General features: G+C 45.0%; 1 protein-coding gene across 2 annotated transcripts; it reads right to left on the reverse strand.

The window, feature by feature from the left end:
- Positions 1-28,191: 28,191 nt before the first annotated feature.
- On the reverse strand, positions 28,192-32,422 carry SIX2 (SIX homeobox 2). 2 transcript variants are annotated; one of them, XM_069008485.1, is made up of 2 exons: positions 31,863-32,422; positions 28,192-29,286 (listed from the first exon to the last, which is right to left on the reverse strand). In XM_069008485.1, exons 1-2 carry the CDS (start codon positions 32,420-32,422, stop codon positions 28,983-28,985), a joined length of 864 nt encoding a protein of 287 aa, XP_068864586.1. In that variant the 3' UTR covers positions 28,192-28,982. The 2 variants fall into 2 exon arrangements, with proteins under 2 accessions (XP_068864586.1, XP_068864585.1); XM_069008484.1 differs by having other exon boundaries at positions 31,848-32,422.
- Positions 32,423-72,089: the final 39,667 nt, after the last annotated feature.

Here is a 72,089-nt window from a genome sequence, read left to right on the forward strand (position 1 = left end):
ATGTGCCTGGTATCAAGGCAGCTTTGGAGCTGCCCGTAGCACACAGTGGGGGTCCACCCTCAGGGCTTGGTGATCCTTCTCTTCTAATTATTTCTAGAGAATTACACAGATGAAGTGTACCGGCGTGATAGGACTTACCATGGATTTAAGGAGTACTTTTGTGTGTCATGGGGAAGCTGTGGGAAACTACATTCTGCTCAAAATATGTACAGCAGGCATGGATCCTTTCCTTGAAGGGATCTAAAAATACTCCCTGTCACTATATTCTAGTAGTTTAAACCTTCTGCATATGGGATTAGAGGACTATATATATGGAAGGCTCAGGACTAGGGGTGCCAAGGTCACATGGTATTTATATGACCTATGAATTCTCCTTTTGTCTCACATCACTGTAGGAAGGCATTAAAAGCATTTTCTCCCTTTCTGTCTCTCTTTTTCTCCCTTAATTCTCACATCATTCTGGTGTCTTCATACATGAAGACTAAAAGAGTTTTTTTTCAACTTCATGTCATGATGACATCAGGATTGGGACTCCACAGGCTCATACTGAAATAATTGATGCTATTTGCATTTCACATTCTAAAAGCTTCATAACAAGATCTCTGTAGACTTGCACTGAAATTGTTTTCCCACTGAAGTCTTACAACACAGCAGCAATATAATGACATTTTAATGGGATCCCTATAGACTTTCCATGAAATTGTCAAGAGAAAACAGTAGTGATGTTAATTAAATTGGGAACTAACATTGTTAAAATCAAATGTGAAAAGTAATTTCTCTGTTAAAAGAATCACAGGAATTTAGGTGGTGATCCTGTGAAGATGTATGCATTTGCTCTTCAAACCAATCCCCTTGAAATCTACTTCTCTGGGGAATAAAGTTAGGAACTAGAAGAAAGCAATTCATCACATCTTCTGCCTTCGCAAACAAAATGGTTAACCCAAAGGCAACCATCAAAGGTTGGGCCTTAACTGTGACATTTTCTATGCATGTCTGTGCAGATGCTAAGCAGAAATTACCTGAAAAGCTTGGCACTTGATGTCATGCATCCTCTAAGTGTACATAAATAGAGTAACAGTTGTTTAGCTGATAAAGCCCTTGGTAAAACCATATTCATAATGAAGCTACTAGGACCTGTGTCACAGACTAGCAGAGCTAGCTTGCCATTCCCAGTATCACTTTCCTGCAGATCCCAAAAGCTCAACACACACCTGCTTTGGAGGCTAAACCTACTGAGAGGAAAGCTGTTAATTTTAATCCTTGTGGTTTTCCGAGACATAAGAATGTATTTGAGGGAAGATTTCCTTTCTAATTTCTAGTGTGATGAGAAAATTGCTTCAAAAATGAACCCTGTGATTCTCATGTCATCATGTGAGTGTCAGGCTTTGGACTTAAGTTATTTGAAATTTCCAGAGACTGCTGAAGTGGGCAATGGCACCTGACTGTGGAAGACAAGGGTGAATGTTCTGACCTTACTCCCTTGCCTATAGTATTGTCTGTAAGAATTACACGAACATCAACTGACAGTTTTTGGTTGGTCATAAAATAGTCAGGGCATAGCCAAAAATAATCCCACATGACTAGAAGGACCTAAAACTGCTGCATCCAACATACTGAGTTTTATCCAAAAATAAAGTGTTTTCATTGGGGATATTTCTGAGAGCAGTTCCTCATAAGCAGAGCCACAAATTCAGGAGGAGGTAAGAAGATCTATACACAAAACAAACCATTAGCAATGATAAATTATTCCCTTTCTCTCAAGAGAAGTCTAGAATCATTGATCTGTCATGGAATCCATGCAGACTTACTCCTCAGATGAACAAAAGGCCGAATAACAGAGTACTGCTAGGTGGCCTGATAACTCAGGAGATTAGTGCAGGGCTGCTGGGGGAGCTCTGGGCTAGAGTTTCAACTCGTCCTCATGGAAATCAGATCAGAATTTTCACTATCAGCTTCAACAGAATCAAGAGACATTCTTATGTCCGGTAAAGCCAAAGCTAGGAACTGAGATATTAAGGAAAGAATGCAGGCAGAAGAAAGCAGAAAATGTAATTATGTCTGTGTTTGAATTCACCTCAAATGTCACATGCATTTCTGGCACTTCATACCAAGAAACCCAATGTAGCTGATGAAAAAAAAAACATAGAGGGTAAAAAGTTTGATGAGAAGTAGGAAATGGTTTCTGTTTAAGAAGAAATGGAAAAGACCCTTGGGTTGCACTAAGGACTCTAAAAGGATGGAGGGCATAAAGAATGTGAAAAAGCGTGGGTATAGTCATTATTTCTAACATCACAGGGACACAGAGACCCCCAATGAAAATTATTGCCAAATATAAGACCAAGGGAAGGAAGCCCTTGTTTTTCAGACAACACAAAACTAAACTGAGGAGCTCACTAATGCAGAATATGGTATATGGCAAAACCCTAAAGGAAGTCTGAAAAGGATTATATGTTCTCATGGATGATAGGTCTACTGTTGGGTTTTAAAAGTGATGGTCTGGATGCAACACTGAGCTCAAAAATTCTCTCATCCAGAGCTGGGTAGATAAACAAGCGAGAAGGGCAATATGTATCTGCTGGAATTCCTACACTCTGAAGTACTCATTTGAGCTCCTGCCATGGGATTTAACTAGACACACTAGGCTGTGGTGGGATGGAGTGCAGCTGAAGCATTGCAGTGTTGTGTGATATAAGTCAGCAGTCTTTCAGCACTGGACAAGTTGTCTCCTTGTCAAACTGCTGCTCCATCTACCACCTCTGTGCCTGTCAATTCTACCTGTAAATTCTACCTTACCTTCAGAAAGCAGAAAGCACGACTGACATCAGGCTCCCACCTATGTATTCTTCAGGTGGTCTGGGAGCACCCTGATATGGCAGAGAGAGGCTCCCGGTAATGTTTGCCCTGCGTCCAAAGAGAGAGTTTCAAGTAGAAATTTTACCAGTCACTATGTTCCCTGCAGATGAAATGTTCAAGTGCACAGTACCAGCACTTCATGGATTCTGAACTGCTATTTTAATTTTCAGAAATTGTATAATATTATTTAGAAGAACTATCTGCCTTTTGGCTTTGCTTTACACCTAGGAACAAAACCAGATTCTGAAGCCAACCACGACTCCCCTAAGACTGCTCCTGAAATGCCTAAAGATGAGCACATCTGACTAGCTCAGCTGTGCTGGAGCTCCTGGCCAAAGAAATCTATTTATTACGGGGTGTGATTGTCAAGTTACTTATTTCAGTGGCTCCACTGCTGCAGTGCAGAAAAACTGGGTGGTCCTTGAGGCCATGATGAGTGCTCTGCACCTGGGGCTGCAGAAAGTATTAAGAAGTGAAGCATACACATGGCTGGCTTGATGGACTGTGACCAGTTGGTCCAAAGTTGTGGGAACCACTGAAAGAGCTGTAATCCTTCAGGGGCCAGAGTCCATTCTCAAGTATTCAGAGAGAGACCCGTAATTATAACAGCTGAAACCAGATCAGGCACCAGAGCTGGACAGGGGACAAAACATTAAGTTGTTTCATTTCATTCTGACCTCTTTTTATGGCAATAACTGCTAAAAGGAAAACAAATGTTCGTAGAGATCTGCTTTGTTCTGCCATCACATGTGAAGCACACAAGGGGCCTTTTCATGCAGAAAAATGCATAAATCACTCCCTAGCTTTGCTTATGGGAACACAGCATTTTCATATTAGAGAAATACAGCCAGTAACGAGATGCACAGACATCCGTCAAAGAAGAGTAAGGATTTCAGAAAAAATAAAGGAGATACAATTTAGATATTAGCCAAAAAGAAGCAGGAAGCTCCTGAGGAAATGTGATTACAGGAATTATGCAGAGAAAGCATTTCATATCTGGATGCAGGGCTGGGTTCTCAGCAGCTATCGGTAGATATAGCTTATTTACTTTCAGAGAAAAGACTTCAAGTAGTCAGTTCTGTGATTTTTTTGGGATCATTTAATTACTGGCTACTTTTAAGCCTCTTCTTCCTTTTTTTTTTTTTTTTTTTTGTGTGTGTGCAGCTTCACTCATCATAAAAGTATTTTATTGCTTTTTATAGGGTCATTTTCAGTTGGATCAGTGAACCATCAGACATCCTGGGTGATGCAAAAACACTAACACTGATGCAGGAAGGTAGGTGGAGCACCTGGAAACAGTGACTGAGAAGGTGGAAGTGGACCACAGTTAAGCCAATAATAGAAGGGCCTTCCAATATTCAGAAGCTGGAGACACAGTGCTATGGATGTAGTTGTTTGAGCAACAAAACTCAGGAAAAGATCAAAACAAACGTTCTTAAGGTACAATCAAAGTAGCATGGTAATGTCACATCATATCTGTATCATCCCAATTAAGAGAACTAGATGTTTGCTTTCAATCAGACATCAGCTATGTCAGACATTTTAGGACTGCTGTGAATGACAGCAGAGCAAATCTTTATGTATATGATTTTTATTCCACATACTTTAAAGGCAGTTTTGTTATAGCTGGTCAAAACATAAAACTTGCATTAGTAGAAGTTAGCTGTGTTTGTTTCAGAGTGGGATTAGGGCTTTTTTTCAAAATGAGTAAATACCAGTATGTTAGAAAGAACAATATTTGTAATAAGCTTTCAATTTGTTAAAACAAATACTATAAAATGTGACTATATAATAAGAAAGTATATATAATATAATGCTGTAGAAAAAATGGCTTTAAAACCAGCTCATGTTTCACTAAACAACTGCTAGAAATGCTACGCTTGCTGGAAATGGTCCAAGCTTCACTAATCAATGAGGAAGTTAAAAAATGCTAATTTCTGGTAGATTGCACCCACTGTGACTGTTTTTCTCTCTTGTCTACAGCATTTAAGTATTTCTTGCAAATCTTTTAGGAAGGAATTATAGATTTATTTAATATTTGTAGCTGACCTGACTGGTTCAGTCTCTATCTATTACAAAGTTGCTTAAAAACTACTGTACAACAAAACTCCCACCATGATAGCAGAGGATTTATAAATAAGCATGTTACAAAATCATCTTATGTCTTTTGTTAATAGGATGTTGCTTTCCCTCACTAAGGCTCATGGCAGCACATAGACTACATAAATAAGAGAGAAACATCCTCCGAAGATTCTTTCTGCCTCCTGGACAGGTACCAGATGGGTCTCTTTGGGGAACACTAACTATCTTTGTCCAGTGTCTCCCACTTAACATTTTTAAAAGGCCTTGGACATGACCAGACCAATCTCTATTGAGTCTGCAGGACAAACTGTGCTGCAAATTAGACCATGATTAGCCATTCCTTAGGGAAGAACAGGCTATTACTTTCAACAGAAAGGGTTTGTTTCACATGAGTTTTTCATCTACCCTACCTGCAGCCTGAGAATAACCTGTGTAGATGGGATACTCTTCTGATTGGAAGTCCTTTCAAAATACCACTTGGAAAGCTGTGCAGAGATACTCAGGATGGCTGTTGTGTAAGACAAAGAAAGTGAGGAGGAAGGCCATGGTTTGGCCTTAATTTTTTGGAAGAGAATCATATCTGACTGCAAAGAATTTACTAGAAATCTTGTAGCCTGAGTGAGCCCTAAAATAAAACAAACATATTCCACATGCACAGAGGAGGAGAGAAAAACATTGCTATATAAAGGATGATTTGCATCCAGATTCAATTACTAGTCCAACCAGTGTGTGGCATCCCACCTCATAATGGCAGTCCTGAAGATTTAAAATAAGTTTACCATCAAATAATGCACCAAAGCTTTCATGCAAACCTGTATTTGATTCAAATTACTCATGCTGTGGTAGTTTAAACATACATCCTCTTTTATATGGGCTTGATCAAAACTGGCAGGCAAAACACAAAGAGCAGTGTCAATTAAAGTCTATGGGTGAAGGGGAATGTATGAAACATCAATGAGAAGTAGCAGTATGTCAGGGATTCTTGCCATCTATTGTTTAGCAATTGTTGATGTGTAGTTCAGATGGACACTTCATCCATGAAGTGATCCTGTAATCAAATTAGCACAGGAAATGCATCATTTTCAGGCATCCTTTGTCTGCTCTCCCTCAGGATAAAGCACTCTGGGAAAGCATGGTTTAAATAATGATGGATGCCACTTGCTGAAGCCAAACCTTGCTATTTGTAACCTTCTTCATTCCCAGGAAAGGAAAATCACTGAAGGCGCCACAGACAGATACTTCAGTGAGGCAAATGCTGCGATTTTAATGCAATCTACAGGAATGTTTACTTACCATATCCATTGCTCAGCTTGGCTTAAAGCTGTAATTCAGGTTTTTTCCTACAGTTACATGGTGGGCTGGAAGGAAGTTGTCATCTGGACATCTGAACACATTTACATGTGTCTTCAAGTCACCTTTGAGAGTACAGATAGGGAGCTATTGATCCATTGGCTTTGGAACCAAGTGTCTAGTACTTGTGGTAGAGGTAAATCACTGTTGTCCAACAGATATTGTGGCTCTGGCTTTCTAGGGACACTCACTCAGGCACTTCATGTGATAAAAATTAACAGCCATGCATTTTCCTGAATAGGGGAGTCATTGCTGAGACTTTTATGCATGGAAAATGTCCATGCACAAATAGACATTTTTGAGGAGATATATAGATATATATACATACATAGATATATACATATATATAATGTGTGTGTGTGTGTATGCACATACGTACGTTTTCCTACCATGAAAACAACTGACTGCTTTAATAAACTGTTTCATTCTGAGATCATAATCAGTCTTGCATGCATATGTGCACACACACAAAGACATGGAGACAGCTAGATCTCTAAATAGAAACGTATACGTTCTGGCTGTTTTTGGCTTTGCTTTTCTCTCCAAGCCTTCCAGGCAAATGGCAGCAAGTCTCAAACTCTTTCCAAGTGATCCTCCTGAGGCTTGTTTGCCTGAGTTCAGGCCTCTCACAGGGAGCACACTGAGCTGAGCTACCTAAAAATCTGCCCTGCATCCTTTCTGGCATCTGTGATGGGTATGTGAACAAGATTATGTTCCCTTCTTGAGGTAGGCCTAAGAGTTATGTCATGTATTTAAGGGATATCAATAGTGCATGTGAGGTGTGCACACTCCTGCAAGCAAAAGGATTGCATTGTGACACAAAAAGTGATAGGAAGCACCAGCCTCAGGTTTCCTCAGCCTCAGTGAGCAGTTTAACAAGGCTTCATGATGCATGTCACCTCTCCTGCCATGCCCCTAGGACACGCTGTGTGTCTTTATTCCTTGTGCATACTACATCGCCTCATCTGTAATTATAAATATATGTTTAGTGTCACTTCAAAGCCTTCCCTTGACAGGGGTGTTCCCTTTTCAGGGATTTTGAATCTCTGACATTCTTTCTTCAGAAACTCTGGAGCAGGGTGTGATAGCCTCCTGCTGACAGCTACCTGTGTTCAAAGGGACTGCCAGCGAAAGCCCATTGCAAAGCAGAGAAAATTTACTTTTGTGTCATCCATTGAACACGCATTGGCTCCAATAACAAGAGGCCATTTTCAATGCTTGGCTTTTTTTTAACCTGGAAGGTATTTAAGGATGGATACAGAGAGTGGATTTGTAAGACATGAAAGAGCTAGCAATAGTTTAGACTTTCCATCGGGTACGTCTGATGAACAAAAATCCTCCTCGCGGCTATGCTTGTTCATTACACATATTTTATACAATCCAGCTACAGAAGCTAGAACTTGGCTAACCCATCTATTCCTTTTGTGGCATTTTCCTGCAAAACATCCATGGTTTTTAGAAGTACCCATCTGTCAGTTTACTATATTATTATATTACAGTACCATCTAGAGGTCCCAAATGGGATCAGGGCTGTGCATAGTTGGTGTAGCATGCAGTTGTCTTCTGGGAGAAAAAGTATACAACCAAAGGAGATCAGAGAAAAAGAAATAATTACTGTCCCTATCCCACAAATTACATCTGACCCTATTGTGTAAATATTGCATACAGTAAGATGCACACAGTCAGCCAAGGAATATTGGCCTGCCAGGTCTGTCATTTTGAACAGGACTATATTGTTCTTAAAGACAACACACTGCCCTACCTAGGTTCCACCAAGAATCTACTGGATTTCTGGCTCGCTGGCAGCCATCAGGAACTCCCCGACAAAAAGGCTGTTGTGCAATTCAGCACCTCTCAGACACATCCAGTTACTTCCTTTGGACTAGCCTAGAGGTATGGAAGTAAGAGACAGAGCTGGGTTGTGAACAGGGTCTGCCAGGTGTTAATCACAAGGCTCTTCTGCCACCTTACTGTTCGTTGGTCACAGACACCTGAAAATGAGAAAAACACTGGCAGGCAAACTTTCTTCTTCTTTGGAAGGGGCTCATAATTCTGAAAGACTTTTCATCACGTAGGATTTATGAAGATATTTCTGAGAGGGTGAGTTTCCAGGCCTTTAGTGCCTCACCTATCATAAGTTTTCATAGACCTCTTGTGAAAATTCCACTGTGTAATGTCACTGAAGACAGCAGTACTATAAACCCGAAATCAGGGCAAATTTGGACCATGATTTAGAATGAATATGTGAAGCTAGAATCCATAAGCAATTTGAAATATCTTTGCTCAGACAGGTTGAGCGTTATTCACCCAGAGGGTAGCAAAGCAGTAGTTGATCCTAGTGAAGGTAAATTAATACAGTAAATTTTTACATGTGAACAGATCCAAATTCCAATTTAGGTACAGAAACACTTAACTACAAGCCCCTTTAGCTCCAGGAGGAAGACCCAGTGCATCTAAATGAGTCAGACAGACCAAATGCACAGTTAATAGATGGAGTCTCTGGATGGCAATCCAAAAAGCTCGTGTGTTGTGTAGAAAACTGTGAAGAGATGCATGGCAGCAGAATATCTGAAAACCCTTTCTGCTTCACAACATCAGATGCTTTCAGTCACCTGAGAATTAGAAAACTAGAATAATAAAATATTAGAATATAGGATATTACTGCATTGAAGGGTTGTGATTCTACACCCCAGAAACTTCCTCCAGTCTCTCAGGCACTTGTGTCAGTGCCACATTGCTCCCTTTTGCTGAGGTTAGCTTGTTGCACAGCTTGGAATGCAAAGTCACAAGGCCAGGAAGGATGGCAAGAGGAATGACAGTCCTGCACTAAAGGCAGAATGCTCAGCTGGAAGGGCAGAGCCCCAACCTGCCTTTTGCTCCTGCCTGTCCCTTTGTTTCTTGTCCTTTTCCTGCTCCTCTAGCATAGAGAGAGCCTGACAGGGTGCTTTGATGCACAGCATGGAGGTACCCTGAAGGTCTGGTGGTGCTAAAAACTGGGCAGCTTGGGCTTTCTTCTGGGACTTAAATGCATCCCTGAGCTAGGTTGTCAGGGTCTAGATCAGACAATCTAGACTTATTTTTTTTTAGTAGTCAAAGTAATGGAAGTATTTATACTGCAGTAGGGTTCATCTGCCCTGTGCCTGGGGCTTTCTGAACTTCCTCTCTGTAGCATGTGACTACCCACAGTGTTGTCATCTGGGTCCTTCTTCTTGGATTTAGATTGCCATTGAGTTACGAAGCTCTACCTATTTCCTAGTCAAACACTTCACTAATCAATGCATGATGCAATACAGGCATCAGCTCTGAAGAGACATCCTGCCAGCTATAATGAAGATACAAAACTGTTGGACACATGATGGAAGAAAAAAGTTTGGGTACTGAAAGAGAGAAAATATTTACTTCAGTCTGTATCCCTGCTCAGGCTTTGACAGTATGCAAGACAAAATATGTCTTGGAGATATTATTTCCACATGAAAGTATGGTCTGTCTTTTGCTTTTGTGGCAAGAGAAGTCCAAGACTTTGCATCTAGAATTGTGCCTCAGCATCAGTTGAGACTACAACAGTTCTGAATTTTCACATTGACACTTTGTCTTATGTGGTCTTACCTGAATCTAGCAAGAACTGTGAATGTTCAGCCCTTCTGCTACCAGATGCTTGAGTTCTCAACCCTGCTGAACTAAGCCCTGACCAATGGACTGTATTATCTGGGGTTTTTGTAAATGTGGAGGGGATTTGGTGACATGAGATCTGCTAAATTGGTTACATTTCATCTCATTTCTGTGTCATTCATCTATTAAGGGTGATAAGTCAAACTGTGAGCATGAAAAGGAAATCTGCTCCTTCTGTCACTGAACATGAGGGTATTTGGGACCATATGCTAAGAGTGCCTGTATTGGCATATATTTAAGGAACGTTGCATAGATACATAACCACTCTTTCCTCTGGACTGGCGTGAGCTCAGAGCACACAGACTGAGGAGGGCAGGGAATGCCAGCATGAGAGATGAAAAAGGACTGCAGATCCTCCATGCTGAACCCAACTCTGATCTCATAAGATCTATGCAAAACTTTTGTGAGTTTTCCTGTTAAAAGGTTGCTTTTCTAAAGAGAAAGCAATCCCTGAGAGTTCCTATGGCCCAACACCAGAGATATTCTGTTTTGATGTATCTATCTTCAGTGAAACAAGGGTGGTGCTAGACAATCATGGCCTTTGTGACTGTGGACCCAGGGCCCTGAAACCTCTGGATAGCTGGCTAGAGGGCACTCAGCTCTGTTTGAATTGCCTGTAAGAGCAAATTCCTGTGGCTGGCTTCGTGCCGTTGTACCTGTCCCAATGGAGGCTAAATACTGTGTTGGATGACTGACCTACATATCATTACAGAAGAGAAATGTTCCCTGCTGCAGTTCCTGCCAAGTGCTATAGAGCTCTGATTGGACAGATGAATGATGGCAAATGCACTCCTAATAAAGCCAATGCCATTAAGTTAGAAAATGAGGCTGCTGTCATCTATGAGTGGTGGCAGAAGCATTTCTGGCTTAACAAGGTCTGACAAGACCTCCTCAACATGCTCAAATGAAATCAATGTCAACACCTAATCAGTTAAGCAGGTAATGGATTATTTAAAAAAATTTAAACTGTAGCTGCATTAGCTCATTTAGAAAGAAGGAACATGTGACTCCTCCAGATAATGTAACATATTTTAACAGTTGTCACATTTGGCGGGTTCAAGAAGAAGCTGCTTTAACCTGAAGAGCTGAGATGTGCACAGCAGCATGGTGGCAGAATGTAGGGCACGTCATGAATTTATAGACAAAGGAATTTGTGAGCTTTATCAGTCACTGGGTTTGCATAACAGGTCGGCTCAATGAAATATACATGAACAGCATCTGTTTCTGCTTTTAAGATCACAGTGTGCAATGTGAACCATCACCCACTGGATAGAAACTGGGTGATAGGATGAGAATCCAGCACTTTAATGAGCAACAGAGGAAGTATTTGCTGTTGCATCTGTGAAGCTAGGGAAAGAGGCTGGAAGGAGTGTGGACAAACTACCTGAACTTGAGTGTCCTTAGACCTTCATGAGTTACCTAGAGAAGTTAGCACCTATCTGAGATTGTTAGCTATGTTCTGACAATCTCAGATAGGAACTGGATAACACTCCTACATATGCATAGTTACTGAAACGGATTAGAACAAATGCCTTGTCTTGGGGTCTAGTCACTGCTTAGGGCACAGAAACGAGGCAGGTATTTGCAAGGCACTGTCACAAGAGGGTTCTCACACCTCTCTCTGCAGCACCTGCGATGAGTCAGTGTCAGGCCAGGCCAGAGGATTAGGTGGCTAAGCCTGATACAGTGTGCCTATTCCTGTGTTCTTAAGAAAAAAGTGCTTTAGAAAGCAGCCCTGAGAGCCACCATCTATCTGGAGTGGAGCTGCTGACCCTTCTCACAAGAATAAACAGGCAGTGTTCTGCACTGAACTACAATTGGTTCCTGATCTCTCCTTCACTCTCCATTCCAAGGCTACCATGGTCTTCCTGTCCAGTTTCCAGTCCCCATGGCAGCAGTGTCAGCAACATGTTTTTTCCCTCAGGACTCCCCACTTCTTCTGTTACAACCGTCTCATGTCTCACCTCTGGACCAGAAAACCCGTGGCTTTGCTCTCACCCTGGTATGATTGATGAGCAGCTCTGCTGGAGTAGATTCAGTTGAGAACATCAGAACTGGCGGAGGCAAAATGAGAATTGGAGGAGGCGAAACGAGAACTGGAGCTCTCTCATCTTTTTGTTGTTGTTGTTTTGCTTCTCAACACTGCTACTGAAGCCCACTGAAGACACGCCGGGCGCGTGCGATGTGTGAGCCTGAGGCCACCACGGGCGAGCCCTCCCGCAGTTATTAATCTGAGGTGTCTAAGTCATAGAGGGACCAAGTGTCTGGAATGTGACACCTTCACTATGCTTTAATGGATCCTCAAGCGCCATAAAGTACCACTGTATCATAAAATTTGGGGTTTGTTAATACATCAGGAGAATGGGAATCGCTACATTTTCCTTCTTTAAAATACCACTGACAAGCAGCTCCCGGCCGCCTGCGTCTAGGACTGGGAAGCTCTCGTTTGCTGATTAGCGCCTCTAACAGCGCTTACAAGCCAAGCAGAAACACCTCTTTCTCCCGCGGCGTCCAAAGCAGCGCGGGGCCGTGCCCGGGGCCGCGCCGGGAGCGCGCGGAGGCTGCGCCGCCGCCGTGTCCGCCCGCGGCCAGCAGGTGGCGCTGCGGCCCCAGGCTGGCCCGCGCCGCCCTCAGGGAGCGCCCGCGGCGGGGAGCGCCGGCACGGCCGCGGCAGAGCGCCCCGTGATCCGCGCCGTGTCACCGTGACCCGCACCGTGTCACCGTGATCCGCACCGTGTCACCGTGACCCCTGCTCTGTCACCGTGATCCGCGCCGTGTCACCGTGATCCGCACCGTGTCACCGTGACCCCTGCTCTGTCACCGTGACCCGCACCGTGTCACCGTGATCCGCACCGTGTCACCGTGACCCCTGCTCTGTCACCGTGACCCGCACCGTGTCACCGTGACCCGCACCGTGTCACCGTGACCCCTGCTCTGTCACCGTGATCCGCGCCGTGTCACCGTGATCCGCACCGTGTCACCGTGATCCGCGCCGTGTCACCGTGACCCGCACCGTGTCACCGTGACCCCTGCTCTGTCACCGTGACCCGCACCGTGTCACCGTGACCCCCGCCGTGTCACCGTGATCCGCACCGTGTCACCGTGACCCCTGCTCTGTCACCGTGATCCGCACCGTGTCACCGTGACCCGCACCGTGTCACCGTGACCCGCACCGTGTCACCGTGACCCCCGCCATGTCACCGTGATCCGCACCGTGTCACCGTGACCCCTGCTCTGTCACCGTGACCCCCGCCGTGTCACCGTGACCCGCACCGTGTCATCGTGCCCCCCGCCCTGTCACCGCGACCCCCGCCCTGTCACCGCGACCCCTGCCGTGTCACCATGACCCCCGCCCTGTCACCGTGCCCCCCGCCCTGTCACCGTGACGTCTGGGAGCGGGCCGCTCGGGACACGGGCTGACTCGGCGGGGACAGATGGGTGATGGACAAGCAGGTGACGGACACGGCGTTACGTGTTTTGCATGAACCATCGTCACGCCCGCGCGTTACTCCGCGTCAGGTACCGTGAATGCAGTTGTTAAAGGAACTGAGGAGGAAGCGGAACCCTGGGGCGTGGAGGGGTCTTCTGGAGGAGGCAATGCTACGGCTTCGGTCAGCACCAGAATCCCGGGACTGGTTCGCTCTTCCCAAAGCTAGTGCTGGAAACAGTGGTGTAGGTCCAGGCACGAGGGACTCCAGCCTACAGCAGGCTGAGCATGAGGCACCTGGGGCAGACAGGAACCCTGCTGTAAGGAAATGGTCTGGGGAACAGCTCCAAAGCTGCAGGTTCCAAGGCTAAAATAGACTTGGAGAGTGATGGCCCTTGTTAGCGTGCTTGGGAAGTGGAGAAGGGGTCCAAAATCTAGCAATGGGTGGCACAGGTCCCCTGACAGAGTGGAGTGGAGGTCAGACCAGCTGCACAAGAAGCGAACAGAAGAGGCACATAAGAGGGCCTATTGACCAGTCTGACCTGTAACTCTGGCTAGTGGACTGCTATATTTCATGGCAGTGGAAGAAATTAAATGTTTTTTCTGGAAAATGATGTGAAAAATAAAGTGAACATGCTAGAGGAGAATAGATTAGGTTTTGGTGCTAGTGAAGACCATTTTTTTTGTAAAATGCAGTTCAGAACTGATGTCTCCACTGACACGCTGGCCAAACCAAATTATGGATTTGGTTTACTTTGCGTCTGATACCGAGATTTCATAGTCCCAGAGGTCTGTTCAAATCTTCTGTAGGTACCCTGCTTATCATCAACACTTCTCCCTTCTTTCTAACCTGTGATTTCTGGTTATTCCAGAAGGCTTCTCCAAGCCTACTCTAAATGGGATGTTTAGAGCCACATCATTTTGAAGTCAGTACATTAAGAGATAAACCTCTGATATTGGGAGGAACAGGATAAGATATTCACAAAAAAAAAAAAATTAATGCAGATCTCATCAAGAATTTGTTCCCCTTCTTTCCCCAGGAAGTTGGCCCTTCTTGATTAGATGATTCTATATTTTCAGATAGAAAACTGTTTTTATTGTGAATTCCTCTTAGTTTTGACCGCAACAAGAGTTTTCCACTTTGAGGTTGTGTTGCTGACTGTGTGCAACCTGCCATGGATGTGCATCCAAGCCAAACCTCGTCCTGGAAGCTCCAAGAGTCTTTTCTTTAATATGACATTAGACATGTGAGGGGAAAATGCTGAAATCCTCTAGGGAGAACAGTGACCAGGAGTGGCCCATGGCAAGACAATCCATTCAGTCAACAAGGCTGCTCCTTGCTTGAGCTCAAACTGTTCCAGGAAGAAAAAAAAGGAGAAAAAAATCAGTTGTTTGGGAGTGCATTAAATTAATTATTCCACATGACAACATTCCCTCACTGCTTTCATCCTTCCTGGATCCTCCTCACACCTGGGGCTTAAAGTTAGTCCTTATTTTATACCATATGTGCAATAAATTCCTGACTTCAGAGAAACATTGGACCTCTTTTACATGTGCAAACTGATTGCATCAAGGTTGTCAAGAAAGAATCCTGACATGGAAAATTAATCATTCATTTTCCTATCTAATCACAAAATCGGATGTTGAAAGAGATACAATATCTATATGTGCATTTTATTAGACAGTTTCATAGTAAAATCTTACCTGGAAATTAATTTTAAATTCCTTAGGGAATGCATGAAGTTGGAAAGGTTCCTGAGTGACTCTAAAAAAAAAATCATCAGGGTTAATGGTAGTGTATCAAATAAAGAAAGGAGTATTTAGTGAGAGCAGTATTTGACATAATCTTTGACATCTTCATTAACAATCAGAGGGAATACAATGCATATCACTGACACTTTGCAATGACACCAGGTTAGGAAATGTTGCTGAATCGACAATGAAGCAAAGAAATCCAGAAAGGTAAAAATGTGGGTAGGAATTAACTATATGAAATTTGTCTGAGAAAAAAAATACAGCATAAAAATATCTATGAAAAGTAATTAATAGGTAGTAAAAGTCAGGCAAGCTAGTGAATGTCAGGGTGGATATGCCCCTTCATTTCATTGCTGCACCAGTCCAAGCTGTGGTAACTGATTTCTATGGTTTTTTAAATTTCATAAAAGAGAGTTGCAACAGCTCTCATGTGATCCCACTCCACTGCCATGTTATGTTAAATTCAGGACAGTATTATTTGAACAGTAGGGACAAACTGGCAAAACTTTGGGGAAAATCAACAGAAGCAGTCTGAGATGTAGCAGGAAAGAGCTGGGTATGAATATGTAAAACACTACATAAAATGTAAGAGGTATTTAAGGGGATTTATTCTTTAGCAGGGTCAAATCAGGATGTGTGTCTTTTCCCTAGTAAAGACAGAGAACTGTAAAATATCATCCCATATGCATAGAACAGATACCTAGACAGTTTTCAAGGCTGTGCCAGCAAGACTCACAATCCAAACACTGTACACTATTTCTTCTAGAGCTCATTTTACCTTACACTTATGGGTGCCTCCTGTTTAATTTTGGAGGTGGACAGTTCCATTGCTGATGACACTGAAAGGTGAAGTATAAGCTTACAGCAGGGGACTTCAATCTGTGAATTCCATGAAATGAAATGAGAGTGGCAAACCAGAATTTCTCCTCAAGCCCATATTTACTTCCAGAAGGAATAATTCTATCAATAGATAAAAAGAAATCAGCATGGTCTGTTAGAGACCATGTACATCAACTGCAAGATTTTACATCACAAAAACAATGACTTACTGACAGCATTTTGCCAGTGAAACTCTGCCTGAATCACCATTTCTTTGGTGATGTGATTGGGAATTCTGGGAGAACAGGCCCTGATGAAATGCTAACTGTAGACTGTGTTATGTCCTATCAGATCACAAAACCTGCACCATTACTGTGCTCTGATAGAGAATGCTGACGGCAGTGAAAGGTAAAATACAGGGGTTTGGTTTTGCAGTATGAGAGTACAAAGCTGTGTAATTAATAGCAGTGTTCTTCAGAGGTCACAGCAATGCCAGCCCCAATGGACAAAGCTACTCTTAATGGGCAAACAGGGCTAGACTTGGTGCAGCGCATGAGAAAATGTGTCAGTGACACTTCCACCTGTCTTTCTCAGATGGTCAGGAAATTTATAAAGCTCTTTTGGTTGAGAGTTTTCATCTACAAATGTGTCTTAAAAGGTGTTTGAGATAACATTGGGCTATCAGTAGTTTGGAATTCCAGGCTTGTTAGCCAGTTCCCTGTCCCAGATTGCTCAGCTGTAAAATGCTTAGGCTGCTTTTGCTTACAGGTGCTTGTAGCCGTACCAGTATCCTGAAGCACACAGGTCACGCTGGGTGTTCTTCTTGCTGACCTTCACTCTGTAATGGACAGTCAGATTAGCACTTTTGTCTGTTTTGAGGAGTTGAGTGTGGGTTCTCATAAATATTTTGTCCTTTTTTTTTTTTAAAGCATTGCCAATTAGATCTCCACATCTAGTTAAAAAAACCAACCCACTGCATTTGCAAATCCACTGTTTCAACACAGCCACAGACGAAATGCAGCACTGCCTTCCACCACCTATTTCAATTGGATAAAACTTACCTGTTGGTAAATGATAGAAGAAAATTTATGAAATATCAGTGTCACCGACCTGCTTGTGTGCAGTGATTTTGTTTCTGGCTGAATGCAACCAGAGACTAGATACAGTTGCCACAAAGTTAAAAGGTGAGATTAATTGCTATTATGCCATAAATAAATGCCGAGTTCTCTAAGCTCTGTCTGGCTTCTGTCCTCACTGCTTGCCCTGCAGCCTTCCCCAGCCAGTAGTGCTGCATCAGCTGGAGATGCCAGTGGTTTACACCTGAGTGGGAAGCACTGGGATCAGCAACCACAGGTTTCCAAGCCAGTATTTGGGAAATACACACAAATGTACAAACTCTTCCAACCTACCCAGCTTTATTCACTCCTTGGACAGCAGGAATTTGCAAGAAATGAGGAAATATTAATTATGACAATGCCTCTTCTGGACACGCATAAACACAAGCAGATTTTGCAGAAGAAATGTCAGTGAGTGCTGGTGGCAGTGGGTCCGTGCACTGTCATTGGTGGGTGAAACCCAAGCACCCATTTGCTCCTCCCTGTTGCCCCCTGTCCTCATCTCCCTGGGCTCTGCTCGCACACACAGGCTGCTCTGGTTGCTGGGTCACTGACGGTGCTGCAGCGCTGACTCGCTGACACCACTTAATTTCTGCATGACACAACAAAACAGGCCTCGGAGATTCCTTTATAATGCCACAGATAGACATAAACAGATGCTCCAAACAGATGTAATCAAACACAGATGTGATCTGAAGATTCCCAGGCGGGCTCTGGGGTCCAGCCAAACTATACAGAGCACAGACTGACGGCAAGCTGAAAATACGGCAAGCTGAAAAGGCAGCAAGGGGATTACCTTTCCCCCCTCTGCTGATGCTGGCTGAGCAGAGGGAGATAGGTATGGCAGATATGAACATGCACCAGCTGCTGGGGGACACCTGGGGGCAGCCAGGCTGCAGGAGGGGCCCGTCACCCAGTAGTGCCTGCCCCTGCCCGGTGCTGGGTGCACTGTTGTCCTTGGAGAATCTGTGAGTAGATGACTTCGTCAAAGTCAGCTGTTTTCATTACCAGAATCTACCCAAACAGACTGGGCTTCCAAAGAGACTGCATCCAAAGAGACCCTGGCTCTTTCCGTTTAGTCGGTGGTGAGTGGCAAGGGGTGGATGAGTTTTCTGTAACTAACAGAGGGCAGTAAAGCCTTTCCTACTCACATAAAACCACTTATCCTGGGACACATTCATTGAAGGGAGGTTGAGAAGATTGCAAAGTAAAGAAAGAGGGGGAGTTAATGCCAGAAATGAGGAGTGGGGAGAGTGGCTCTTTCTTTTTATGTCATCCCTGTGTCTGGTGACAAAAACAATGGGTTTGTGTAAGAGTGGTGCCACCTAGAGCAAATCCAAAACTGGACGTGAGTACTTGGTTGGGGCAGAAAGGGCTGGACCCATTTCAAGGAAATTTTTACCAAAGAATTTCTTCATTTAGGATCCTAGAATATGGGGGTGAAAAAATCCTCGAGATGCAGTTATCTAAGCAAAGGCAATGTGCATTTCTATGAGAGAGAATTAATCACTTCTTAAATTGACTCATGCTATGGGCTTGATCCAAAGTCCATGGAAAAACTCTGACTGATTTCACAGCTCCTTGGGGTGTAGGTGGGAACTTTGCCACTGTCTTCAAAAAGAACAGGGCCAGGCTTTAGCCCTTGGCTGAAAAACAAATCAAGGAGAAAACACAAATCCGTTTCAAATACTTTAGAAAGAATTTATTATTTGAACTTCTGTAGCTATACTGTTACTAATAACATTAAACACCCATGAATCTGTGTTTTAAAGCATATTGTACCTAAATAGAAATTGTACACATATCCACTTACATGTTTGTTGGATATGAGTCACTTAATAGAAAAAGTAGTCATAAAGATTGTATAGATTGAAAGTAACATGTTAAATAGCACCTTGAGTTCTTCAGAATTAGTATCAACTTTTTTTCTGGTTAGTGCAAATGACCACTTCTTAGAATAGCTGTTTTACTTAACTTTTCTTACAGAAATGAGCTGCATGACAGTAGCTATGATTTCAGCAAACCAGGCAGGTGGAGGGTTTTTCAAAAACTTGTACTAATAAATTTATGACAATATGAAAAGTATTTATAGGAAATATAAAATATCCATTTGTCAAAGTCCATATCACCTGCAGAAAAAGAAATTAGAATTTTAACAAGCTTGCTATGTAAAAACCTTGTAAGACATTGAAATGGTTGAAAAGTTTTGGAGAGGTCTTTTGAAATGTAGTGGTTTTAAATTTAGATTTAGATTAATATACAGTGCATACATAGAGTAATATTTTTAGAAAGAGGCTGAGATTGTGTTCACGATTATACGAACAAGAAAAAATAGATTGAGATTTGCAACACTTTCTAAGATTTTTTTTTTCAGTGTCCTGTTTCTTTAACTTCTTTTAGATTTTCTGTATCTAAAAATAGGTGACACCAAACTAAACTGGTTTTGACCCGAGCTGCCCTTGTCACCAAAATTGTCCTCGGAAAGCACCGACTTTCACCGGCTCCACATTCATCTAGGGATGATTTGAACATGTGGTTTGCGTTCAAGAATGCCCTGTAAATATGAACAACTATTACTACTGGAGTACATTTAATGACAAAAATGTGCTAATGCCGTGCTGACGACATTCGCCCTTGAATTACATTCCTTATAAGGGCGATGCTGCTCGACCCGGCCGGGCGGGCTGGGGGCGGCCCCTGCCGCCCTACCGTGGCTCCCCTCACATCTTTGTCCGCAGTAAAATAACCTAAAGCAAAGGTGTGTGCCCCCACCCTCCCAGGGTACCCCTTCCCAGCCCCCTGCAGGGTCGCTCACCGACAGTGCTTGACGGGGTCACCGGGAAACGTGACAGCAAACCCACCTCTCACCCTAAAACCCTTGCTCATCCGAGCTGCGAGGAAATAATAAAATGTTTTTGGAAAATAATAAAAATAATAATAAAAAAGAAACCCCCGGGCCCTCGCCGCCGCAGGACCGAGAAGGGCAGCACGGGCAACGCCCACGGGTGTGCGGGCAGCGGCCACGCGTGTGCTGACGACTCGGTCCTGTCCTTCTTTCTCCCAGCTCGCAGGGCAGAGCGAGGTGCGGGATGGTGTTCCCGGGGGCTTTTGGCGTTAGAGGCCGTGGTCCCGCTTGGCAGCCCGGTCCCCCGAGGCCCGAGCGGCGACACGGAAGGGCTGGTGAGGGCTGCCCAGCTCCCGGGGCCGCTGCAAGGGAAGCACCTGCCTACCGAGGCACTGCTTTTAATAAGACGCGGTAATGACCTTCTCTTCGGCCAGGGGAGGCGAGTCAAGTGCTTTTGCACTCCCGGCCGCGATCCTGCTTTCAATGACGGCTTTGCCCGGACTGCTCTTAAAGTTGCGGCAACAGAATGGTTAAAAAAGCCCCAGGAGCCCCGGTCGCCGGAGGGGCCCTCGCCGCGTCAGTGACCCCCGGGTCCCACCGGCAGCGGGCTGCAGCAGCGCGGGGCGACGGGCGGGCCCCTGTGCCCCACGTCTTTCCCTGGCACCCTGATACTGCTTCAGATGCAGACCCCTCTCCTGTCTCTCACACGACCCAAAATGACAGAGAGGGGCAACGGGTTTGTTCTCCTGTTTTCACATTTCGAGGAAAAAATCCACTTTTCCCGGCGTTCCCGCTTCTACGTCTTCTCTGCAGGAAAAAGAAAAATCCCGGCGAGGCCCCTGGGCCGGCCCGAGGCAGACGGGTGGGTTACTGCAAGGCCGCCACCGCGGCTCGGGGCTGACGGTCCCAAGGAGGAGCCCCGCGGTGTCCCAGTCGATGTCCCCCGCCTCAGACCCGGGCACGTCGGCGTTCGCCCGGCCACCGAGCGCCGGAGCTAGAGCTTGTCCCTGCTGCTTGCGCTGCAGACAAGCTGTCTCGGAAGGTGCTCAGGGCTTGAGGAGCGAGTGAGGAACCCGCACCCAGGCGGGTTAAGCGGGGGCACGGCAGCTGCCAGGACCTGCCCCCGCCAACATCAAACCGGCACGCGGGGCTTTGTCGGCTCGATTGGCCCCTCTGAGGGGGCATCTTTCGAGAACTGCAAAGAAAATACTGTCTTGCAGTCACTGTAATCCACGGTTTTCATTTACTATTATTCAATCAGGATTTATCTCTGTTTTTTTAGGAGGCTACTTTTCCAGGGCTGTTACTCGATACTGATCCATTAAATCATTCCAGCTGAGAGATTAAATGTATGATTTGCAACCAGCTGGATTTCTTAAATGGTGTCTTCGCCTCCCTTCAGAGTATGAGCAGACCCGACGAGAAAACACTGCTTTGGCATGGAAACTCTCTCATTTGCCCGAAAATTACCACACGGAGTTCATTCAATGCCAACAGTATTCTCTTCCTTTCTCTTCACTGGATTAGATTTCCCCCAGCCATAAAATGACTCCAAAAGCGAGATACCATCGAAATGGCAACGCACGCCAAGCGAGCGGGTAGGCAGCAGGCTTAAGCCTTCCCTCGTTCTAACACCGCAGCCGCTCTCTGCGTCTCTCAGGGCTGCCCCGGCTCCAGCGAGCCCATACAAGCAGCGCCGGGCCCGGGGAGGGGGAGTCGGGGCTCCGCTGGGTACTTACGGGGGGCTGGGGTCCCCCCGCAACGCAACCCTCGGCGCCGATGGCGGGGGCATTCCGTGTCCTCTAAGGGTGGCGGGGGTCAAGGGCAGGCTGGGGAGCCTACGCGCCCCGGACAGAGCTCCCCGTTGTGCCCCAGCGGGGCGATGCGGAGGCAGGAGCGACCCCTTCCTACCGACACTAGTTGAGATAATAAATACACTCGATTTAGGGTAATTACAGGACAGCGGCTGGCCGCCCTTCACCTACGCAGATCCCCCGTGGGGATGGTATCTCGGAGACAGGCCATCAGATCTCAAATACCCGATAGGTGGGAAACATCGTCCCTTTGGCTGTGCCAGTCTCTCCCGAAAAAAAAGAAAAAAAAAGAAAAAAAAAGAAAAAAAAAGAAAAAAAAAAGACCTCTCTAAGCTAAAAGGGATCTGGGACTTTTCTCCGACAGAAACCACACCGTAGAGACACCACACCTGCGGGGATTTGCCGCAGCTATGAGGGAGAAAGCATTTTCTGGGCATGTCTGGGGAGACGGAGCCGGATCCGCACACACCCGTAGCAGCAGAGCCCCGTGTCAGTCAGCGACTCCTCTTCCCTCTGACCGCTTTGGTTTCTGCTAAAAGCGCCGGTGACGTGGGATCCTCCACTAATTCGGGGAAGCAGCGAGGTGACCTACTCAGGGACAAAGCCCAATCCCACGCCACTCTCTCCACGGCTACCGTGGGGCCCCCGCCGCCCAGTTCCGCACCCTACTCAGCCCTGCCAACACCTCTCTTCCCCACGTCTGGTTTCGTTTGGTTCCGGGAGGTTTCCTAACTGTCCTGACTTTCCAGTTGTTGATATTTTTGTTGGGTGTGCTCTCGACACGGTCTTAAGAACGATGTCCCAAACTCTTCATAATTTTTCAATGTCCCCTCATTTCCCCCGCTCCAGCCGTGGCCTCGCTCGCTGCGCGGTGCATTGCCCCGAGCAACTATTGGGCTCCTGGGTAACCGAATGTCTCAGAGCACGGAGAGAAACCCAGCCGTCCCTGGCCCGGCAGCAGCCTGGGAGCCCCGTTCACCGGCTCCGGGAGCCCCTGTGCCCAGGGGAGGCCGTGCCCTTGCCCCGCTCCCCCGGCTTTGGTGGTGGGAGGCGAAGAGGCGCGGGCCGGGAGGAAAGGGCTGCAGGGCGCAGATCCCGCTCCTGACCCAGGCGTGCCCCGAAAGTCGGGAACAGCCGGGGCGCTACGCGGCACGGACAGCCCCCGACGGCCGCTTGGTTCCACGGCGTCGGGGGAAACGGAAGAGGGGTCCCGGAGCGGCCCTGCTCGGTTGTCAGGTGGGGCCTTACTCGAGGAAGTCACTACCTCGGTCTCTGGTAATGGCCCGTCACGCAGTTCCCCGGTGACAAAAGGAGGACGGTATTTAGCCACTTTCAATCAAACGCACGCCATTGAACCAGAGGTGTTCAGTCACCTGCCCCCCTCGCGGCAGCACTCCAGCTGTGCAGGGAGAGATGTCTCACCCGCGGGTGACTGACTGGCCATGCACCTTCGCCGCTCCTTCTGAAGGACCCTGTGTCCCCACGCCGAGGGGGCCACTTCCCCCGGGGCACCTGCCGCCGGCGTTTCCAAAGCACCGGGCAAAAGCCGGGCCCCGCGGCGGAGACAACAGATGGTCACCTTCCGGAGGAGGTGGGAAGGAACGGGAAGGAAAGTGGGGAGCGGGATCAGATGTCCCGTCGGAGCCTGCCCGCGCTGTGTTCGGCTCCGTGGACAGGGTGGTCGGGGTTCGAGCGGAGGAACGATGAAACCTTTACTGCTAAAGTTCTCTCTGATCGAATTCCCTGCTCTCTCCCCCGATCTTCAGCACGACTACATCGCTTTGGAACGGCGTGGTTGGGAGTACCTCTGCCCAGACCTAAACTCCTGCACGACTAGAAATCGCTCTTCCAAGATGATTTATTGGACCTTGTCCAACTTTGCAAAAAACTGTAGCCTTGATAAAGTCCCTCTTTATAACTCTTCACACACCCCGGTTTTTTTTCTTCCTCCCTGTTGCCAGCCAGTCTTGCCTGGGTTGACACCCAGACGAGCTCCTGACAGTCACTTTTCAGACTCAGATATTCGTCTCACACGCGTCAGCTCCAAATGCTGCCTCGGTTTTCATGCAGCATATTTTTGGAGAGCAGGGCAGCGCAAATTAATATTCCTGATGAAGGTGGCTTTCAACGGATTCTTTACAAAATCTATTCCCCCTTCCTTCCTCCCACCCCCTGGGTACACACGCACCATACCGAGGTTTGCATTTTTCATGGCGGGACAAGTAAGTCTATAAAAGGCATGTTTGTTTTTCCTGGCTGTTTCAAATATGTATTTCCTGGAGGACTTCGCATCTGATGGGGTCATCAGAAGCACATGTGCGATTTTCATCTTTCCAAGTGATTTCTCCTCTCCTACTGTCCTTTCCTTACCAGCACTGTATACTGATTTGACATTTTACCTGTCCGTCCACCTTAGCTTCCACTAAACCAACCTCTCCGTCCCAGACTCTTGGTGAGGTCCCAACTTGTTTCCGTGTGTCTGATTGCGTGGTGGTTTTTTTGCTTTTGTTTGTTTGTTTTTTGTTTTTGTTGTTGTTTGGTTGTTTGGTTGTTTTGGGGGGAGGTGTTAAAAGTAATTATTTTCTTTCCTTCTCTCTCTTTTCTTTTTTTTTTTTTTTCTTTTTCCTACACGACTTGGGCTGGAGGTGGTCTGTCGGCCAGCTGCACACCGGGACTCCGGATAAAGGCGGATCTGATATTCAGAGCTGAGATGGAGTGTTCTTACCCAAGTCCGGCAAAAAAAAATCGCTAATAAATAGCACCCGCCTCCCGTTTATTTTAGTGGTAATGGATGGACCTTCTTCCCGAGCAAGGAGGCGCCTCCTAGATGCACGGAGGGAAAGCTTTGAGCACCACTCCCCGCAGCAAAATAGGAAGAATGTTATCCCGCAGCCCAGCTCCGAGGTTTATGTATTTTTTCCAAATCCCAGAGCTACTCTCCTTCAGACAAAACCCTCACCTTTTCCTTGTGTACTGAAGCACTGAAAGTTCCCTTCAGTATATTTTTCTTGGCTGCCTGAGCCTCAGAGTTTTGATTCACTAAGCAGAAGAAGTTAAAGAGCTCTGCAGTAAGGGCCAGTGCCCAGTGTTTTCATCGCCACCCCCCTACATTATTTGTCATGCTCAAGTGAGGGTTTGTTCAAGGCAAAAGCCTGCTCATACTGGGCTGCATTTGTTTCTCCTAAAGAAGGCAAGAGATTTTGTTTCCGGGTCTGGTAACAGGAGCCCCAGTGCCTTACACAAACATCGCTGGATAAGGCAGGGGCACTCCCAAGGCTTTTCGTTCCGGGGCTGCAGCAGCCCCCCTCAAACACACATTGAGACCTTGGTTAGGCCCAAGCTGCTGCACCAGGTCTGGGGAGAAGAGGCGAAGTATCTTTCTCCAGGGTAGCCCACAAATACATGCCGAGCAGGCGACTTCTCCGCTGTGGATCATGTCGAGTGTCTCCAAAACGGCTTATATTATCCAAAGGAAAATGCAACCACCCAGCCTTGTAGATGAGAGTCCTGGTTACCCCCAAGAGCCTGCAAGGGCTGGTAGATGGAAGGTGTTCAGCCAGCAAGATCTGGCATATGCTCTCCTACACATAGGAAGGCTCTTGCTCCTATAAACTTGCTACCTGTCCCCAGAAGTGTCGGAAATTGTGCCACATCTCCAATAGCCTGTCGGGATGCTCTCTCATCGCATCCATCAGTATTTCCCCGTCAGGGTGACGAGTTGCACTTTGTCAGGATGGACAGAACCGTTTTCTGTCTCAAACGAGCTATTTCTCTCACGGCTCTCTTTGGCACAGCACCAGGTCCGTGAACGCTCATACAGTAAAATACAGCAGAAAAAAATTCTGCCCTGGTACACGTGAATATTCAGCTCCCTGCTACCTAAAGGAATGGCTCCATTCACAGTTCTGGGGGCCGCAAATGCTGAATACATTGTGTAATTTGGTAAGATTTTAGTTCGAGGGCAATTACTGCTTACATATATATTATATATAAACATACATACATATATATGCGTGTGTATGTATATAAAGGGGTGTGTGTGTGCATATATGAGACACACAGAGAATGTGGTTCTTCTCCAAATCGTCCAAGCTATAGGGGATCTGCCGTGCGATTTGCCCGCCGCATCCTGGCCTCAGTCCGAGGATAGCCAGGGGGAGTTTCACGGACAAAACCTGCCGGAACCGAACCGTCTTTTGATTTATGCCCCGAAACCCATGCGGGTACCCCAGGAACAACTAACCCTGAGATGAGATATGTCCCATGTAACCTAATGCTAGTGAATCATAACTAATCTGTTTAAAACCAAGGATTAGTCACGTCAGTTTCGGCATATTCCTCTATCGGGAACTTTTTTTGTGCGTGGAAAATTGGAGGGATTTGGACTAATTTACCAAACATCAGTACTAAGGCAAGTACGGTCTGATAAAATGAGTCTTAACATGTTCGGGTTTTCAGGTTGCATTACACACGTCCCATCACTGAGGCTTTGAGCTGTGTGCGCCCTTAATGCCAGATTGACCTGCAGACTTTTTTCCTTACTGCATGATTTCTGTTTCTAGCTATCTTTAACTGGCCTCAGCGACTAACCCTCTCTTAATTTCTCCATATATAAATGATCCTCACTGAAATGTACATGAGTTTTCACAGATCCCACTCTCTCAAAGGGCCTTTCTCACCGTGTCAACTCTCAATTTACTTTCCCCGATCGAATTCTGCCTCCTCTGTGCAATATGACCTTTTATTAATCACGTAAACCCCATCCTGTTTTCATACTGCCTCTTTAAATATTCCCCATCTTGGCTTTACTCTTTCTCATTTTTTCTTTCTCCAGCAGGCAAAGCCTTAAGGCTTTATTTCGGTTTCGAGGCCATGTTTTATTAACCCAGACATTCTGTTTTTCTTCCCAAACTCATTTTTATCTACAAAAATACAAAATAATTAACTAGCCAATTAATTATTTCTTTGCAATATTGCACCACTGCATGTGTTATTTTACAGGGAGCAGAGATCTTCTCTAGCTCTAGGAAGCAGTGGTTCCTCCATTTGCAAAATATTTATTTTCAAAGACTTAAAATCCATAGCTAAAATATTAGATGCCTCTCAATGGCAATCACAGGATCTTCTATTTAGACCCTAATGCACGTAGGGCCACACTGGTATGCTCCCACAGCACAGGCATCATCCACATCATCTCTGCTACTGTAAAAGTCACCCCAAGGAGCAGAAGTGGGGGAAACATAAACTCGAATATACCACATTGCCTCCGACAAAATACTGTACCCCGCTGCACCCCAGCATAACGAGGAAACTGGATTTGTAACCGCGACTAAGGGAGAGCTTTTTTCCAGAGGCCGAGCCTCCCCATTACCGACATCCATACATTCCCTCCTATAGGCTTTTAACGGGACCTCAGAGAAATGTGCTTTTCGCGGACACCCGCAAACGCACAGAGGCGCTAATCCAGACCCAGATTACACCAAATTAGGACACTGCCCGCACAATACTCCCACTGATTGAAATTTCAGCCAGCATCTGAAACCTGGACGTGATCTTCGCTGATCTACACATACTTCTATCCCGCTTGAAGCCATATCGTTTTCTCGGTTTATTTTTCACAATAAATTTATTTTAAAGAAGATTTAAAGAAAAAACCAAAAGGAAGGTATAAAACCCTTTGCAAACTCTGAGAACATTTTAAGCACGTAACACATCCGGCTTCTAGCAAAGACGGATAGTGAGGGTGCAAGCTGCAAGGGTCCTGAGCTCTCTTAATGGGGCAAACTGGCAAGCAACCTGCCTGTTTCTTGCCACCCGGTGCTTACAGGAAAGGAAATTAAAAAGAAAGAAAGAAAGAAAAAGGAGAGGAATAGAGAAATCCCTTTCCCAACATCACTCCCGCAGGCGCCAGACAGGCGTTTGCAGCCCAGCCGTGCTGGACCCCGGAGCGTGGTCTGGCCACGCTCGGTTTGCCCACCCGCCCTCAGGGCGAGGTGGGGAGGAGGGGGCGGCTTTTTGCCGGGGCAAGCGGACACTGGGGCAGAAAAGCCTGCGGTCTGTACGGCCGTGCCCTCGGGAAGCAGGTGGGAAGACCTCTCCGCTTCCCTCTGGGCCCTCACCGCCTGTCTCTCCCCGCGCCCTTGGCTCTCCGCTCCCGCAGGGCGACTTCAGCTCTCCCCGGCGCTCGCAGCTTCCCCGGGCCGGGCCGGCAAGGGCCCTGACGTGCCCGGGCCAAACGGGGCAGGGTGGCAGGGCTCTGACCACCCGACACCTCCGTCCCCGGCGTCCCCACCAGGACGCCCGCTCTGCTCCGCTCAGGACTGAGCCCGAAAACACCCCGCGGGGGAGAGAAGCAACCATACGCCGAGTTAAATTTCTAAATTTTATTATAAAATAAAAGCAGAAATATTTTCCAAATAATGTATTCACATAATATAAACAATAAACAAAACTAAGGTGAGTGACTTGCGGTTGATACTGTCATTTAGGTCTACACTTGAGCAGCAATTCCTCTTTTCATTTTAAAGCCCCCTTCAGCCCGCGTTGCACACCGAGGGGAAAATCTACTTCTTCCTTCCTTCGGGTCGGAGCCGGGCCATCACTTCCTTTCCCACCCAGCAAATGGCGAAAGCACCACATGGACAAGGCCAAAGAAGCTGTCTCTCTGCATAGCATCAGCTACAAGAAGAATACAGAGTCTGCCTAGAGCGCGTGTTGCTGCTATATCTTGACTACAACTTTTGAATTCTTAGTTGAAATTGTACATCGTACACCTGCCACGGATACATAACTATAATAGAATAACGGGAGCGATGTGTAACTTTCAAACAGGCATGGCAAGAGCAGCCTTGCGCTCCCCTTTCTTCCCCACCCCCCGAAAAAAAAAAATATTACGATGTGCCTCTTCCCACACAGACCAGCCCGATCGAGTGACACCACTGAGAGATTGGTGAAGTTAAGGCTGGAATGAGCTGCTACACCGATCAGCCTTACAGCCAGCCGTGAAAATCACGGCTCCTGTCCAACAGTCCTTACACGCCTGAAAACTCTTGTAAGCAACCCTTAAGGCTTTTCACAACATCAGCGGAGTCCACTACCTTGCAAACCTGCAGCCAGCCTGCTGCCAAAGGGCACAACATATCCACTAAAGTGTTTGTCATTGCTTTCAAAGTCCCTGGTAAGATTAAGGGGGAAAAAAAGGAAAAAATTGAGTAAAGGAGGGCTGGCGCGAAGGAGGGAGCGTGTACACGGTTTTAAGAGCCCAGATCGACCAAGTTAGATGACATGGGGTTGAGAATGGAGTCCTGCAAGCTGTGGTGGTGCATGGGGTCGGCGCTGGGCACAGGGATGGCGCTGGGGCCCTGGGGGTGGCCCAGGCCGTGCAGGGGCTGCAGCCCGGGGTTGGAGCTGAGCAGCAGCGCGGGGCTGGAGGAGGTGTGATCCGGGGTCCCTGACGGCGTCTTCTCGTCCTCTGAGCTCCCCAAAACTGTCTTATTCCCGTTCATTGACGCCGAGAGCGGGTTGTGGCTGTTGGAGTTGGAATTCTCGTTGTTTTCCCTATAGGAAACACAAAAGAGGGAGGGAAATCACCATGTGGCCGTCGCTCCGGGGTGCGCACCGCGGGAGCGGGGGCGGCGGGGAGCTGGCTCCGGGGAGCAGCGAGCGGAGGGGAGTGCAAAAACAGTAGGTTTAAAAACTCTGCAAGCCTCCAAGGCCTCTTCATCTGGCACTTAGGTCTAAGGTCCGCTGAGCCTGCAAACAGAGTCTCTCACTAGCCCAGTGGAAAGTGTCACTTTGCCAAACCGTAATTTTCTGCTTCCAGAGGGTTTGCACAGCGTGAGGAGGGGGGCGGAAGGGAAGGGAGGAAGACATTACAAGAAAAAAAAAAAAAAGAAAAAAAAAAAAAAGACTTTTTAGCTTTAAAACTGCTCTAGGAGTTGAAAAGATGTTCGGCCATGATTTCTCCTGGGAAGGCCAAAGCCCGACGAGCTGCAGGCGGGATGGCTCCGTGCAGCAGAACAACCTCCCGGGCTCACATCAGGAGGGAAAGTCTTTTGCTTAAGTAATTGGACATGTTTTTTTCTTTTCCCCCTCGCCCTGAGCTTAAAGCTCCAAACATACCCCAATATGGACGATAAGGAAAGCGAACAGAGTTAACCCGCTGATTTCCCCGACCCTCGCGGGAAACGCTCGGCACGCCCGCCGCTGCTCCTCCGTCCTCTCCTCGGGTGGCGTGGGCGCAGCCAGGATGGCCCTCGCACGGCTCCGCGGCGGGGGCAGCCGGCACCACCGGTGCGCCTGCCAACAAAGGCTCGGAAAGGCAGGACATAGTTTCGAAATTCATCCCCCGGTAAATACCAAGAAATCGCTGGAGGCTGGCCAAGCCCTTGCAGATATATCTATATATTTATATATCTATATATGGGGGGGGGGGGTTCGGAAATGTGAGTGGCAAGAGCTGGTCGGGGCTGCTGTCCAGGCAAGGCCTCCAGACACAGCCCTCGTAGAAATAGTTTAGACACCGTTCTGCCTGAAATAACTGAAGGCAATGCAACTCTATTTAAAAGCTTCTGCGGAAGTTTTGAAACACACTATCTGGCAGAGGGGCCCTATCCTGCAGGATTCGGTCGAGAGAAGTTAAGCCATTGCACTGGCGGGTTTTCCTCACTAAGGGCTGCAGGATGTGGCTGGAGACACTTAGTGCCAAAAAAATAAAAACAGACAAGAAAGCTCTGTTTGAACAAGTTTCCTTGAGTGGATGGCAATCCCATGAACGGTCTGTTTTCCAACGTCTGGAGTGCAATATTAGGTTGAGTGTATTTTTCAATGTCAAAAATCTTATTCGTCTCTGGAGACCTTTAAAATTTGATTCCCCGGGAAAAAAAAAAAAAAAAAGGAATGGAATGAGTGTAACCTTCATTTCCTTTGGATATTTGAAGGTGAGTCCCTGCTATCAGCAATAAAAAAGATCTCTAACATCTCGTAAAACCAACACTTGCGAGGATTTGAAGGAAAATTAAAGCACTAGCACCATTTCGGGAAATGAATAGAGCAAATCTGTGCCTCAATCTGCCGGGCTGCACAGCAGCGCGGCCTCGGCGCTGCCCGTTTCCAAAGCACGGTTGGCAGAAACCAAAGATAGAATTCTCCTCGGAGGCACGGATCTACAGGAGATTTCTGATCCGCTAATTAACCGCGCAGATCATACGATCATATGACTGTACGGACCGGGCCAGTCAGTGAACTAGTGAAAGCAGTTAGAGGACCCTTTTTGCTTCTTCGAACCGTCTTCCTAAGGCACAGGGACTGTTGATGGAAAAGTCAACCCGAATAGCCAGGGATGTAGGCATTAACCTCTTCCCGGCGATTAATGGTCCCTTCACTCCACTTAACGTGAAAAACACAGATGCAGAGTCATACTCGGCCTAAGAACATACACCTACTGACATGCGTTCATGCGCACCTTGCTCGGTAGCAAACAAGAACTGCAATGTCATGAGGGAGGCAAGAAGTTGCTCCACTCAGTCCTTGTCCAGGTCTCCGGCCGCACGCCAGGAGACCACGACAGAGGACATGTTTGCTACCAGCGTTCAGACCCACGCGTTGCCGGCTGCCCCCCGGCTGTCCCTTTCTGCACCGGGGTAACCCTCAAGGACACGCTCTGAGCTGTGCGGGGGTGCGGAGCCCTTGCCCTTGGGCCCCGCAGCCGCTGGCCTCTCCAGACGGGCCGCGGACTCGCACGGGCACCTCCGGCCACGGCGCCTGGCTGGGCTCCACGCCGGGTTGCTGCGGGGAGGAGGCGGCAACGCCGCTTAACCAGGAGCCGCCGCCGGCCCTAGCGAAGCGCCCCTGGCAGCACGGGCTGCCCCGGGGCCGCCGCGTCGGCTGTGCGGGGAGTGGGGTGTCCGTGGGGAAAGGGTCTCGGCCCCCTCTCCCGGGGCTACTTTTGGCGGACAGACGCCTTCGCCGAGCGCCCAGCTCGCTCGCCTCTGGTTCTCTGGGCGCCCCCGAGGCGGAGAGCCCGTCCCCTCTCTGAGGGCTTTTCGCAGCAGGGGCCGGGGCAGAGAGGAAGGCTCGGGACCACCACGGGGTCGGGGAGCCGCGGGCGTCGGGGGAGCCGTGGGGAGCCGTACCTTTCCTTGGCCTCGGCGGCGCGGTCCCGCTGCCGGCGGTTCTTGAACCAGTTGCTGACCTGGGTGGTGGTGAGGCCGGTGGCCTCGGCCAGCTCCCGCTTCTCGCGGGGGGACGGGTAGGGGTTGTGGGCGTACCACTCTCGGAGGACGCTGCGGCTCTTCTCCTTGAAGCAGTAGCTGGTCTCCTCGCCGTCCCAGATGGAGCGGGGCAGCGGGAACTTGCGGCGCACCCGGTACTTGCCCACCGCCCCTAGGGGTCGCCCCCGCAGCTTCTCCGCCTCGATGTAGTGCGCCTTCAGCCAGAGCTGCTGCAGCTTGGGGTGGTTGTGCGCCGAGAACTGGTGGCTCTCCAGGATCTTGTAGAGCTCGCGGAAGTTGCCCCGGTGGAAGGCCACCACCGCCTTGGCCTTCAGGACACTCTCGTTCTTGTGGAGGTGCTCGCAGGCAGGGAGGGACCAGAGGAACCGCCCCAGCCGCTCGATGTTGCCGCCTTGCTGGAGCACCTCGCAGACGCAGGCCACTTGCTCTTGGGTGAAGCCAAAAGTCGGGAGCATCGACATGGTGAGCCGTGCCCCGCCGCGCGCCCTACGGCCGCATAGAGGGGAGCGGCGCGGGGCGGCGGGCAGCGCCCGGCATGCGGGGCCGGCCCCGGGGCGGCGGCGCCCGGCGGGGCCCGCTTGGGCGTCACGGCCGGGCGCGGGGGGCCGCGGCCATCGGCGGCGCCCGGCCCCGGGGCGGTCGCGGGAGCCGGGGAAAAAATGCGAAGAGCGACGAAAAAAGTCTCGAGAGCCCGAGCGCGGGCGGCTTTTCCCCCCGGCCGCCGCCTCGTTTTTGTAAGTCCAAGTTGCGAGAGTAACTTCGTGCCTCTTTTGTCTCCTATCTGCAGCGCTCGCAGCGGCCGCGGCTCTCACACCCCCACCCCCCTCGGCCGCCGGTTTGGGATCTCCCTGCTTCCCCCCCCACCCCCCACCGCCAGATCCCACATAATATAGTGCTAAAGCCCTGCTCACTCGCTCCTCTCCCTCTCGGAGTTCCCCCCCTTTCTTTCTCTCTCTCCTTTTTTTTTTTTTTTTAATAATATTATTCTAAGCTGGCATGAAAAGTGATTATCCGCGCTGTGATTGGTCCGGTTATCTGACCCGGGGACTGCCAGGAGAAGACAATAGTTTTAGTCAAATTATTTGCCATGGTGACGCTGTCAATCAGGGGTAACCCGATCTGTTTTGAGGTGGCTCCCCGGCTGGGTTGACAGATTGCTCAGATCCACTCAGAGGCGGCCCTGCGAGCTGAGATATTAGCTAGCGAGGGAGAAATTTCCGTCGTGATTGACGCTGCAGGCGCCCATCGGGGGAGAGGGGGAGCGCCAAAGCGCGGAGCCCGGGCCCCTGCTCCTCGCCGCAGGGCACTGCGGCGCGGCGGGACGGAGCCGCCGGCCCGGCCGGGCCCCTCCGCCCCGTCTGGATCCCGCAGCCCCATCCCGGCCCTGCCGCTCTGGACAGCGGGCTTTGCCGTCCCTGGCACCCGCGGCTGCCGTTGGGGAGAAAAGCCCGTCTCCGGCCCTTGCAGAAAAATTCATTCCTAAATACGTTCCCTTACAGCCTCCCTCCCCAGCGCCCAGTAACCACTGTTAAGAGAGTTTTATAAGGAAGGGGCCTCTCATGTACAATGGAGACCCTGTTCATGACCTGGGATCCCATTACGCTTCTCATACCTGCCCGGGAGCGAGAAGAAGGCGCGATGATACGGGGCCGGAGAGGGATTGCCTCTCCATGAATAGCCGGCCGTGCCCCACCACGCACCGGCGTGAAGGGCGCTGGCATCTGTGATCACGGGATGCCGCACATTTATTTATGCTCGATTTCCAAGAGCGTGTCGGTGTGTTTCATCCAGGAGAGGAACGCGTAAAAGTGCAAAAGTCAGAGACACTTCGCTTGATTAAACGGACCCTTATCACCCGCGCGTGCCCTTTGCACACGGCGTTTTAAGTTTACCGACTCTGCGGGGCAGGGACCCGCATTGTTTCCCGTCCCTTATCGGTCTACACAAAGTGAAAGGCGAGGGAGAGAGGTTGTGCAAGCTGCAAGGTCGAGGGAGAGGGTGCGATGAGCGGGTTAAGGGAGCCGCGGTGCCTTCTCAGGAGCGGCGCACGGGGTGGCGGCCAAACGGGACCGCCGGGGCGGAGGCTGGCGCCGGGGATCGCCCAGGTGAGGGCACTCGGGAGGAGCCTCCCGGCCACAAACTCAGGGTAGCTTCCATGGCCTGTTATGTTCCCCTTTTGCTGAGAAACAATGATTAATCCCACAAGCTCTTTCTACGCTGTTTGCAGTCCTGACAGGAGAGGTCTCTGCAATTGTGGGTTCCTGCCACGGTACCTTTTCAGCCGCCCCGGCGCGTCAGGGATTTAGCGAAGCCACAAGAGACCGGACTGCGGCTTCCCGCCTCTCAGCCTGAGCCTCGGCGGCAGCCGGACCGAGCCTCCGCGCCGGCCCGGGCGGGAGCAGCGGCCGTCCCCGGGGGAAGGCGAGGCTGGGGCGGCGGCGCGCAGCCCGGCGGCTCCCGGCGGCGGCGGCTCCCGGCGAGGAGCCGCGCCAGGGCTGCGGCCAGGGGAAATGCGGCGGGGGAGGGAGGCAGGAGGAGGAGGAGGAGGAAGAGGGCGGGGTAGGGGGGCAGCGGATCAACCGTGTCCAGCTCCCAGCATGTCCGAACACTTGTGCATATCCGCGGCGTATGCTCATACTTTCTCGAGTGCACTCCGCTGTGGAAGCTGCGTGTCCTCCTACCTGTCCGGCCGGCATTTTCACGAATGCTGCCGTAAGGAAACACTGGCAAGCGGGCGGTTCCCGCCCTGGATCCTCCGGGGATGGAAAATAGAGGCTTCTTTTTCCGGTCGAGAAAAGAACCACTCAAATTCGTTTAAAACAAAATCGGGCATGTTGGTGACGGGTCGGTAAAGCCCCCTCGCATGATAGTCCCTCCGTTCCTTTACAAAATGAGCTCTCGACCGTTTAGTGCCTCGATTCCGGCCGATCTCCGCAGGATTCAAACTGTGCTTGTTTGTAAACGAAAGCATCCCAACCCCAGCGCTTCCCAGCCGACCTAAGCTGCCGGATAGTTCACGGCCGCAGCTGTAGCGAGCAGTGACGGGATGGGACAACCGCTCCACTTCAAACACTGCTCTGAGCAAAAACAGCAACAGAAGCACAAATCCCCTCTCCCGTCTCCGACCTCTGCGCGCACACACCGTGTGCCTTCCGCTCCCTCCCGGAATGGGGACCGTGGAAATAATGAAAAGTGCTAGCGAGGTCTGAGCTATGTCTCCCGCCTCCCCGCTACCATGCTCGGTCGCCCCACGTTTATTAGGGATATATATACCTGACTCCTCTTCCTCTCCTTCCGTCTCACAACTACAGTGGTTGAATCTGAACGGGAGCAGCTGTTAGCCCTAGCTGGAAAGGAGATGTCAAAACCTGTTGCATAGATTTAGACCTGAAAAAGAGTCTTCTTAGCACCCTAAAATGTGAGTACAGAGTTTACATTCCAGCTCCTCCGTAGGCGCTTTCACTTTAGGCTGCTTCAGCCGGGCTGCAGCTTGCATGTAAACGTAAGTTCACTTCCCAGAGAGCTGGGCAGAGGCAGGGCTACCCCCTTCCCGGGCACCCTGTATCAGCTTGCGTCCTAGAGCAATTGTAAATTAGTGACATCTGGATCCAAATTCTGCATAACTGCTTTTATCTTTAGGGAAAGAGAAAAACTTTCCTACATGCTGGAAGTCAGAGAAGATACTGGCTGCAAAGCCGCAGCACGGGGCGAATCGCATTGTAGAGCCTTGCGAGGGAAACAGGCGACCGGGAGAGGAGCTTTCTTTGGCATTTGTGAAGGCTCTCGTTCCCTGCCATTATATTTCAGAGCAGGAGGAGCGAATCGCCTGCTCACGTTTGCCCCCGGACCGACGAGATCGTTTCTCCTGGCTGCTGCCAGTCCTCTCCCCTCTAGCTGTCGTGGAAAGTTTTTGCTGAGCCGACCCAAATATTTGCTCAGCCCCGCTGCCGCCGGGTGGAGAAGGCCGGGGTTTCATCCCGGTCCGGGCACGGCTGTCACTTTGCCGAGGCCCCGCTCGGGAAGCGCCTCACCCCTCCGCGCAGCAGAGTACGAGACCGTCAGTGTCAACACAATCTTTGGGAAACACGAGTGAAATAAAAAGGTGGTTTTTATCGCGACGCTCCTTTCATTAGCTGTGACACAGACTGGCTGAGGAGCGGGGTGTGGGCGGCCGGTTTTCTTGCGAGGAGCCTTTCCTTGCCCGGAACTGCTCCGTGCCCACGAGTGAGTGCCTAAGTAGAGCTGCAATTATCTGGAAATCGCCTTTTCGGCTCTGCCTTCACCGTCCCCTTGTAGACAACAGCCCGTGGTGGGAGGCTACAGGCCCGCATCGTTGCTGTTAAAGACGGGAGCCGATTCACCCAAGCTCCTGCCCGACACCTTTCCGCCAGCCTCCTCGACCACTGCCTTCGGGGAGCCCCTCATCCTTTTCACCGAGCTGAGCTCGGGACAAACCTGTCACCCACTCTCACAGGGCTGTGGACACGTTCGCTCCTGCCAGCCAGCCTCGGCTCCACCGTGGGCAGGGCAGGGAGACAGGGCCCCTCCGAGGGCGCTTTTATCGGCAAGGGTAGCGAAAAAATGGTAAACCCCACAACTTTCACATGCCAGAAAAAAAACACATCTTCCCCGCAGATGTCCACTACCGTGGCGAGAACTGTAGCGAGAGCAAAAAAAAAAGACAGACAACTCCAAGTTTTCGTTTGTTTCTTTCCTTCTTTCTCTTCTTTCTTTATTTTTTTCTTCCTTTCTTTTTTTTTTTCTTTCTTTCTTTTTTTTTTTTCTTTCTTTTTAATTTACAAGAATTTTTTCTGTCCTTTTGACGGCACGGCAATATGCTTTCCCCTTAAAACCGGTGGGGTTTACTGAGACCGAAAGCCTGCCGCAATTAAGCTGTGCTACTCTGGCTAGGTTTTTCTGTCTTTTTTTTTTTTTTTAATGAATCATAGCGACCTTTGCCGTGATACTGGGCCTACCTGCCCCACACTCCCCAACCCGGGGGCTCAGCTCAGTTTCCCCGGGCTCACAAGTTTTTCCGTGACGGTACTAGGGCTCCTTTAGGGGGCCAAAGCTCACCCGTGATTCCCGGAGGCAGTTTTGCAACCCGGATCCGCGGGTTGTTGCCCCCGCCCTAATGCTATTTATTCACGCTTTTATTTATTTTTGCATTTTGTTTAAAACCCGAATCTATCCCATCAGAGATAGCACTATGATCCTGTCTCGACTGAAAAAAAGAACGCAGCAGACGATCATTGCACATAACTAAATTAAGACAAACAACAATTGCTTGTTGTTCTCTGATTTGGGGAGAAAGGAATAATTCAAAGCTTTCGCTGCACGCAATGCACCGTTCCTCAAGGGGACGGGTCAAGGATTTCAGATATGTAGCGGGTAACTCGATTATGCTAACAAACTCCGCTTGAAGGAGAACGCTGGTGGGTGCGGGGTGCGGAGCGGGGTGCTGGGGACTGGGGGGACTCTGCTGGGAGCCGACGGGAGCGGCGCCTCTGTGCCCCGGAGCCGCCCCGCTCCGCCGCTCCTCTCCAGCACGGAGCCTTTCCCCCACCGGCTGGACCAGAGATGCTCGAATAACATCTTCGCAAGAGATGTATTAATTAGGAGATGGGGGCCTGATGGGACGTGACTGATCTGGCCTCGGTGAACCTTCCCGCCCCCGCCTCCCGGCCGCCCCCCGGTGAAATGGGACTCCGGGGGCGGCACTGTGTTCCCAGCTCAAGGCGCTGTAACCTCCCGAGCGCCCCACGAAACACGATAGCCCCCCCCAGCCGATTAATGCGGCCAGTCCCTATTACTTTTATATTATCCTTTCTCCGTCTAGGGCGAGGGGCTGAGAGTTTTCACCCACTTCTGCCATCAGCACCCTCCCGGCCGTTACCCCCAGCATCGATATTTATTTGGGGTGTTCCCCCTCCGCGGCTCCTCCACAGATCCTGCGGAGTACATAGACGGCTGGGGGGAGGACCGGGGAGAGCAGGAGGGGGGCCTGGGCCAGTGCCCACCCAGCCCCCGCCCCACTCCCGGCTGCGGGGACCGCCTCAGATGCTCCGCGGCACAAGGGGACTCTCTCAGCACACAGTGCACAGCTAACAGACAAGACAACAACAACAAAAGGCACATATGGTTAAAATAAAGACAGAGAGAGAGCGCGCTTTCTGCCTTAGGGGATTGGCAATAACTAGCCAGAAATGCAGGCTATTGAATCTAAACTTCTGGTGAGCTTCTGCGGGATTGACAACTTAAATCACACTACAAGTATCAATTTGACAATATTTGTAAACTTCTTGTTTCCAGGGATCTTCTTGATCAGAGATAGACCAGGTTGGTATGAGCTCCAGCCACGAAGGTCTCTTTTTTTCCCTCCTCCTTTCCCCTCTTCCGAGTTGATGAATAGCGATCATGTTTCTTTTAATGGCTGCCCCCTATTCTCACAGCCTCCCACAACTAACCCAAGAGCCTGTTTCCTCGACCTCAGTTAATTCCGCTGATTATTCCAAGATGATGAGGAAAGCAAGAAGATTGTTCACTGTTCCTACCGATTCAAGGCATTTTCGTTACCATCTCCATCCCTGCCTCACGGGGATTTGACCGGGGAGTATTTTTAGGAAGAGGCTGCCCTCCCTTCCCTCCTGCCTTCCCTCCCCGGGCAGCAGACAGCTCCGGGGGCTCCGCCACGGTCCTGTCGCTGTGGGTGCGCGATCCCCGCCGCAGGGGCCGAGACCAGGCACCCTCCGTGCAGCAGCGGCGGCCGGGGGGGTCCCGGGCCAGGGCACGCCGGCATCTCTGGGCCGCTCAGGTGGCGGCGGCGCAGGTGATCGGCGCTCCCGCGGGACCTTTTCCTGAGGGGAACAAACCGCCCGCCTTCTCCCGCAGCACCAAAGGGAATTTCGGCTCTCCCCGAGGAAGGAAAGTGACTCCTTCGGCCCCACGGGCTGGAGGCGGGGATCCACTCCGAGAAACCTCACTAGAGGGCTCTAATACTCAGCTCTCTTCACTGCTGAGAGGAAACAAGGCTCGTCCTTAACATCCTTTAGTCTTCCAGATAGCTTAAGCCTCGTAAAGTCTTCCCCAGTCCGTCAAAGGTGATTCACAGACGTCGACACAATGGCAAGAAATCCCTTGTCTTAGTAGCAGCCACTAACCATCCTGCCTACCTGCAAGTGAGCGGAACTCATGCCCCCTTCCTGGTGCATGATACAAGAGGATTTTGGGTGTCCCTTCCTCTTCTGTGTCCACGGCAAGAGAAGGAAGTGCAGCCTCTGAAACAACCCAGGGCCCCAGACACAGGTATCCTTGCCAAGATTTAGGGACCAAGCACTATACACAGATATGTAGACTTTTTTTCCCCTTCACTATAGAAAGACCTCGTGTAAGTTCTTCCATGGTCTGTGCTATGTGGTATGCTCATAAACATATCCATCTTTTAAATTCTGCATGGTCGAGGCAAGCTGAAATGTAATGTAGTGTTGGCAAGTAACACACAGAGATATTAATGTCAAATACTTATGGATTTAGCTATGGTTTGTTCAGTTTTGAGATAGTTTTTTTTCTTTTTAAATAATTGCTATGATTTGCCATTGGGAAAAAAAAATAAAACCAAACAAGACAGTATAAATTAAAACTAAAGCAATTATTTGTTGTAAGGGAAACTCCATAGCATTTCAGAATGCATTCAGCTTGTTTCAACTCCAAATAGCTTTTGTAATAAATAAGTAAATTGCCTTATTTGCAGAAATTAGGAAGTGCAATTTAGTTGCTTGTCATGTCTTGCAATTTTTCTGAGAAATTTTGTGTACAGATCAAAACTACAGGAACAGCTTTGTGGAAAACTAGATAGTTTAAATAACATCAGTTTAAAACTGATCAACTTTCCCGTGGAAAATTTGCTACTTCTGCACTTGTGACAATGTTCTGTGTTTTCCTCTGTGGATTGTTTCAACCTCTTTTTGCTGAGTTAATTCTGTCTGTCCTTTGATGTCTTCTCTGCTTTATTTCATAGGTTCTTGAATCAGTTCAAATACGCTGGGGACCTTTTACTTCCCAGAGAAAAACCTGGTATCCCTTTTCATTCCTTTCTTTTTTTCATCAGTTTTATTCTCCTTATAAACAAGGACTTTATTACTAGACTAAGATTGACTTTGTTGCTTATTTAAGATATAGAAAAGGCCAACCCAGTGAAACCAACGGAATTGGTTTCAGTCAGTTAAGTTCAGCAGGCAGGACTAAGGTTGTATACCGTACTGGTTAAGAAACTGCTGCTGGGGTCCCATAACCACATCATATTTCCTCCAACCAAGTCATGTGTGCATGGTGAGGTGCATAAGGGCACAAAATCTCCCCTGGAAGCAGATGCTGATGGCAGCAAACGCTGATGCTACATAGCATGAGGAGAGAGCATGAGCTAAGCACACCATTTCGCTGCTACCATGCACCAGGCACAACTTTGGTTGTACTGCATAGCACCTGGTTTGACTCCCTCTGTCCCACACCACCTGGTTTGACTCCCTCTGTCCCACACTATTCTAGTCCTCCAACACACTTCCAGAAGTTTTTGCTGTCCCAGGAACCCTTCCATGCTCTCAGTCCACTCCCTCCTTTAGCATCCTCCTCTGAAAATATCCCTTGAACAATTTACAATGCATTCCCTTATATTATCTCTGATACCCAGAACTAGAACCTCACAAGGAATAGGTGTTTTTTTTTTAACTACAGAGGCACCAAAAGACCCAAAGACCTAGTAACAAATTCCACTTAGCTTCAGGAACAGAGAGGGGTTCTCAGCCCATTTTATTTAGCCATAGAGACATAGTCCAAACACCTTTGCAAAATGGGACTTCACTTTGCACCGTCTTGAGACTCAGTAATTCTTTGTTCTTCTAACAGAGTTTAGTCACTACTGCAGTAATTTTTAGTTGTTTCATTCTCACCATAGCTTGCTGAAGAAGCTGATACTAGACATAGGGCTGAAGATTTCACTGAGTGGCAGTGATCTGCAAAGCATGGGATTCTTTTGCAACTACAATTTCCCTATATCTGCTACCTGCTATGGGCAGAAAACAATAAGGAAATTACTCTTTAAAGTGTGTAAATACACACACATCCATATGAATAAATTTATGTGTGTTTATGTAGTCTGGCTGTTTTAATTAAAATTTGTTTCATTTTAATTCATGGAAAAACAGATTGTAATTTATTTAAATCCCAAACTTTTCTTAAACAGTAGGATAACAACATCAGAGTGACATAACCTGTCAAACATTAACTTAATTTTGAACTCTTTTTCACTTCAATCATATAAGTGGTGGAAGAAATGAACAGAACATGAGATAAGCTGGACAAAGTCTAGGAAGAATTTTAAAGAGCAATTTTAAAGAACAATAGAATTTTTATCCTTTTTTTTTTTTTTTGATCAACACCCTATAACAGATGCAGTTGTGGGTGAAGGTGATGTGTTCCTGTTTATTTTTAAGTGGAAGGAGGTTAGCAGCAGCATTTCGCATGCACTGAAGTTTGAGAACTGAGCCTTACAGTCATCATGAAGGGAGTTTCAGCTTTTAAGAAGTGGTAAAGAAGTGTAATTGGGTGAGTTATGTGAATTATGATGTGGAAGCTGTAATGTAATGAACATGTTTAATGCACATAAGGGAAGGAAATGTTCTCAGTGCCAAACTGGATGCCAGATTTGTGGCTGGCAGAGGTGAATGAGTGGTATGAGTACCCCAAGGAGAGGGATGTGCCTGAAGATGGTTTTCTTAACCCGTCAAACTGTTCTTTGAGACATTTGAATACAGAGGACAAAGGTGGGGCCTTTAGTTTGAAGGATCAAGGCAAAAAGAATGAACAAAGAATGCAAACTGGCCCAAGCATGGTCCCAGCAACATCCCAGAGGAGGGTGTAGATGTCACAAATGATCCAGGGATTGCTGGAGGCTAGCCCAGGGTAACTGCAGAGATCTCTGGTCTTAAATAAGATGAAGTCTTCAGCTAGATGAGAGACCATTTGAGGGTTAGAACAGTATAAATTTTGTTGATAAGACATCTCTTTTCTCCACAGCTGCATAATGAATGAGGATGTTACATCAGGGGGCAAGGTTTCAGCTAGAGGGAGTTCAAGGAGACAGAGTGCCTGTGGTCCCCTCAAAATCCTCTGTGGCCTGGCGCCACAGACAGTGGAGTAAGGAGCCAGGAGCTCTTTTTATTTTATACACTCATTTTCAAAGGCAATAGCTTTATTCTTTTTGTCCAACTCCAGAAGGTTCTGAAAATCCCTGTTGAATAAATAAGCTGTGGCCAACTCCAAGGTAGAAGTGCACAATATAAATCTGAAGCACATTGACTGCATTCAGGTAATTGGAGGGCTTACAGCTTGCCTGACATTAGTGGCACAGGACAAAAAGCTCTGTGCTGATGAGTGATGCATCTCTGACAGAGTTTTGAGAACATCTTTGGACCTCGCTCCTCATTCCCATATCCCATCAGATACTTTGTATTTACTATCATTAATAATGCAAACTATTTAACCTTGTAACATGTGTCCAGAGACTAGGAAAGACTTCTTCTAGTCCCCTACCTTAGCTGCGCAGTGGGGAAAATACCCTAACCACAGGAAGTTGGTGGAGTGAGTCTCAATAGGTCCGTGAACTCTGGATCAGGATTCTGAAGCAGTAGAAAGAGTATGGAGGAAAGAGGATTTGCCATGAGATAAAAAGTAGAATGAGGTTTATGAAAGTAAAAGTTTGAACTTGTGTTGATGAACCTCTCTCAGGCATCTACCAATCAGGCATCTGTCACACAGAGTGGCAGACAGTCTAGGATGGCAGAGATCTTGGCAGTATTATGGGACTAGCATTGTCACAAGGAGGAACTGTTTCTGAACAATGCATAAACCTTATTTCTTCAGTGTCAGGCAAGAATTTTAGGAAGAGAAGTCACATTATTATTAATTATTATAAAATTATGATTCTTAAATTGATTCTTTTCCTTGGGGACAAGAAAATGAACTTATATGTCTCTGGTTATGTCTCTTAGAGTACACTAAAAGCAGCTAAGAATTGCAAGATCTTGTTCCTGGTGTGTATTTCCTTTGTGCCAGTCTTTCAAGACTCCAAAGGTGTTGAGATATTGATGTTATGTAACCTTCATCAATTAAGCACAATGTAAGTGTTTATTTTTCTCCTGAGAAATCTTATTTGATCTCTGGAGACCCATAATGTGAATCTTGCTCGACCATTTTGAGCATAAAGGGCACTTTTCTAAGTACGATAGAAGCTGCAAAGTTTAAATGATCATGATATATAGAATTTGATGAAACAAGCGTGTTCCTGCCATATATTAAATGAACAACTAGTTACTGTGTACATTGTGGTGATACAGGTTGATAATCTGATGCTGAATGATATGATGTCATGTGAAGACTTAAGCTATTTCCTTATATAGTCCCTAAGAAATAATATTTTCTTTGCCCACATCTGAAAATTCACAGGCAAACATACAACCAATCAAATCTTGCACAAATGTTAACTCCCAGATGTGAGTGTTTCTGCATGGAATTAATGTACAGCTAGCAGAACTGTTGGATAGAGAAATCCTGTAAAAATACAGATTAAGCACACATAAGTTAAATATGTCTAAATAGTCTGCCAAGAATGTATAGTTTTATGAAATCTGTTTTAGGTACAGAACTCTCAATATTTCCTTCTAAAAACTTTCCATTAGTATACAAAAAGGAGAGAGTAGATTTCTGTAATAATCAGCAGAACCTTCCCATTTAATATAAACAAACCAAAAGAACCATATGACCTTACTTCCAAGGGTCAACCCTTGCCCTCCAAACTCCCATTAGAAGTCAGAACTTGAGTAATCCTATCTTTTAATGATAAACTCTACAATAAACCCACCCTATTTAGCAATAATTATTAATAGTAATTTGCATGTTGGGTAGAACATTTTGAGAAAGGCTTTCCAGTATTTGCTATGCTAAAATCCAGCAGTACTTGATTTGACCATTTAGAGTGACAATTTAAATTCATAATAAAAGGGGGAAAGAGTGCAAATAGAGAGAAAATACCCATATCTGAGAAGACCTGTGTCTTGTTCAGCTTCATACACCTTATATGCTCAGTAAATTAGAAGGGGTATTTTAAATTCAGAGAGCTGCAGGGGGTCAGAATCAGATAATCCTCAGAATGGAAACCCAGGGTAAATTCATGCTGAAGTGCAAGCCTTCATGCCTTACAAGCTTCCATTTTAGACAATAACTAATTAGCCAGGAAAATAAAGGAAAGATTTCTCTCTGTGTGCCTGTATGTGTTGTACATGTACATACATAATGTATGCACACATGCACACACACATGTGTAGCCAGATCTAATATTTTTATAAATGTGGCCTGAAGCTTGCCTGCATCTTCTCATTAAATCAGTGGGAAGTTTGCTGAAACAAAGAGTTCTGAATATTGCCACATCAGATCTATTTCTTTCACAAATGATGAAACCTGCAGGAGAGTTGGCAAGCACACACTGTTGTGGTGGAGCTACTGACCATTCGAAGCCAGCAAACAGAATACGCTCTATATTGATGTGTAAGTTAAATTCTTTCATTGCCACCTGGTTTGTGGAAAAAATTGGTGAAAAAGTGAGTCAGTACTGAATAGATTTTTATGTAATATCTTCACTGACATACCAGCTTGAGTTAGAAGGCCAGTGAAGAAGAAGAAAAATCAGCAGGAAACAATACATGTTGCAATATACATTTGAAACATGGATATGTAACGTAAGAGTTTTTTGCACTTCTCTTAGTGCTCTCTACTGCCATGCATCACATTAATCTAGAGTCAGTTTAGGAAAGATAACGAGTTAAAATTTATGGCATATACAGGGCTATTTATCTCTTCCTAAATCTATTTATCTCTTCCTAGATGCAAAGTACTAGGCATTCATGCTCACCTACTACAGAAAGACGAGTTCCTTTTGTGCCTGTAGAACTAAAATGCCCCAACAAATGGGAGAACCACCAGCAAACCCCATCACAACCAGTGGGAACTGGTTTTCTCCATTCCTTCATGTCTGTGTTTTGAGTTCCTTGTAGAAATGGACTCAGATATTAATTTCATATTAAGAAGATTCACCCTTTTGGACATGTAAAAATATAGTTTAGTCTTAATTGATATATTAGGGTCAAAACAAAGCAAAGCTGCAGGATTTTAAATCCAGTCTAAACTCTGCAGTTCAAGGCAGGTTTATTTCATTCTAATGATGTGACTATTCAGCATGCTGTTAGTGCTCTTCTCATCTGTCTCTGATCCAGTGACCCAACTTGATTACCTGAAGTGGTGTCTTTTTTGAGAAAGGCTGAATGATCTTGCCCATGAATGTTCCCATTTCTGGCCTCACTCTGGCACTGTGCACTTTTCATGGGCAGATGGTCACTGATCTCAGTACTTTCTGGGTATCTTCTGGTGGCTGTTCAAGCCCAGAAACAAAAAGGGAAAGTTGCCAAGTCCATTTGCTGTATGTGACTCCCAACTTCAGTCACAAAAGAAAAGGTCTTGCCTCTTGAACCTGGGCAGTTGATGACTGGGTTTTCTCTTCATGTGTATCCTCTAAAACTGAACTGTGGATTTGAGAGGAAACAAGCTTAATATGCCATGTGCTTCCTATTTGTTGGAGGCATCAATGCTGAAGCTCTGTTGGCATGCTAAAATGTGAACATTTTTACAATGTAACAGGTTATGGAAGCTGCTCTTGATAAATTCCAGTAACAGCATTTTGCACTCCATGTGTTCCTTTCTGTGAATGACAGATTGCACTATTATGTCTCTTAAGAAGCTCTTGACAAGGGTGATTCAGGCACAAAGAAAGAGGAACACGTGTCTAATTCAGTGTTTCTACATTCCCTAGCGCATTTACACGGGACTGTGATCTTGTTCTCTCTGATGCACTAGAGCAAGAAAAAACACTGTTCAGTGTGAGTTAAACACTCCCTAATAACATCAGAGCCTCTGCTGATGTAAACCTAAAAAAGAAACCTATCAATGTGCTTACCTCCCCTTCACTCTTGACTGAATCTAGAGTCAGATGTAGAAATCCACCAGGCTTTTCTCCTCTCAGCTGGGCAGTAGAAGAAGGGACTGCGGCAGATGGACTAGAGGTAGATGATGTGGCTTGTTGGATAGCTGGGGTTAGAGATTAACCAGCCTACCTGAGTAACTACTAGAAGTCTTCATGTTGAAAATAGAGTAACCAGGTATAAATATAATTGACACACATTCTGTATTCTGAAAGTGCTTCTTGCAAGAAGGTAGTTCATAACCTTACCCAGTAGGACTCTTCCAGGCATAGAAATCACTGCTGGTTTTATCTATTTGGTAGAACCAATGGGAACAAATTTCAAAGATATTTTATTGTTTGTGATTGACTAAATACTTAAAACACGTATCATTAACCACTAGGTGCTCTCTAAAAACAGCACAGCGATCCAGCTGTAAATACTAGAAATACTGTGCCTGATTTGGAAACATTCAAAATAACCCCAGAATTCCTCAAATGCACAGTTCTAACTTTGCTCAGGTCTGTTTTGTGGTTTATTCTTCAGCCTTCTAGGTGGGTGCATGAGTTTCCATTTCAAGTTTTAGCTTAATGACTTCTCTTCAGAAACAGGAGAAAAGGAAAGCTCTATGAATTAAACATTACATAGGATTTGGCAAAGCACTTACAGGAATTCCATAAGGAAGAGTAAAAAAACCCAATCCCTACACAGTTGCACAAAGTTAGCAGTAACAACGAATAGTGCTGTTACCCTCTAAAAGTACACACTTTACAGTCAGCCTTGGCTGGTGAAATGCAGAAGCTTCATGTGGATTACACTTTTTAAAAATCTTTCAACATCAAAAAATAGAAGAGCTGTAGTGTGTTGGTTTCAGAGTACTTTGCATGCAATCTCAAGATAAATTTGAGATACTGATTGTGTTTGTACCTGTGCCAGATGTTGTCGTTAGATATTTCTGTTTTGTTTCATCAGCCAGATGAACTTACCCAGGGACATTGATCAAATAGCTACATTTAAAAGAACACACTGTCAAATTAGTGGATAGAAAGAGCACATTATGAGAGAGAAATTATCTGGTGAAAGATTTAAAGACTGACTCACTTGTGTTTTGTTTCATTAAATGTGGGGTAGTCCCTTTTCATTTTCCATTTAGCAGGAGCATTCTTGTACTCCATTAGAGTATCAGCCTTATAAGAAACTAACTGGCTTGGGATACACATGAGCCTCTTTGGAAAAAATATGACTTCCCTTATTACAGATTCTAGATTACCCTAAAATATCTATAGCTGATCCCACAGGCCTTCCTGGAGATACTCCCTTGTACTCCAGTGGGTCTCATGGCTGCAAAGTTTCATGGTGCACTGCAGTAGCCTTCCCAGAAGGCTACTTCTCGGAAGGAAAGGGCTTGGGACAGCAAGGGGGGGGGCATCCACCCCTCTCAGGGACACAGAATATATTCTCAAGAGGAAAATACAAAACTCCGTAGGAAAACTATTCAGACATTGTCTTTCCCCTCCTCCCTCTTAGATGCTCTTGGGAAGAAAATCTTGATTCTTGCACTTAGGGTCAAAGGGGCAGCTTGTGGTGGTAATGGAGGGGTGAGGATGGGGCTGGAGAGTGAGCACACATGAGTTAGGGGAGATCCAGATGAGCAGAAAAAAGAATAAAATGGATTGGAAAAAGCTTCAGAAGTTACAGCTGAGAGTATTTTATCTTCGTTTTGGTAACACTGGGTAATGTTTTCATTCAGGTTGGCTACAAACGTTTGCTCTTCAAAAGAGTTGTCAAAGATTTATTTTATAAAAATATAAACAAAAGACACACTAAACACTTTGTGTTTCATGTTTTTTTAAGTCTTTGTCTCAGTAGTAATTTCTTGCTGTCTTATTTATCATACACTAAGTATTTCTAGATAGAAAATACTTCTGTTTTCTGATTGATACCTATATGCTACCCATCTATTTCTCTCTATATATGTGATCTGTATGTATGTACAGAACCCAGTGGACCCTGGGAGCCCACTCCCATCCTGCACAGCCAGAGCAGGCCATTGCTGGCCCAGGCAAGAACTCAGACACCTCTATTCGTTTTCATCTCAGTGGCAGATGCTCTTGGGAGAACCATCTGGCTGTAGCTGAGGCCATTCCCCATGTGTGCTTGCCTGCTTTCTGCCCTCCAAATGTCATAACATTCCTACTTTGGTGAATATTGTGGTCCAAGAGCACAATGTGTCATTAAGTGCTTTGGTTGCTTGCTGAGGCCATGCTCACCTTCAAGCCCCACACCTCAGGTATCTGGAAGTTAAGCAAGCAGGCTTGAAATGGTTCACAGCAGGCTTTCACATGGTAGAAACCCAGTGTTACTAGTCTTATACCTGGCCTATTAGCCCTCACAGCCAGTTGGATATTGGAGCACTAATGTGAGCTCCCTTCTGTGAGGGATCCTGGCAAATGGGCCGCTCCCCCTGCTGAGGAGGAGTTTCCTAATCTGGGTAGTACCCAGACAGTTGTCATTCCAAAGCCAGACTTCATGGCTCAAACTCACACTTCATAGAGAAAGTGCCCTGCATAAATTGTCAGCTTTGAAGCCAAACCCTTCCCCACTTAGCTTGCACAGTAAATCAAGCTTTGGTGCTACTTTCCATCCAGCTCCATTACACAAGTAGTCTGATTTAGTTTTATGGTAGAAATGTGTTTCAGCTAAAATGGTATTTTTCACAGAGTGGGGGATAAACATGACTGTTTTATTTGTAAAGTGAAAGGCTATGAGATGGTAACAGGCAAGCACAGTGAGTGCAGGTGCAGTTTCAAATCCCTGCCTGGCTGTCTCAGTACCTGAGCTTGGTGCCTGAATTCTCTCATACTCAGATCTACAGCAGCAGCACAACAAATCAGAACCTTCCATGAAAGCTTGTGAAAGTTCATATTCAAAAAGACATTTCCATTAGTGCCTGTGAAATTTTGCCCTACATCTTTTGGAAGTGAAAAGAGCCAGCCCCCAGAACTACTGTACCATCCCTGTTTGCCAGAAATGTTAATTCATCATTAAAATTATTAAACAGTAAATGGCTGAGATGTGTTATTACAAACTTGAAGTATTTCCTTTGATTGTTTAAAAATCTCTGTTTTAATTTGAGCAATCTATTTTTTTGCCTTTTACAGTTTTGAGTGCTCTATCTTACCATATGTGAAACATTTCTTAAAGGTGTCAAAGTGACTTGTCATGGGTTTGGAATGAGAACTAAATTAAATGTCCATACTGTAGCATACTTATATAAATAATGAGATGTTCCAGTATAAACCATTCATTTGGCAGTCATTTCTACATCAGCAAGTACTAAGTGCTATAGAATTCCTGCCTAACTTTGACACATGCAGAGAAAATCAGGAAGGAAAATGTGTGTGTGTGTGTTTAGAATTTTATAGAAAAAGACAGCCCCTAGTAGTCCATTGCCATGAAACTATTTCTAACATTTTTGGAAATAGCGCAAGGAGTTTAACAAAATACTCTGGATTCACAGCAAAATGCTGGAGCATTCATCTGTCTCCCACTGAACTCCAAAACTTGTTTCCATAATTCAGAAACAGAAATGGATAAAAAAGACATTAATGAGCACAAGAATGATTTATTATGGGTGACATAGTGTCACTGCTTTTAAGAAAAAATACATTAAATAAGAATTCTTCATAAAATAAAAAGTGTTTCCTATTGAACATTGCTCAGAATTTGCTTATTAGTGTATTATATCACCACATTGCCAGGTCTGGCACTTCTCATCCAAATAATGTTTCAAAGTGCCAGCAAGACATGTGGGCTGCAGAGCAAACCATGTTAGGAATAATGCATGTACAGAAACAAAATTAGTTTTCCTGGGATTCTGGAAATAGTTAGCACTGGAAGGCCCTTTTGTCTTGTATCAGCTTCACAAACTTGCAAGGCACCAGGCTAACAACAATCAAAAATGGATAATATGCACTTAGTTCTAAACTGCCTTTCAAACTGCCCATCTGCTTTAAGCCAGTTTTTAGGCTAAAATTCTTTCACAAAGGCCCATGCACACATGCATTTATAGAATGCATGGTAAACAAACCTTGTACTCCATATGAATTTTATCTTCAGACAAAAGGCATCCACTCTCTGTTCTAATGGCATCCTTGTTTGATGGCACCAGATCCTGCACCTACTGAAGAGCATGTCCCAGACCCCCAGTCTGACAGAGACTGACAGTCTGGCCCAAAGCAACCACAGAACTTCCTTAAATTAAATTAAAGGCACACTTCAGGATTAAGTCTGAGTTGTGCTGGTTGGGACCAAGAGGGATTTTTTGATGGCACCAGGCATGGCATAGCTGTCTATCTGTCTTTGTATCTGCCCATGATTCATCTCCAAAAACTGTAACTAATATCTTGGATGAGCTCTGAAACCTCTCTGGATAAAGAAATAAATAAATCACCCATTCCACTATCTGTCTATGCCTCAGTGACTTAAAAGATTGAAATAGTTTGTCACTTGGAATCAAAGTTCATAAATAGAGCTATTAACTTGTATCTTTTCAGAGACTGCTTCATGTGAATGCAGAAGTGTTTCTAAGTAGTTTACAGATGCATTTCAGTTATCTTCAAAACATGGCTAGTTACATGAATTCACAAGCTTCCAGCAAATAATTTGGTCTAGTGTCAATCTTCATTGAATCATGTAAAATAAGATTATTTTTTGTCTTTATTGCAACTGATAGCTGAAGTTTATGGCCAGGAAGCACAAGCCTTCCACTGAAATCTTCCCAATTGTGTCCCCAGCCTATCACGAAGAGAAAAACCTCTACCTGTGGTGGAATATGGGGAGCACCAGAGTCCTAGCAAGGGTAGTGGTGTGCCTAAGACAGCTACCCATGGTCTGGGTTGCACCTCTAACACAGAGGAGAGCATGATGGCACCAGGCACTCGAGATGACTCCAGAGCACATGAACAGGACTTTCACTAGTTGTTAAGTTAGACTCATGAGGTGTATTGGAATAGGAGCTATTAGCTCTTTTCATGCTCTTGGTGTCCTCAACACACTCTTGCAGGACTTTTTTTTCCGTCTCTCTAGTAGGGGTAATTTAATGACAGTTAATTGCTCACTTGTCCATGGCTTGTACAGATTTCATTAATTAAACACCTATTGTTGTAAAGGTTTTAGACCTATATAAAGCAACAAAGTCTCTATGAGCTTTTTGCTTAAAATCCTCTCTGACAGGAATCTCACTAAATATTTGCTGACCTCAACTATGTTCCTATGGCTTAAAAACCTGTATCAATAACTCAAGGGTACAACTGTGTCAAGTGGTTGCAATTATCTTCTAAACAAACATTGGAAAAGAAAAAAGGCACAAGCTAAGCCATAGAAAAACATGGTTAATGCACTCCAATTTACCTTGTCCAATAGTGACTCCATTGCATAATGATGTATTTATGATGAGTGCATAGCAGAGTCTGAAACCTTATTTTTTGAAAACAGCTTAGCTTTTTTTTTCTCTCTTTTTTTTTTTCTTCCCGCCCCCCCCCCCCCCCTCCTTAATGGTGTCATGACTCAGGGTGGAATTAAAGACAACTAGAGCCATATTGCACAATCAGGTTTTAAGCACATTTGCCACAGAATGTGATGCATCCCACATGGAAAAAATCCTTTCAGCTCCTGCTGCCTACTCTGCACTAAACTGCATGAACACACCAAGTGGGACAGCTGTGGAAAGTGATTTTTTGTGGGTACCAAAGCACTTAGGACCTCTGCTCCATCATCACGTCCTCTGAACATGGGCCGGAAGGTTTCTTGTTTCAGGGACTGTTGGGTTAAAGAGATGAATGGGGAAGCTGATTATGTATTGGCTACTGGTTCCAGCTCTGTAGAGAGGTAAAAGTCAAATGAAATTCATTATTTTGTAACATTGTCATGGTCTTTTAAATATATTATACTCTGAAGACTTCTGGAAGTCCCAGAGCAGTATTTTGATATGTTAATTTGAAAAAAATGCATTTTAAGAGAGTTCATGGAGACCTAATATTTTCTTATGTTAGCATTTCTATTTTTACACTGCCTTGCTTTCCCCCCAAATTTTATTTCTCCATTAATTTTAATTAGGTTCTCACTGGATTTCAAGTACAGTAAAAGTACAGAAATGGGAAAGGTTTCTTGCCAAGACTGACCAAGATGTCACATAGTCCCACATCCTCCCACTCTTCATGTCTAAGGGTTTATATTTTCAGTCCAACACATATCCCTCTCTGCTCCTCTGCCCCAGATCCAAACACTGATGGAATCCGTAGTGTGTTGAGAAGTTCTTGTATTAATAAGATAGCTATTTATTAAACAGCAACACAGACACTCAAATTTCCTCTTGTGTCTTAATACATTGTGTTGTGCCATTTAAGAAATATTGGTGGTGTCAGATTCTCAGTGCTGGAAGACTGACACAAAGGGGCACTAAATCAATGCCACTGGCACCTTGAAACAGCTGGTGGAGGAAGCAGTGCCCTCTAAACAGAGGAGTGCAGCCCCCTAAGCCAAAGTGGGTTTCTGGAACCATGGGCAAACCTGTGGGTCTGGGAATCTCTGAGGTGGCTCTGATAGCATTGTATCCAGGTTTGCTGCCAGTTGGTCACAGTGCTTGGGAAGAGTGAAGGCAACAGCGTAGTGTTTGTGCTCCATGGATTTGGCTTTGGACTAAGCAGGGTCATGCCCATCAACACGGGTGAGCCCTTCATGTGTGTGGTGTTCTCACCATAGCCAGACAAACCACTGGCCATGTCCAAAGATAAAATGCAGGAGACATTCATGAAAGATACAGTTTCTATCAGTAGTGTGGGATAAGAGTGGAGCCTAAAAATGATACATTCGTTCTGATTACTAACAATGTGTTCTTCTGCATGAGATATTGTAAGGAGATGCTGTTTCCTGCACCTTTAATCACGGCCACATTAGACTGCAATTTTAAAGGGACAAGGCAAACCTTTTCTGCCTGAAGCTGTGGTGAGCTGGAACAATGTCACCTTCACAAGGCTGAACTGAACAGAACAGTTCTCTGGGTTGTCCAGAAGAGCACTTTAAATTTCTTTTCAGTGCAACCATGAGGGATATGTGTGTGGAGTGGATTATGGAGAGGGGACTCCTCCTGGCTGTGTACCTGTCCCCGACCTGGCTCTTGTGGGGCAGCCCCCTCCCCATCCCCTCAGCTATCCAATACCATGTTTTCTGCAATGGAAATCCCACTCAGAGCACTTCCCTCCTCTGCTGACCAGGGCTGAGCTCCAGGGTATTTCCCCCTCACCTTTCTTTCTGTAACACCTGGCCAAGAGAGGAAAAGAAAGAGAGGAGATGAAAAGACCTAAAGCCCTGTCTGCTATCTCATCTTTTCCCACCACCTGGATCAGGGAGAAGGGAAAACAATTGGAGCTCTGCTCCTTGGCAGCATCCCTTCCTCAGCCACGTCTGGGGCAGAGGCTCAGAGGTACAAAAGTGTGGTTGGGACTGCACACCTGACATGGGCAGTAGGAAAAAACTTTCCTGGTACAGTCTGCTATATGGGAATGACATCTCCTTTGGGTGAAGTTGTTTTTAATGCTATAGAAGTACTGTATGCCCTTGTGTCAGATGCTGAGAACTTTCCTGTCTCTTAGGCAGACCCTAGAGAAGAAGAAATATAGAAATACAAACTAACACAATTCCCCACTACTGGAAAGTCCTTGAACAGGATCCAAATGATGTGGGCTCATGAGAGAGGAAGATTGAGCCATGGTTACAAGTTAGGGTCTGCTTCAAGATCACTTCTACTCAGACAAATATTTACTTCCCCCAGACACAGAGACACACATTCTGTAAGACACTGCATTACCTTCCAGTATTTGGAATCACCTGATCTGTGTTTGGTTGATCTGATAGCTCTCTGAGTATAGGTCTCAATGAGTTATCACACTTCTCTGGCAGCACTGAGTGGAAGGAAAAAGCTGTAAGAGAATGATCTATAGTCCTCAATTGCATGAACTTGGAATGGCAGATAAGAAGCAGATCCATTATTTCCATCTGCAGAAGGCAGGCATCTTCTATCTCCATGATCTTTACAGTAGATAAAGGTGAAATAAACCTCTTGCCTTACAGAAAGCTCTCTGTCCTTTTGGTTTAGAGCATAAACCCTGGCAGTGTAACAGGCATAACAGTGAAAAAGCAGACTTTTATTAATACCTCCCAAAGAGAATATGCTTCATTTTAAGCTTGTGCTTGAACTTCTATCACTTTTTAATTTTGGATGGTAATAAAAATGCTTTGTGAGATCAAGTGAGTAATTCATAAGTATATTTATAGCTATTATTTCCCAATTCACTCAATTTCCAACCAGTTCTTTTTGGCAAAGAGAGGTGTGGGGTTTTCTGTCACTGCTAGGTTTCCACAACAACGAAGGTCTCCTTTCAGTCTCTTTCCAACAAGATTGGATTGATTAACTATGCTACTGTTTATTTTGCTGTACCTGCCAAGTATATGGCAATGCAGAAATAGGAAAAATTAGCCTAATGTGAATATGTGGACAACAGAGAATGCCAGAACAAATATCATCCCTGAACATGCAACAATTCCCATTTGATTTCATTTCAGGACACCCATGTTTAAGATGCACCTCCCAGACAAAGAAAACATCAGTTTCTAATTCAAGTTGGTCATTTTCTAACAAAATGAGTTGAGAACACTTACCAAAAAATAGTTATATTGAAAAATAAATTACACAATTCTTCCTTTCTTCCTTTCTTTCTTTTCTTTCTTTTCTTTCTTTCTTTTCTTTCTTTCTTTTCTTTCCTTCCTTCCTTCCTTCCTTCCTTCCTTCCTTCCTTCCTTCCTTCCTTCCTTCCTTCCTTCCTTCCTTCCTTCCTTCCTTCCTTCCTTCCTTCCTTCCTTCCTTCCTTCCTTCCTTCCTTCCTTCCTTCCTTCCTTCCTTCCTTCCTCTCCCTCTCCCTCTCCCTCTCCCTCTCCCTCTCCCTCTCCCTCTCCCTCTCCCTCTCCCTCTCCCTCTCCCTCTCCCTCTCCCTCTCCCTCTCCCTCTCCCTCTCCCTCTCCCTCTCCCTCTCCCTCTCCCTCTCCCTCTCCCTCTCCCTCTCCCTCTTCCTCTTCCTCTTCCTCTTCCTCTTCCTCTTCCTCTTCCTCTTCCTCTTCCCCCTCAACAGGGCCAGGTTTGCCCAACAATAACCCTGATGGGAAACAGAGAAGTGTATGTTCAGAAAGGTAAGGTCAGGTAAGTAAGAAAACCTGGAGACACAGTATCCTTTCAGAGGCTTAGCATCTTGTTTTAGGATTAGGATCCCAAAACAATGCTCATCTTATGAAAAGTAACAGAGTTAGAGAAGACAGGAAACTGCAAGACAAAGAAATGTTTCTGCTCCTTCTTGTCAACTTGATGTTGCATAAGGCAAAATACTGAAGAGTGCCAAAGATGGAGAGGAAGAAGGTGGTCTTCCAAGCTGGAAAGCCAACCCTCTTCTCACTTTTTCCTTTCTCCTGTCCCTCACCATACTAACCCATCAGCAATACTCTGGATATGTGGCTGGACACTTCAGTATGAACACGTCATCATCTACTGATGCCCTTCAATTTCAATGAAACTTTTCTATGGAAACACTCAAGGAATTGAGGCAAAAAAAGACAGGAAACAGAAATTTCTGCAGCCATTTCCTTTCAGATGGAACAGTGATCATTTAGATAACAATTACAACTGTTTTCCTTCTGATTGTAATATCAGTAGCATTCTCAGAAAATGGGTCTGAGGTCAGAGCTGAGATTCAGGATATGTACTGCATAGAGTACATAAATACTTATTGCTATATATCCCAACCTCACACACAAAAAATCTGAACTTATTTACTGCTGACAAAATTTTACTAAGAGTTCACATCAAATTTTAGGAGCAACCACTGGACTTTGAATGGTTTGGATCAGAGATGGGAGCAGTATTTCATACTCAGTTCTTACAGCCACAGTGGATCAAATCAAAAGCCTGTTTCACATTTTCTTTGAGTTATGAGTGTTCAAATTCCAGATCATAGCTCTGCTGTTCAGTGGATATATATTCATTGGCATTAGTGTTTCTGAATGGATTAACTCAGCCATTGTGGAACACAGATCCGACAGTTTGCTTCAAGATAAGCATGAACAGTGTTAGAGCAAACATTTTGGATGTCTTCCAAGAGAAAAGGCTCACTCATGGAAACCAAGTGTTCTGTAGAGAAGCTGTGAATATGACGAGTCTGTTGAAAGCAGTCCAGCAGGCGTCTGACCAAAACCTGATTATTTTTCAGTCGGTTCACCTATGTTCCTTTTCCCTCCCAGGCTCCACCAAATTCCATGGGCTCACACAGCCCCACAGAAGAACTGGGAAAAATCAAGGGCAGCCTTGGGCTTCTGGGGAGCATATTTTGCACTACAGGTCCAGAAAGCTTTACAGTGACAATGCTTGACTGTCCCTCAGGTAGAGTACTCTAGGATTTTTGGATACACTTTCAACAAGAAACATGAAAATTTCCTCTAAAAATGTTTCTGTTCTCCCATGAGAGGAAATTAATTCTTGACATGTAATTTTGTGTCATAGGGCCAATCCACCAGAGTTCTGCATCAGCAACCACTGAGGGATGTAGAAGCTGTTTCCAGGTTGCTGATGTCTGGACTTTGCCACCAGGATCAGACTCACTGGAGAAAGCTAGGCCAGCATGTGCTCCAGCTATCCACAACACACTGGTGGGAATTGAACTGTTCAGGTTCTTGGGCTGGGACTACCGCCTCTCCTGATTTATCCTAAACCCAAAGAGGCCTCAAATGCAGCATCATGGGTCTTTCGTGTACCAGAGAGAACAGCTCAGCAGAGGGTACCAACTATGTCCAAAGAGCCAGTAGATGGAAATAAATATAGGTAGTTACTGAGACATACTAGATATGACCTCATTACCTATAAATGGAAGGCTTTCTATGTAAGCCATTTACTCAAGTAAAATTATGCCACAAGAAGGAATATGCTTACTTTTCACCATCTCTATTTATTAAAAACATTGCTAACATGTTCCTTGATAACTTGATTTATGAAGTTTGTGACAAATTGGTTTCTTAATTGAAATATGTCAGGTTTCTAAATACTGAAGTTAATTATCCCTCGTTTTCTAGTTGAAGGCTGACCTTTAATTATACAATATTAATCCACATATTGTATGAATTATGTGAAATACCTATTTTTGTATGTAGAGGGAGAAATATATGTGTTATTGTAGTGGAGTACAGTTACATAATTATTTTTAATTTAGGATACCAGTTTAATTAAATACTTGCAGAAACCAAGCTTTTTCAGGAAATTTGCAATTACAATCAATTTGAATGTACAGCTACATTAATATGGTGACAAGCCCAATAATAAAAATGAACTAAGTAATTATGGGCAGGTGCTGAACAGATGTGTAAATAGAAGGTCTCTGCATGGAACATTGTTATATATCATTTTGAAAAGCGCAAGAAACCTGTTATCCATAGCCATTCATATATGCAGTTATAAACGGTCACAAAAAAAGTTAGTTCTTTCAATTTAGATAAATCACTTAAAAATGTGTATGGCACTTAGGCTTTCATTTTCTGTTTCTGGAAAGAAAGTCTAGTTGATTGAAGACTGCTGCTCTACTGTACTCAAAGAGTCTGCCGCACCATTGAAATATATTCTTCTTTCAACACATTTATGATGAGTGGGTTTTCAGTTTGGAATGGTTTAACAGTCAAAACAATTCACATTCCATATTACAAGTTGAGCTTTATTTAAAGAAGGGGGGAGGTTAAGACTAGTTTAGAGTTGTTTGCTCAAGTTATCAGATTGCCAAAAACCCAATTTAACCTCCAAATAGTTGGAAAACAATGACATTGCATTACTACTGTGAATTGCTTTTAGATAGATTTACAGTGAGGGATTTTTGTGTGTGTTTTAGGGTTTTTTTCCAAGCCAGTATATTAAAATATGCTTTTTCAAGTCTTCTATTTTTGTGTGGTGTGTGAGAAATAATTATATCTCTGATGTAAGCAACTAAGCTAAACTGAAATATTTCATATAGCAATCATACAGAGAACCCAAGGACAGACTGGAATCTAAGGAAACATGAACGTGAGCCATTGCTTTGTATGGAACAGGATGCCCTAAGCTGTCTATGGAAGATCACAATATCTAAAGCAGCCATGTCTAAGCAAGGGGCATGTCTAAACTAGACTCTTTCATGAACTTAGATGCTTCTTTCCAAACTGCAGAGATCTGTCTTCCTCTCCCCAAGGTTTATGGCTCTGAAATGGATCGCAGTGGCCAAGCCGGACCCTTCTCAAGCAATACTGGAACAGCAGTAAGGTACTTTTCCTCATTCTCAGAAATAGTCACTCCAGCTGTTGGCACTATGGAAAGCTGTGAGAGGCAGCTGGAGTTGTGCACCATTCTCTTTCTTATCCCACCATGTGCAGGGCCATCGTCTTATCTGGAAACGGAACAACTGACGTGTCTGGAGAGAGATTAATAAGGGAGCAGTACTGCTGCAATAAAAACTGTCTGGACAGATTCCACTCATCTATTTCATTTGTAAAAGGGCAAACTTCTAAAGCATAAATTTGTATTCCAAATGTACTATGAAATACTTCAGGTGGGGAGGGTGAAGTGGGGACCTCACAGCGTTGTATCCTGCAGTCCTCTGCAGCTGAACAGGCCCCATGGATGACATAAACAGCAGTGACTTTTACACTGTATGCTGGTGCAGTACTCTTCCACACTATCACAAGGCCATACTCAGCCTGCAGACTGTATTAGAGCAGAAATATGATAATATGAATGTAACAACCTTTCTCTCAATTCCAAACTCCAAGGTATGGCAAACACTGCATGTAAAATGTGAAAAATGAAGCAGTAATTATTTCCTAGGAAGAATGAACAAATCCAAAGCAGTGGAGAGGACAAAACAGTCTCAGTTTTGAAGAGGAAATCCTCAGGATGCTTACCAACACCGTGTGACCTCCTTGCTACAGGAGCATGGCTGAAGGGATGAGCAGGCTCTTAATGCTCATCATGCCTCAGCTACTGGACAGGGGAGGTCTATTTTAATGAAAGACTTTGTGTTTCCAGTCAGAAAAGTTGGAACACAGATTTTGTCTTTGTCAGAGGAGCATCTAATAGTCAGTCAGGCTTCGAAAAGGAGTTGTGAGGAAGAGATGAGTGCAGTGTTTGGCCGCATATGACGTCTGGATTTTCTTTCTTTATCCATGGAGTCCAGTAAGGCAGGATATAAAACAAACTTCATACATTCTGGCATGCAACGATTCTGCTCATCATTTCAAAACCAAAGTGGTCGAATTTCCTGCACTGCCACACTTAGCCACACATGCCTCCTCCTAACTCTGCTTGCATTCTCTTTCCAGCTGCTCCCATAATCTCCCGATTCATCCATGTTTGGTGTCTGAGGAGGCAAAAAGGGAGATTTCAGAAGAATTTGTGGCAGATCCATGCTACAGGTGCAGAGAAACACAAGCCAGCTCACACCCAAGGGCAGTGCAAGTCCTTGTGACCCACATGAATCAGCACCAGCACCAGAAGCAAGATTCTTGTTTCATCACCATGCTGAGCCAGCCTGGCCATATCCTTCTCCAACTGCACCAGCAACTGTGTGTGACTCCACAGCACACTCTAGTAGTGTTAGGGCAGGAATCTTTGCAGAGTACTTGGGGCACTTGTGGCCTCAGTCCCCTCGTCAGAGAACCCAGTGCCTTCAGCTGCATGTTAGTTGCATGGGAATTGTTTGAGCTCACTCCTGTTGCCACAGCTGCTTTAGGAAAACATTTAGTTAGAGATGAGGGTGAGGACACATTATAGATGTAAGCATATGGCTGTCAAACTGCTGCCCAACAGCTTCTATAGATATGTGGCACATTATGTTATCCAAAGCACTTGAAATTTTTCAGATAACAAAAGCTAACGAAGGCAGCTCTTACAGCTTTATGTGGCACTTGCTTCCTGATAGAGTTGCCAATCCAGCTCTTTGAATTCTGTGCCAACAGCTTCGACACAAGTGAAAGAGCAAGCTGTGCTTTTAACAGATGTGAATGCTTTGGTTGCAGTGATCGCTGCTTTTTCAAAATCATTATCACATATGGGGGATTGCAGATGCACACTTTTTCCAAAGTGACAACACCCAGACAGTAACTTTTGGAGTAACTTTTGTTGGAATAATTGGAATAACTTGCACTGGCAAGCCGTTAAGAAGCAAAACCAAGTGGCATAATCTAGCAATTATTCTACTGTCCTGCGAGGGCTTGTATTGAGCAGATGCACAACACGTGGCTGGCATGGTTGGCAATGTCCTGCATTGCAGCCAAAGAGTTACACCAGCAGCAAGCCATGCTGCTGAATTCCGGGGAATCTGCCGTCCTTTCATGACTGCAGAATGAAGACAAACACAACAGCATTATACATGAAATTACTGGTTAAATAGTCTCAATTTGAGGACAGTTCACCAGTTTTTAAGACATCTAGTTTTAGCCTGTCGCAGTCTATTTTTTTAGTCTAGGGAATGGCTACTGAGATAGGGTAATATTTCTTGCTCTGCTTGAACAAGGTTGTCATAATATCCTAAGAACCAGATTCTATCTATTTAGTTCTTTTAATGGCAATTTTAGCAAGGAAATGGCAATTTTTATGTCTATGAAGGTGAAGAATATAGCCTAGAGATACTGGAACGCAGAAGACTCTCTTCCACGAGAAAACCTCATCAGCCAGGAGTGCCTGATGTTTCTTCAGAAGGCTGGGGCCGACAAACAGCTCTTTTGCAGAAGGTGTGCTCTGGCTGAGGAGCTGTGCCCCAGCTGAAGGAGCTACAGGAAGACGTGAACAGGCTATGTAGTATTTGAGTGAATGGGCAAGAGATAGACCAATTGTTTTCAGAGATGCTACAGTCTCAAGTCTCTCTGGGGACTCGAACTTCCATTGTAGTGGAGAAGCAGATGGACTTCATGGAACACTGCAGGGTACTTAGTCAAGGGACTATTAGTCAAGGATCTGTTAATGATGAAGGCTGGATATTATGAAAAGGTTCTTCACCCAGAGGGTGTTTGGGCACTGGAACAGGCTCCCAGGGAAGTGCTCACAGCACCAGCCTGACAGAGTTCAAGAAGCGTTTGGACAGTGCTCGCAGGCACATGGTGTGATTCTTGGGGTGTCTTGTGTAGGGACAGGAGTTGGACTTGATGATCCTTGTGGACTCAATGGTCCCTTCCAACTCACCGTATTCTGTGATTCTGTGAAGTACATCATCAATTCTAAACTTTTGCTTCACATGGACAGGATGTGGCATATCTTGGCACTCCGTGCTGTTTGTCAAAGAAAGAAATAGTCCAGACATCATAGAGCCTTGACTCTTGAAGTGTTTGTGTTGGGCTTTAGATGGCACATGGTGTGCAGTCCAATGCAAGTGAAGGCTGGGCTGAGGAGCCAGTGAGATTCTGCTTTGAGTCATCTGCTGAACAGAAGCATGTTCTACAACAATTCCTTACTTCAACAGATTCATCACTAAAGCAAAGCATGATCTGATTGAGGAAAGCCATGCCAAAAATTCTGGTTTTTTGGTTGGCTGGGAAAAATAATTTTCCTGTCATCTTTTTTAGGCTTTGTTACAAATGAGAAAAACCCATATTTTGTGAAATGAAACCTTTTTTTAAGGTAAAAGCCCCCAAGTTTTCTTGACTTTTTATTTTTCCTACAATCTTTGCCATCTTTTAGGCAGTAAAAACAAGGAGGAAAATGAAAAGAGATTCAGAAAAAATTTTACTCTACTGACATGAAAAGCCATGTCATAGAGTTAAAAGACTGAATCTTCAGGTAGAGACATTCAGCCTGTGCCCTTTGCAGAATAACTGACCAAGGAATTGTGCTCTCATCAGCTCCTGCTCCCCTAATCTTTTTCTTTCTTCTTTCCATTTAATGGATTTCTTCACATTCAAGCTGTTATTTCTGAATGTGTGACTTCCAGATTAATGCATAAATAAATAAAAACGTTACTCATGATCAAATTCTCTCTGATCAGAACACTTCCTTAGTGACTGTTCCGGTCCAAGTCACAAGCAAAATACAGAAATAGTTCCTGTTCCTTGTTTGTTAAAAAAAAAATTGCAGAAGTTCGTCTGCACATACAAGGTGAAAAGTAACTCTGACAGAACAGGAGGGTTTATCCCAAGAATAAAAGACATCCTTTCTCAGCATAGGTTCTCTTTGAGCTTTTATGTTGTCCATTTAATAGAAGCAGAACCTTCACAAGCTTCTCTTATCCAATCAAATCAGCAGGTAATTTAACGACAATTTAAAGTCATTTTCTTACTTCCATCATTTCGCTTACTGCAAAGACCAATGACTAATCTGCTTTAATTGTCTATAGCAGTACCATATGGGCAGCTGCTATAAAGCACTGACTCTATGGACCTGAGTGTCATTCCTCCCTAGCTGCACCTTACGTCACTCTAGTATCAGGTAGGACATGCCAGAGGATATGGCAGGAAGTTGAAAGCAGGTGGCAGGCAGGAGGTTGGCTCAGGAGCCACTGAGCTCATCTTTTGTCAGCAGAGCTTGTTTGTAAGTTCACACTGGCCAGGACAGCTGCACACTTCAAGCCATGCAGAACGTAGAGTGACCTTGTAATCAGGGCACTCACATTTAACTTACAAGTGTCCTATCACACTTCAGTTGATGAAAAAGACTTCCTCTTACAGTTCCTCAGTTCGATGGACATGGTATCCTCTCTGAAAAATGCAAGGAGATGCAGGAAGACTCTGATTACAGACTTGCAGTGGGTTTCCACATAGACATCCATCTGTCCTGATTGCACAGATGCTTCTCACTTATGTCCATAAATGACACCGCCTACTCAAACAGGCCACTTCAGACTTTAACATGAGGTAAGATTCAGAGTGCCTAAGACACCTGGATACATAAGGTACTCAGAATATCCTTCCTAAGATATCCCCTGTTAGGGCTCTCCATGCCAGGGCTCTAGAAGACCTTGCTCCCAAACCTTCTCCTAGGGTATTTAGCTGTAAGCCAAGACAACTCACTAAACCAATGTGTAAACCTCTAAAATGTTCAATATGTATCACAACATAGAGATATCTAGCATTAGGCAAGGCTTTTGAGCTCCAGAGGATACACAAAGTCCAGTATTAGATTGGTTCTTCATTAGCCCAACATCTGGCTCTCAGCTTCTCTCACGGTAGTATGTGGTTGGGATGCTACCTCAACTTGCATTTTCATAAGCTACACTGTTTAGTGATTTATATCAGTCTGCTTTTAATCACATCATGCCAAAATTAACCAACTGTAATTGTCACCCAGGGTAGGCTGCCTTCTGGAAAGGCCATAAATGAGATTAACTATGAGGGCAGGATGCAGCTGCATGGCTATGAAGTGGAGGAGCAATCTGTGCACTAGCTCGGCCTCTATCCCATTATGTACATGAAAGAACATGGCCCTAATGAGGAGAAAGGAAGACTGAAGTATCTGTGACTTCATGCTTTCCCCACCTTCTCCCCCCAGTTTTCATTATGTATCTTTTTCACCTAAGAGAAATGAAAACATCTCTATTTTTGTTCCATTTCTCAACCACTGTTTACAAGATCAATTAAAATATTTAACTCCAAATCTCAAAGTACTTCCCCCTCTTCCTCCCATAATTTCAGTTTGTCAGCAAAAATGCACCCATAAACTCATCATGTTCACAGATGTGTGTACAGCATCCAAACCACACTGTGCTCTGCAGTACAGTGAGAGTTTTGCATAGCTGGAAGGAGCAGAGGAAAGGGATCTGAAAGGTGGGAAACCTTTGGAGTGCAACTTCTCCCTTTTTGTGCTTCAGACCCAGCATCAACTGAAGTCAGAAAGTGATCTTCTAACAGCTTCAGCAGGCTTTGGAACAGGCTCTAACAATGGAGTTAGCAGAAGATGATGGTTAAGACATCAGCTTCATAGCAGTTGCCAATATTTTTTTAACTAGGAAATATTAGCAAATGCGATAACACAGTGAAATGTGGTGACAATAGGAATACTGTTCATATCTTGTTCATTCAAGTTATGACACAAAGTAGAAAATACAATTAAAACCATATGGTGATCTTTAAAGTATCTGGCTTTGTTTAAAATGACTCTTTTTTTGCAAGATCAAATGTAAAACATAGTCTTTACAAATAATTTTGTTAATCAGACAATGGTGGCACAAACATCACTGTAAGCACAAAAGGGAGAGGGAGCCTGGCTTTTGTCCTGCTGCTACAGAAGTGGAGGGAAAAGGGATTGGAACAGAGAAAATGGGAGAAGAAGAGCCTTCCTCTCCCTCTTCAATGATCTCTCTGCATGAACCAGCCATATGAGTGGACTCTTGGAGGTCTTTCCTGGAGGGAAAGAAAGAGGTTATCATACAGTTAGCTGGCTTTAGAGCTAAAAAGAAAACTGCCACATGAGCCCAGCCTTGAAATACAACCAATGTAGCCAGTAATCAGTAACAGCTTTCCCCTTCAGTGGAAGAAGCAAGAAACCCACAGCACGTTCTCAGCAATAGTTTTGATGCATGCCTTGCTATAAAGCTGTTCAAAGAGAAACTTAGAGCCCCAAACTGTTACAGCTATACTCTATACCCTACAGAGCTAGATCCTATAATCCCATTGATGTATCTTCCTTTTTTCTTATGGTCAAAGGTCTGCCAGATAAAGACTGATTTATTGTTTATGCTTCTATAATTACCTCATGGAATAGAAGCCCTTAGATCTAGCAAACACCTACTCTTGTAACATCACACCTATTCTTTCCTCTTTCTCTTTTCCTGGCTTCTCACATCTTTGCTTCTTGTATCTCAATCCTTTGATGTTCAAACTACTGTCATAATTAACATGTGCCAACTGGTCCCTATCCTCATCCTGCTCCCCTGTGAGTGGGAAAGCAGGGAAGCATTGCCCACTCACTGCGCTTATCCCACTTGGGCCTTTTCTCCTTGATGTGCAGAAGAGGAGCAAGTGGAAACCAGCTGGTGTTTCTGCTTGTACATGTTCATGGATGAATGTGAATAGTCAGTAAAGGTCAGATGGAATAAAGAGCCCCAGACAAACCCAATGCATCCTGACAGAGTGTCTACTAACTACAGGCAAAAGCCACCAGCAGAAAAGTTGTCTACAATCTTCACGAGCCATTGATGTCTCTTTAATAGAGAACAACAGCAAAAGAGACTGCTGAAGTAGATGCTATTAATATGCCTGCTATCTTGGATGTATCCTTTATGGTCATTATCCAAGGCAGCTCCAGATTTTATTTATGAAGACCAACAAATGAGACTTTGAAGGAGCTTCCTCTTTTAGATGGAAGGATGGACTCAATGCAGTGACATGTGGCAGATAAATGTGTAAACTGAAGTTCTGCCAAAGCAGAATTGAAAACTAATCTCTAGAACAAAGAGTAAATTTCATTTAGGCCTAAATCAGCTATGAGGAAATTGCAGGTAGTATGACTTTACCTAGACAAAATGCGATTACTAATTTTGTATGTACGACATTGGACCCAGTTTAGAAAGTCATTCCATAAACAAAGACTTCATATCTGTACACAGGAAAAGGCCCCATGAAGCTCTCAGCAGTTATACACTACTGCTAAAGGCACACTGCAGGTGAATTTTCAAGGACACTCAGCAACAGAGTACCTCTGGTTCCTTGATACAATTCCTGCTGACTTCTGCTAGAGTAGAAATAGGACAATGCAAATCAATTTTTAGAAGACTTCACACACACTAGTGTTGTTGTTCTGGCTTTACCCAGTGAGAACTGCCAAAGGGACAAGTACTGCGAAGGGGGAGCCAAGCACAGCAATTCCAGGCAAGAATGGGCTGTCATATATAAATTAAAAGGTGGACTTTTAAGCCTGAAGCAATTGAGGTGTCCTTATCATTAGATAGCTTACGTGGTGTTTGGCTCAGGAAATTCCCAACCCCAGGGCTCAGACCTGTGGCTGAGTTTTTTCAGACTAACAAGTTGCTGAAACATAGTACATGTCTCTATTTCAAGCCACAGAAAAACTTTAACTTGATTTATTCAGTAAAAATGGCACACACAGAGACAGTCACTGAAAATTTCTGAAGTGTTTTGTCTTATTCTAGTCCATAGTGAAAGCCAGTTGCACACAAAATTTCTGAAGCTTTTCTGGCCCAGAAAGCAGTGTATATTTGGCACACATTTGACAAGCATCTTGTATGATCCCATCAAATTACCTTTTGAAATAGATCTTAATTCCAAGAGCATGGGTTTATGGCACATGAGAAGCACACTTTACCACATGGCGTTCAGGACTTTGCTCAGCCAGTAGTGCATTTTGACAACATTTCATGCATGTATCACGGAATCACAGGAAGGTTAAGGATGGAAGGGACCACGGGAAGTCATCTACTCAAACCTCCCTGCTTGGGTCCCATAGAGCAACAACTCAGGATTGTGTCCAGAACGTTTTGAGTATCTCCAGCGATGGAGACTCTTCTTGCTCTCTGGACAATCTGTTCCAGTGCTTGGCTACCTGCACAGGAAGGAGGAAGTTCTTCCTCATGTTCAGGTGGAACTTCCTGTGCATCAGTTTCTGCCTGTTGCCTCTGGTCCTATTACTTGGCACTACCATGGACAGCCTGACTCCTCTTGATGCCCTCCCTTCAGATACTTACAGTCACTGATGAGGTCCCCTCTCAGTCATCTCTTCTCAAGGCTAAGCAGGCCCAGCTTCCTCAACCTTTCTTCATAAGTAAGAGGAAATGTATGCAGGGGAAAGCATGTCACAATTTAGTCCATTTCTTCCAATTAGGACTGTCTTTCACAGGTAACCAATTTATATTAGGAAGTCCTTATTTCCTGACATTTTGCTAATATTTTTCAGGTAGAGTGTTTAAAATATTTATGTAAAGTCCTAATCTTTATTATTATAGACAGCTACCAGCTGAGAAGCTTCCTTTTGCATAGGAAATCTGTACTAATTATGACACACTGGACATCTACCATGACACTTACCAGAGAGGCTCAAGAATTGGTACAAATTGGTACAGAGCACCTGGAAGTAAATCAACCACAAGTGCTCCAAGTTCTGGCACAACTCTTGAGTTAGACTAATTTTCTCAGCTGAGAATTGCTCCCAGGTCAAAAATCCAGGCTTTGGAGCAAGCACAGCAAAAATATTATTAGCAGAAAGATAATATCTAAATCAATGATGAGTCTCCAGCATACATGATCACCTTATAGTTCAAATACGAAAGAAGGGCTTTTATTAGTTTAACAGTTGTGAGTAATATTTTCAAGTAGTGCCAAATGTGTTACAGATGTTGATAGGAACAACTGCTGACTACAGAGTGCTCCAATACAGAGCTAAACTACTTTGGAGAAATCCAGGTCAGAACTTTGCAGCCAGCCTCCCTGCAAATCACACACAGCAAAATACTGTAAATAATACCAAGCCAGTCCAGAATCCTACATCCAATTCAAGCTTTGGGGGAATTTGTTAACTTTGCTGACAGCTGCTTGTGAAGGGCTGAAGCAATGTTCTCCATCTTAAAACAACACAGCTTGATGGAAGTCCTGTCTTGGAGCTGCATACAGAACAGGGAATCTTGTTAAAGTGCTGGCAGGGTAATCAATGTGATGTAATAGATGTTATGTACTGCATTAAACTATTTTGCACACCAAATATTGACGCTATGGAAAAGAAGACACACCATATTCCAGTGCATGATGAAGACGATGCCTTAAAGGTGAGGGAGCAAAGAGTGAATACCAGTATAAAATGCACCATGTCTTGAGCTAACCTGAGAGACCAAATGGTACTGCTTCAGGAAAGACCAGTTTGCCAACCAGGCACAGTAAATGTGACCATTACAATGGGAGGCAGAGTGTGCCTCATTCTCTGTAAAGAAGACATGAATGGGATATATTTTCAAGTGCTTTGAGCTGTTTTACTCTGACCTTCCTGTTCAGGATGTATGTCACCAATTCCACTTGGGACAAGGCTCCAGAGACCAATAGAGCTTGTTCCAAGGAAATAGTTTTAAAAACCAAGTCCAAATTTTTCATCTTTCCATCTTCAAAACTGACCTCTTAAAGTTCATTGTAACATTATGTCACATGCATAAATTTTTAAGCAGTCTGCTGAGATAATACATTTCTGATTATTGAAGTAACTTGTGAACTGCATAAAAGTAACATGACAAAACTAAAAACTAACCCATCTTCCACGTGTCAGTCTTTTAATGCTACTTAGATGTCTGCTTTTACACCTCTGTACTTCCATTCTGATTTTCAGCTTATATAAAGGCCTGGAAATACATTGCTTCAGAATGGAAGAATTGTAATGCACAGTGGAAATTCTTGCTTAAAATGGCACATGTACACCTCTGATCCAGATTTTGGGATGTGGAAGGTTTCTTCATAATCACTTATTTTAAACTCTCAGCAACATATCCTACAGTCTGATTTCTAGGCATCTTGACTTTGCCACTAATAACATTTATTACAGTTTTCATGTGAGCCAGCTCTAATATCAGACACATTCATGTTTTCAATTACACAAGGGAAATATCTGGTGATAATTGGAAAAGCCTAGATAAATGTCTTGCTAGTAAGTCAAACTGTGACAATTACCAATTTTCCAGGCGAATTCAGGAATGATCAAGAGCGTAGCAGGATTCAAAAAGGATTAGAAATGTATAAGGATAATGACAGAATTACAGCAGATCAGAATAAAAATTAGATAGAAGAGCAGTCATGTATAAACCCATGAACTGCTTTGGCCTGCAGTCCTTCTTAGGCTCAGTGGTTTATTGTGCTCCAGCATCACTGGGTCATTCAGGCCATGCAGGACACACTACAGGGCTAAGACTTTGGTCTGGGAAGAAAACTCCTGTCTGGAATGTTTTTTCTATAAAGATCTATTATGTATGTTTCTTGGGCTTTTTATGGGAACTTCGAGTTATTCAGTGAAATCCTGCTGCTGAATAAAAGTGGTTTAAAAGTCTGAAACATGAACACCTAAACTACAACAGTTCAGAATTCACTTTTTATTTTTCTCTGAACTCCTATTTATGACAATGAAAAAGAGCTCTGTAAAAGTATTTTGTATCCCATACTTACACAATTAATATTTATGTACATTAAACAGAATAAGGAAAGCTAATGGCATGGGAGAGAATATGGAATTACATAACAATTTGGAACTCTCTAACACTCCATCTTACCATGCTCTGAAGAATATGTAGGGTTTGTTGATCCTTCTGAAGACAACAGGCTTTATTTATCATGTGAAAAGTACAGTACATCCTGGTAGCATCTACTGAGTCATCTTGTCCACTTCGTGCTACTCTGTTAACACGGCCTCATCGTGGTTAGGGAGACATAGAAGACAGAAAGAGGCATTTAAGATTCTGTGCCCTTATGTTCATTTGTGAGGGTTTCTAGCTGTGATAGAAGCACCCGTCTTCCAAATACAGGAACAAGAATAGCTCTTCATGTGCATACACTGGACTGCACACCCACACATTTAATATATCAACAGCACATCCTACTGCCAGGTCTTCAGCTAAATATTAGAGAAAATTCACATCATTCTGCTGAATAATGGAACCACTGTGTTGCCAGTGATCTAATCTATCTGTGTGTGTGTATACATTTTTGTGTGTCGATATGTATGTATCAGAGAGAAGAGAAGCCTGAAAGTAGGGTTCTACCACACAAGATGAGCTGTAAGGGTGTTGCTCTGTGAACTCTCTAAATAGCAGGACGCTTGTCAGACATATGAACAACTTGGATTTTCATGAAAAGACAGCAAGGAAGAGTAAGAATGGTTTCCAGAGTATGGAAATCCACTCTTTGGGTTGGTTTTGGCTCCTCTTGGTGAACCTGTCATGTCTGTTAATTACAATGATATTTTGGTGGCTGCTGATACTGAAAGGATTATGAGATGGATATGTTCTGGTAGAAAAAGTGACAGAGATGCACATATAAAATTTGCTTTCCTTCAGGAAATATTTATTTCTAAGCAAGATGCAAAAAGACTCACTGGGATTATCATGCAGCCATTTCCTATATATATAATATATAATATATAATATATAATATATAATATATAATATATAATATATAATATATAATATAAAATATAAAATATATAATATAAAATATATAATATATAATATATAATATATAATATATAATATATAACATATAATATATAACATATAACATATAATATATAATATATAATATATAATATATAATATATAATATCTAATATATAATATATAATATATAATATATAATATATAATATATAATATATAATATATAATATATTATATATTATATATTATATATTATATATAACATATAATAGATAATATATATTATATATTATTATATAATATATATAATATATAATATATAATATATAGTATCTAATATAAGATATATTATATATTTGTATATATTATATATAATATATATATAATATATATATTATTACCACACCTGCACCGCCTTTCCAAACAAACAATAAAATGTGATATTGCCATTTTAACATTATCCTTGATATTTTAGTTCATAGTTAAAATATTACAGTCAAAATTTTAAATGTGTGGGGTTTTCCCATGGTTCAATCTCACTGTAGCTTATCACAGCTACAAGTCTCTCAACATCATTTAATAAGTACATGAAAGAAATAAACCTGAGAGCTGAGGGAAGATTCACTTAGTATAAAGTCTTGAATTACTGTGTTCTCACAGGCATCATCAGCAGAAGGTAGTCCATATGAAGTTTTCTAGTATTGAGCTCAGAATGAATAGTCTTCTCCCTCTCTCCCTCAGGCTCCTTGGTATTATCTACCTGTGCTGCTCTTTCCCTGCACTTTTGTTCAGTGCTCTGTCCCCACCCACATTTATCCATCTCTAATCTCCTTCAGGCCACCGGCCAGATAATGGAGCATGATGGACACTGCTACTGTGGTCATTGCCATAGTGCATGAGTTACTGCTCCTAATTTCATCTGCAGCCTTGTGGTTTATTTACTCATTCTTTTGCAGGAGCTTTTGGCCTCTTTTGCCTCAGACCCTACACAGTAATAACTGCAGTTTTAATTTAACAGTCCTGTGCTGGTCAGGAAATTTTACAAACTGATAACTAACTGCAGCTACTCCGTAAATACCTCTGCCTCTGATGTGAAAGGCAATAACCCTCAAGAGGACCAGAGGAGAGCCTGCTGCATGCAACAAGTCCTTGCAGCAGGCAGAGAAAGTATGGCAGAGCTTTAGGTAAGTGGGATATAATTAGCCATGTTGGAATTTGACCAGGATATCAGGGTTAACACCGCTGCTCCTGTGAGAAGTGCCTTGGGAGTTCCTCAGCAGCAGGCAGCCAGGACCTCTTGTTTTCATCACATTCCAGGCACTACATGACAGCTACCCAAATACACTTCGCCTTAATGAAACAGAAATGCACATATGGTACCTACAATTTGGAACCAAGGTATGGACTTTATCCCAGAATGGATTGATTCAGATTTGTGAATTATTCAGAGTGAAAAATGACTTCTGTATTTTGGTTCAGGACCTTATCTATTGTGAAATAGTAACAACAAAATCAGTCACTGGTGAAACTGTGGAGCCCATGGGTTTATTGAACGGCTTGATCTGCTTGTGGCTGACTGGTAAGTCTAGAGGTGGGCATTTCTTGCATTGAGCTTTTATGCATTGCCTGCATAACCTGTTTGGAAAGAACTCTGGTCACAGGCATCACACAGAGTGTGTGTATGGAGTGTGTGTAGGGCTGTGTATGGAGATTGATGTGCAGGCAGAAGTGCCAGTACTTACAGCATCCCAGAAGACTCACCCAGCTGCTTCTTCTGCCTCTGCCTTTCAACTGCTTATGTTGCTATCTTGCATGAGCTGCTCTAGCTCTTGCACTATGAGCTTGTTGCCTTCCTGAGGTCTTTTCTAGTCACAGGTTTTTATTACTTTC

This window comes from Aphelocoma coerulescens, chromosome 3, assembly GCF_041296385.1.
Source record: "Aphelocoma coerulescens isolate FSJ_1873_10779 chromosome 3, UR_Acoe_1.0, whole genome shotgun sequence".
In the NCBI taxonomy this organism is placed as follows: Eukaryota; Metazoa; Chordata; class Aves; order Passeriformes; family Corvidae; genus Aphelocoma; species Aphelocoma coerulescens.

Coding starts and splice junctions, on each gene's coding strand:
- SIX2 (XM_069008484.1), bottom strand. CDS start 32,422: ATGTCGATGCTCCCGACTTTTGGCTTCACCCAAGAGCAAGTGGCCTGC. Junction 29,287..31,847: donor GAAAGGTACGGCTCCCCACG/GCTCCCCCGACG, acceptor TGTTTCCTATAG/GGAAAACAACGAGAATTCCA.